Source organism: Impatiens glandulifera, chromosome 7 (assembly GCF_907164915.1).
Source record: "Impatiens glandulifera chromosome 7, dImpGla2.1, whole genome shotgun sequence".
NCBI lineage: Eukaryota > Viridiplantae > Streptophyta > Magnoliopsida > Ericales > Balsaminaceae > Impatiens > Impatiens glandulifera.
In genome coordinates, this window is record NC_061868.1 from 39468767 (window position 1) to 39528123 (window position 59357).

Here is a 59357-nt window from a genome sequence, read left to right on the forward strand (position 1 = left end):
GGATTATCGATACAGGTGCAAGCAATCATGTTTGTTTTCAAAAAGAAAAAATGTTTGATATTAAAATATTAAAGGTTCCAATTTTTGTTTATCTTCCAAATAAAGATTAGAGTATCTGTTAATTTCACTGGTAGGGTGAAATTAACAGATAAAATTATCTTAGAACATGTTTTTTTGTACCTAAATTCTAATACAATTTAATATCAATTTCAAAATTGTTAAAATCAAGTAAAATACAATGTATATTTGATTCTACTTGTTGCAAAATACAGGACCTTGAAAATAGAAAAACTTTAGGTGTTGGATACATTTCGAATTCTCTCTATGTTTTAGATTATTGTAATATTGACAATATTAGTTTCAATAACATGAATAATACAATTTGTTCTACAAGTGTTAATTGGATATCGTTGCATTCTAAGTTTGGTGATCCATCAGATATTGTTTTAAAGAATTTATTCCCGGATTATAATTATAGTTTAAATCACTGTGAAATATGCAATAAATCCAAAATGCACAGATTACCTTTTCAAAACAGTTCAACAAGTATTAAAAGAATTTTCGAGTTAATTCATGTTGATGTTTGGGGTCCATATAGACAAGAATCATATATACATTGTCCTTTTAAGTTAACTCTTGTTGATGATTTTAGCAAATGTACTTGGACTTTTTTTTATTGAAAATAAGGAATTAGTTTATGACAGATTAACTGAATTTTTTGAAATGGCTAAAACTCAATATGATATTAAGATCAAAACTATTAGAACTGATAATGGTACTGAATTTGTTAATCTGAGATGTTCAAATTTATTTAAATCATTAGGTATTTTTCATGAAAGATCATGTGTCTACATACCTCAACAAAATGGGGTAGTAGAAAGAAAACATAGACATTTGTTAGAAGTTGCAAGATCTCTTATGTTTCAATCTAATTTACCAATCAAGTTTTGAACTTTTTCTATTCATATGACAACACATTTGATTAATAGGTTGCCATCTCAAATATTGAAATGGAAAACTCCATATCAAAATTTTAAAAACAAATAACCAATTTTAGAGGATACCAAAACTTTTGGATGTCTTTATTACAGCTCAAATAACAATCCTCACAAATTCAAGTTTGATATTCGATGAATAAAATCAAATTTTCTGAGATATCAAGTTGGACAAAAAAGCATTCAAGTTATTTGATATTGAAAAAAATAAAATATTTACATCCAGGGATTTAAAATTTTTTGAAAACATTTTTCCTTTTAATGAGAAAATCCATCCTAAGAAAGGAATAAATAACAGTAACAACACTGATCCAATATTAGAATTTTGTTATAAGTCTGAAACATGTTGTCCTAATCTTATTATTTCTGAAAATTGTGTTGAAACTGATATTTTGTCTAATAATTCTAGTTCATCAACTGAACTAGAATTAAATGATCAATACATTGACATTAATCAAAACTTGTCTTCTGAAAATGATAATGACATTTTTCCAGAAACTGATCTTAGGATTGATGCATTAAGGAAAAGTGAAAGATTAAAACAAAAACCTATTTGGTCAAAATATTATATAATGAGCATCAAGAAAAATAATTATGTTCCAAAAACTTTCTCATTTCAGTCATATGAGATTGATCCAAAACATGAGTCCTTTCTAATGAACATTACTAGAATTGATGAGCCAAATTCTTATAAGGAAGCTTGTATGAATGAAGGCTGGAATGAAGCCATGAAACAAGAAATTAAAGCTTTAGAATCAAATCAAACCTAGAATTTAGTTGATCTTCCTAAAGGTGAAAAAACTATAGGATGTAGGTGGATTTATAAGACTAAGATCAAGTCTGATGGTTCAATTGATAAACTAAAAGCTAGGCTTGTAGCTAAAGGATATAACCAGAGGGAATGTATTGATTATACCGACTGTTTTGCACCAGTTGCAAAGACAATCACAATCAGGTTAGTATTAGCTTTGGCAACGGCTAATTATTGGCATTTATATCAAGTAGATATCAATAATGCATTTCTTCATGGCTTTATTAATGAAAACATTTATATGACTCCACTAGAAGGATATATTCAGACTGGAAATAGAAAAGTTTGTAAACTTTTGAAAAGTTTGTATGGGCTTAAACAATCATCTAAACAATGGAATGAGGAGTTTACTAATAAATTAATTTTTTATGGCTTTAAACAATCTTCACATGATAATTGTCTATTTGTTCAACATAAAGGAAATAATATTACTGTTCTAGTTATATATGTGGATGATATGCTCATTACAGGGAATGATTTGTTTAAAATTTCAAATATTAAAAAATTTATTGATAAAAATTTTTCTATAAAAGATTTGAAAGAAGCTAAATTCTTTCTTGGCTTAGAAATAGAAAAAAACAGGATGGAATTTATGTGAATCAACGCAAATATATCTTGGATATATTGCGTGAAACAGGGCTTATTTCTTCTAAACCAGAAAGTTCACCAATGATGAAAGGAATCAAGTTAGAAGAAAAGGGACATGATTTGTTAAAAGATCTTGAGAAATTCAGAAGGCTCATCGGTCGACTTATATATCTTAACTTCACTAGACCGGATATTGCCTTTATTGTCCAACAGTTGAGTCAATACATGCATCAACCGAATGTATTATATTGGAATTCAGCATTAAGGGTTTTAAAATATCTTAAAGGTAATATTTCGTTAGGACTTTTTTATCCATACAAAACTAACAAAATCATTGAGTGTTTTTCAGATGCCGATTGGGCAAATTGCTGAGATAGTCGCAGATCTTTGATAGGATTTTGCATAAAGATGGGTGATTCAATTGTCTCATGGAAAACCAAAAAACAAACTACAGTTTCAAAGTCAAGTGCTGAAGCAGAGTATCGCAGCTTAGCTTCTTCGGTATGTGAGCTTGTTTGGATTTCATATATTCTGGCCGATTTGAAAGAAAATATTCAATTGCCAATTACAATGTGGTGTGATAACCAAGCAACAATTCACATTACCCAAAATCCTGTTTTTCATGAAAGAACAAAACATTTAGAAATTGACTGTCACATTACAAGGGATAAATTCAAAGAGGGTTTTATTGTACCAAGACACGTTTATTCTCAACATTAGCTTGTTGATTTATTTACAAAGGCTCTTGATCCTGGTCGATTTCAAATGTTGATGTCCAAGTTAAACCTCAAGGATGTTCACCTTGAAGGGGGAGTGTTAAATTTATGATTTATGTTTGCATAGGTATGCCTATGTTATTGAGTATGTAGTTTAATTATGTTTAACTATAATTTATATATTAATATTGTTATGTTTGTTGCTAAGTTATAAAGCAAGATATTATGTAAATATTTAGTTTATACAGTAGTTAAAGCAATAGAGACCAATGTAATATTTTTGACATATATAAAAGAGAAGCAGCCACTTAGGATCTGCCACTTTTTGCTAATTCTAATTTCATCGAAACCTAATTTCTCTCTAGCTTTTTCTTCTTCTACTAAAATCTCTTCAAGATTTTATATATAATGTATTATTTTTTTTAGAAAACGGTTAAAACTATTTTATTAAAATCTCAAATGTGGGAGGGTCAAAAACACAAAATTAGACAAACCTTAACTATGATTAAATAATGACATCAAACGACCCTAAACAACCTGATTAGTAGCAACTATATAATATATATACCTAAAGATTTCGAGTATTTTTTTATAATTTCTATTTGAAATTGTATTTTGATCGTGTTAATTAAATATGGACTGAACTTATAAATTATGTCAAGTAAAGTTTGTGTCTTTATTCTAAACAGTCGTTGACATTTTTTATTTATTTGTTTATTTAATATAGTTTGCCACATCTATATATGAAATGATATTTAGAAATTGATTTTACACTTCAAAAATCCCCTTTCTCCTACATATACATTAACGATTTTGAACTCATGGTAACTATCGTAATTCAACCATGAACGATCAAACCTTATTACGTTCAATATATCGCGACTTCAAGAAAACCCAATTATTCGAAAAGTTGAACAGAATAAGGTTCGTCCGTTCAGGGTTCAAGATTAAATCGTTGCGAAGTGGTGAAATAATTTATTTATTTTATTCTAAATATTTTTATATGGAGGTGAAAAATTAACTAAAATATATGTAATTTAAAAGTAAAAACACAGGTTTTAGGAAGAAACTTTAAATGGTTAAGCTATTTTTAATGAAGTATCATATGACTACAATTTTAGTCTCAGCTTTATGTAACATAATTTAAAAGTGGATATACATATTTAATCAACCAATTCAAGTTTAAACTTTCAAATAATAAATAGACTTTTTTTTAATGCTAATATGTATTGTCTATGAGAATAATATATAGTTTTTAGTCACAAGGAAAAAAATAGGGAATTATAGTGAGGAAGGTTAAGGAAATGGAAGGACTATTTTTTTTTTATATATATACAAAATGAGAATTAACTTATTTTTAACTTTACCTCATAAATCTTATATTTATCAAACAAAGTAATAAAGAATAAAGAAAGGTTCAAAGAAGCCATTTGTGATACAGAATCCGGATATTGATCAGCTGACTTCTCATATTCAATTTGAGGAATCGAAGCCAAAATTGACCAAAGAAATGTCTTTACTTTCTTTAAAAATTTCAACATTTGTTTAAATTCAAACTCAGATCCAAACTTTAGAAAGTGTTTTCATATGGGCTTCCTTGAAGATGTTTCTTTGGCTTGTTAGGTGTGGATTTTTTTGGAGTAAATTGACTCCATAAATTGTTCCATCATATTATCAATTACTAAGGATATTTTGTCATTTGACCAAAATTGTCTATCTTCTCATTAAACAATTTTATTTATTTTATTTTAATATAACTCCACAATAAGATGAAGGTTCTTTAACTAGTGTATAATTATTGATCTTATATTTTTATAAGATCAAACTTATTCTAAATTAGTATATAATTATGTTTGATTGTGAGTCATTAGTTATGCACGCCTTGTTAGGGAAGATGATGTGTTCTTCCATGAAGCATGTCATGAGGAACTCAACAAAGTCTCCATTTGGCATGTAGGGTTTTCATTTTTCCAAGAATGAAGAAGAAGGCCAGCCAAACTGTAACTCGTTTATATGAGAAGCACGCTGAATAAAAATGAGATTATTTCAAATTTTCAAATTAGGGTGAGAATTTTTAGGTAGCTTACTTCAAGATTCTTTTCTTTCGATTTTGATCTATATATAATAAAACCAATCCTTGAATAACTTACTTTTGTTAATATAATTTGTTCATGTGTATATTTGTCAAACCTTTTTCTTACTTAGAAATTGTTATGTAACGTTTTATCTCTGTTTCAATTATATAATTAATTAATTTATTAATTAAAATATTCAAACATTATAATTTCATTAATATATATATATATATATATATATATATATATAATAACTTTCTTTAATTTCTTTTTATCAAAAACAAGAATTCTATTTTTTTTTTTTTAACTTAATAAAAATTTGAATAAACAGACATCAAAAAAGTTTCAAGATTATTATTATTTTTCTTTCTTTATCATTTTTCATGTAAGTAGTATATATTTAGTTATTTTAAAATATAGTATTGATAGCAGCTCCCTTAATTTGTTGGACTATGTAGAAAAAATAATTTGTTCTTATTTTTATTTAGTTTGTTATTTTTATATATTGTAAAGAATAATAATTTTGTATTATATTTAACGTAACTAGTTGAGTTGGTTAAATAATATTATATTTTTTTCAAAGGTCATAAGTTCAAATTTTACTAAAAAAAATTTTAATAAATTTTTTAAATTCCAAATGGTTACATTTGTTGGAATGTATTAAAAAACTTGTACAATTGACAACTATGGGATTTGAACCCACTTCGGACCAGAGCTTAAATCTGACGGCTTAGAGCGCTCAGTCAAACTGTCCTATGTGATTCAAGAGTTTTAGCTTTAGTATTTCTTTAAACTTGATCAAATGTAGAGAATGATAAATAGTTTAATTGAAATAATTTATTTATTTTATTTTAAATTTCTTTAATATGAATGTGAAAAATTAACTAAAAAATATTTAAAGTAAAAGTAAAAACATAGTTTCTATTGATTGGAACAAACTTTAAATAGTTAAACTATTTATAACAAAGTATCCTATGACTATAATTTTAGTTTGAGCTTCATGAAACATAATTAAAAAAAGTGAATACATATTTAGTAGAACTTATTCAAGTTTGATTTTTCAAATAATAAATAGACTTTTTGTTTTGTTGTTAGTATCTATTGTCTATGAGAATTATAGTTTTGTCACAAGAATAAAAAAATGAGGAATTGTAGTGATGAAGGTTAAGGAAAAAGAAAGGTTCAAAGAAGTCGTGATTTTTTTTGGTCAATAGTTTTGAACCGTAAGAAAAATAATGAGGGAATTATATCAATAAAGATGAATGAATTGAACAACTTGTATTTTTCTATTTTAATTCGTTAGTTGTTATTGTTTGCTGTAAATTTTCAAATGAATGATGATAAGGGAGCGAAAGATTTGTAACGAATGGGGCAGCGAAAGATTTGTAGCGAATGGGGCAGCGAACGTATTTGTAGCGAATGAGGCAGCGAACGGATGTTCATTAGACTTGATGACTCAATATTTATTTATTTTTCTCTTTTATATTCATTAATAATTTTCTCTCTCATGTTCAATCAAAATTCAATTTTTATTATTAAAAAACACATAATAATTTATCTATTTAATTTTTATTATTATAAATATTCTTTTTTTAAATTATTATACATGCCACTATAAACGCATTTTAATTATTTCTCTCTTTTAATAATTTGTTTTATTTTATTTATTAAAAAAATAAATTTTATTTTTTAATAATAAAAAATAATTAAAATTAAAATAAATAATAATTAATTAAGTTAATTAAAATTTATATACAAGAGTATAAAAAAATTTAATTCAATTAATTAATTCTATTATCTATTAATTTAATAATATATATATATATATTAATAATAATAAAAACAAAAATTATTAATCATTTTATTCAACGAATTGATTGTCTATTTTTTAAACTCTTAAGTTTTGTTTCTCTCTTTTCTCTCCTTAAATTCTTTTTTCTTTTAATATCTGTTCATCTTCTTCTCATCTTTTTCTGGAATTACTAAAAACTCAATCAACTATTAAAACTCAAATCAACTACATGAAGGTCAATCAATTACAACAACATTCAACTAGCACACCATGTTATTATTCTCCTAATTAATATATTTTAATTTCAGTAATTTTTATTATTGAAAATAAATTTTATTTTTTTAATAAATAAAAGAAAACAAATAATTGAAAGAGGGAAATAATTAAAATGCTTTATAGTGAGCAAAATAATTAAAATGAGATTTATAGGTTTATAGTGGCATCTACAATAATTTTAAAAAAATATATTTATAATAATAAAAATTAAAGAGATAAATTATTATATGTTTTTTAATAATAATAATTGAATTTTTTTTATTGAATGCGTCATATTTAAGATAAATAAAGAAAATATTAGTAATGAAAAGAGATAGAAAATTATTAATGAATATAAAAAAGAAAAATAAATAAATACTGAGTCATCAAGTCTAATCAGTACACTCCAGTAGTTAGCCTCATTCGCTACAAATTAATTTTTCGATATGACATAGGATTAGTTTGTCTCATTTTCTTTTTCTTAAATTCATATATTTATTCATTCTTTAAAATTTACAATTATGTTTTAAATATTGAATTATATAAAATTAAAACTATAAAGAATTAAACAATCAAAAATATATATTGATTATAAATTAAAACTATAGAGAATTAAACAATTAAAAATATATATTGAGTATAAATTAAAACTCTAGAGAATTAGACAATCAAAAATATATATTGAGGTCAGACTTCAACGAAGAACTCGTTTAAAGTTCTTAAACAATAAGGGTTAAAATAGAATAAATTAAATAGTGTCTAAAAAAACTTACCAAATATTCTTAACTTTACCAAAATAGGATGGTATTTGTCATTATTAGTTAGGTAAAAAGTAATTTTATGGTTGAATTAAAATATATTTTATTTTCAATATTAATATAATCGTGTATCATCCTCGAACTTAATTTAAAATACCTGAAGCTGACCATTGTATACTTGCGATTATCGAATATACGGGTACCCATTGTCATCACTAATCTAATTTCTCCCTTACACCTCAATTTCGAATCTACATCTCACGACTTCGATCGATAAGTGAGATGACTTTGATTTTTTAACCTTTTACATTAAATACCCTAAAAATCTAATTTGTATCAAACCTAATACTAATGCCCTGGCCAGAAATTATAATTGTTACTTTGTGTTGAAAAATCTATGAGTTTTAAATATATATTACACATTTTAAAATGGTTTTTGAATGATTAACTCTTACATACTATAAAATATTGATTTTGTTTACAGTGAGATGTTTATCCTGCTAAGTTATGCGTCAATTTTATTTACAAAATTTTGAATGTAGATGTCAAATTTGCCGACAAATTACTATTGTGATATTATGGATTTTATTCTATCATTTTTGCTCCTTCATTAAATTAAAAAAATATTTTAAATATATCATTTCCTTAATAATAAAAGAAGATATTGAATTAATATCTATATATTCTAATCATACTACAAAAATAAAATAAAAAACAGTAAAATTTGTAAATCTTACCCTTTAACTATAAAGAACTATTCGGTTAAAAAAATCAGGGCATTCCATTTCTTTAAGCCCGACCACTCCATTTATTAGAGCGTGGACGACATGATTGTACCCAAAATTGTTATTCTTCATGTTCTTACCCTTGCACATTTTTCTAGAAGAATTCATTTGCACTTCTTTCTCATTTTGGGGAACATTATATTCTTGTCGTAATAGTTCATTAGTTCTGCAGTTATTGTTATCTCTAGTTACACGGCTGAGATGTCTTGAATTGATGATGTAAGTAAAGAAAATATTATATAAAAAGAAAGTATATTTTTTTAGTGTGTAATCTTGATTTAAGAAAATAAGATTAACACAAAAATAAATGTGATATTTTGTTAAGGTAATATAACTAGGAAAGTATTCTGATAATACTTTGGATATTATTTACTAAAATATTGTGTTGAACTAGTTAAAGCCTATTTAAAGGTGTAATTTAAAGGTGTAGTCGGACACTTCAGTAAGTTGAAGTCTTTGCCCTGAGAGCATCGTTTCCAGTTCCAGTTTTATATAAACTCGTGTCATAACTTTAGTCTGTATTGATGTAATCTCTATTCTGATCTCCTAATAATATTCTCTCTTTCTGGTGGACGTAGCTAAGTTTTATCTTGGTGAACCACGTTAAAATCGGTGTCGTTCTTTATTGCTTGTCATCTATTGCATTCCGTTACAACATACACAGAACCATCCAGTTGCAATTATGTGATTATAAGAACCATAATCAATATTTTCAGTTACATAATTATTATCGTCGCCCCATCCAGTTGCGACTATGTATTTATAGGACTCGCCCAATCTTGTCACTTTCGAAGCCTCTCCAGACCTAGTTGCGGGTATGGGCTCGTTGAAATCGTAGCCCCACCCAATCGTGGGTATTTGAACAATCGAGCCCTTGCCAATCCCAGTTACGGGTATGGGCTCATTCGAACCCTCTCTCCATCCGGTTGGGGGTAAAGGTTCGACAACATTGTTTTTCGCTGTTGGAATGTCGTCCAAATCACCCCAACCAATGGGGTAACCAGCATATGGATCATGTAGATCACAATGATTACCCCCACCTTCTTGATCATTTGGGACGACAAATTCATAGTCTAAATCCAAGATGAGTTCGGGATCAACATCATCGTTGTTCTGGTTGATTATATCATTGTGGATGTCCGGATCGGGCAGTGGTATATCGCAATCCAACCCATTGATGTTGGCCCAAAAACGTTTCTTGGCATTGTGGAATGTTTCTTCCACTGCAGAATCTTTCCAATTTGTGATGTTTAGGAAGATATTAATACACCTCTCTGCTTCTAAGAACCTTGGCCATGACATATTAATTACCAATTTGCTTGTAGAACTTCTTCTCCCAAGACAGAATAGTTGGCTTCCAAACATATCTAATTATTACCTGAAACAATAAAAAAAGTATACTTCCAATTCCATGAATCGTCTAATCTTTGTTTACAAATATTAGGATTCAAAAAGCTTAACTAACCATTGTGAGACTTTCTATAATGTGATGATCCAATTCTTGGAACCTGAAAATTATTTCTTTCCCTAGTCCAATTATTCATCACATAAAATTTGAAAAACACAAAATTTAGACCCGGAAAGACAAAACGAGAAAATAAGTTGGATTACTTAAAGAGTATTAAATGGAGAAATCTTAGTTTGAAATTAAAGAGAAATGAGGCTAGAAGATAATAATAAAAGGAGGATTAGTTACTTTAAATTATTTTAAAATGTGCCAATTTATTTATAGGAGCTGAAATGGGTCCTAATAGAAAATAAATCGTTTCTACATTCTCTCCTTTGACTTTCTTATTTATTTTTTTCATTTTTTCAAATATGTTATATATATTTACAAGATTTCTTTCTATAAATGAGATTATATATAATTTGTGAAGACTCAAAATAAATTAACCGGATATAGATGCTAAGCCTATTACAAATAATAAATATCTGCTAGCAAAACTAAATAAAGTTATAAAGAATATAATCAAAAGTATTTATTTTCAATTAAAGTCATTGCTTGTTATCATAGATGTTCCAATCACACGAGATTGGTCATTGACCGTGCAAGTGAGGAACATTACTTGTTACTAGTAGCATAAAGTTTTGACATCAATTATATATGTCAATAATTCAAAATTTTATTGTTTTGAGTTTGTTACTAGGATGGTATATTGTGCAATACATGAATAAGTTGAGGGCAGGTCCTCTGAGTTATAAGCCGAATATAAAATTCAAAATTTTTAATTTCTCAAAAATTAAAATAAATATAATAATGGTATATTTGATTAAAAATATATTAAATATAAAAATTAAATATATAATTAGATCATTGATTTCAAAAAAGGAAAAAATATTTGCCGTGGTATTGATAAATTTTTGGTGATTTTGAAGCCTTATTTAATAATATTTGTGATATACTGTGTATGATTTTATAATGAAAAAAATATGATAGATATTTTAAAATGAGAAAAATTATGAACAAATAAAAAAATAAAATTAAGAGCATTAAAATGTAACCTCAAAAATGATTTTCACAATTAGGTTAGAGTTGGATTTATGATAAAAATAAAATAAAATATAAGAGATGAAAAAACGGCTAAAATATAAACAACATTAGGATTAGTGATATAAAAAAGTTATGAGAGAAAAAATAATATATTATTATATTAGATATAACCACATAGATACAAATATAAATATAAATAATAATAATATGCATTCAATGTTTAAAATTTTAATAAATCACGAATAATATATTAAAATAAAAAATAGAACGTCCTCCTACCACATTTTATTCACTTCGATAAAAGAACTTATATTCTCACATATCTTATCACATATTTGTTTCGAATGAACCTCTCATCTCGTGACCTTATATTTTCACCTTGGTCAATCAATATTTGGTTCATATTCTTTTAATATCTAACATCGTGATCTCACACTTTGGTCAATCAAATATTTGATTCATATTTTTTTTATCACTTTCAATTGATACCGGCCTATTATCTCTCGACAAATCATATCTCAATCACACTTAGTTAAAGGGTTGTACTTGTTTTGTTAGGTTACAAGTTCGAAACATAAATATAACATTTTTAATTTTATTTTTAACCGTTTTAAATTTATAGGCGGGTCAACCCACAATCCGACTTAACTATCCATTACTCTCACATATATATCCAAATTAACCACAACTCTCGACCCGACAATCCGAACACTTAAAAAAATTAAGCATCATTATATATATATATATATATAATAGTTAGTTAAAAAGTTCCGACCCAAGTATTCATTTATTCTCACATATATATTCAAATTAACCACAGAACTCGACCCAACAATCTGAACACTTTAAAATTAAGAATCATTGTATTATATATTATATATATATATTATATATTATATATATATATATATATATATATATTAGTTAGTTTAAAAATTGAACTTATATTGTTAAAATGTCATGCGTTCATCAAATTTGGTGTTAAATTTAAAATATAAAGTGTTATTAGCCTAGTTGGTTAAATGATTGTATTTGTTTTGTTAGGTTGCATGTTCGAAACATACATATAATATTTTTAATTTTATTTTTAACCGTTTTAAGTTTATGGACGGGTCAACCCACAATCCGACCCAAATATTCATTTATTCTCATATATATATATCCAAACTAACCACATCTCTCGACCGGGTAATCCGAACCCTTTAAAAAAATTAAGTATTATATTATATAGAGAGAGAAAATTAATATAATATTATATTATATATAATATATAGTGAAATAAGTTATTATTTTATAATATTTAGTGAAAAAATTATATATTATTATATAAAGAAAAATAAGTTAGTTTATTATAAAGAAATAAATATAAATAAATATAATATTATATTGTAAAATAAATATTTTATAATATATAATTAATAATATTATATACTAAAAATTTAAAATTTAGACCTCTGAAATAGAATTCTATGTAGTTGCATTACCCTTTGTTGGAGCCTGGTTGAAGGATAACATATTTGCTCTTAGAGTTAATATTTCAACTATTTTAACGAGCCTGAACATTCTATTTAAACACGTCAAATGGTGAACACTCAAATGAATCCAAACTTTTATATAACATAGAACAAATTATTTGTTTATTATAGTAAGTTGATATAAAATTTTTTTATTAAAGTCATATATAATTATTATTCAAATAACTAAATCAATTTAATATCACTCAAAATATATTAATTAATATTATGTTAATAAAAAAATTCAGTAATATACTGTTAATTTTCTGAATTTGTTTAATAAAAAAAAGTTTAAATTGTCATAACTAACCAAAGTAGGAATGCACATCCTACTGGTCGTCCTTGTCAAAACCTAATGATACTAATAATTCACTTCAATTTAGGGTTAGATACTTTTAATAATTTATATAATATCTGATTTATAAAATTCATTTGTATTTAGGGTTAGATGCGGATAATAATTTATATAATCGAAATTTCTTTATTATCAATTTTAATTGAATAATCAAACAAGTTGAATTGATTTTAACTTTTTGAAAGATTAATTTGTAGATTTTAATATTTTTAAATTTATTTTATTTTTAAACCAAACATACTTATTTAATCAATTTATAGTTACAAATTAGGCTAACATGTGTAATTGTCTCAGATCCAAATATTTTTTGGGTACCAAAATCTTTAAAAAAAAAATATAATGATATGTTCATAGGCTTATTTTTAAAAAGCCATAAATAATAATTGATAACCTATCAATGATAAGCCCTAATTTAATTTATATCCAAAAAAATAAAAATAAAAAACACTATCATACTTAGAGAAAAGAATTGCACGATTTTCATTTATCAACAATATCAAGGAAAAAGAAAAAATAATAAGAACAAGCATTCTGGAAAAAGAAAAAGGAAACACATCATTCGGTGAAAGAGACAATTTGATCAAGCCTTGGTTGAAGCCGAACATATTGCAAGTGAAATGGGAATTGAACCTATTTTCTGAGAAAAATGCATCATTCGGAGAAAGAGACAATTTGATGATATCAACAGTGAAGAGGTAACTCAATCTTCTAAAGAATCTTTTCGAGTTAATTACTTCTTATTTATAATTGATCAAGCTATTTCTTCACTTCAAACTCGGTTTGAGAAATTTCAAAAGTACGAAGAAATCTTTGAGTTTTTATTTATTTTGGAGAAGTTGAAGTCTATTGATGATGATGGTCTCTTGAGCTCATGTGTCAATCTTCAAAATTCTTTAACATATGATGGGCACTCCGATGTTGATGGATCAGATTTATTTCTAGAACTAAAGTTGTTAAGACATTCATTACCCGGAGAAACAAAAAGAGCGATTGATGTGCTGAATTATTTGAAAACAATGGATGGTTGTTATCCAAATTCCTATATCGCATATCGAGTTTTGCTGACTATACCAGTTATTGTTGCATCTGCGGAAAAAAGTTTTTCCAAATTGAAGTTGATTAAAACTTATCTTCGATCAACTATGTCGCAAAAAAGACTAAACGGGTTAGTTATGTTATCTATCGAGAAAAAAATTGTTGAGAAAGTTGATTATGCAAACTTGATCAATACTTTCGCTTCAAAAAATACGAGACGAGTAATATTCAAGTGACTATGTACTAGTTCGGAACATTAATTTTATATTTTGTTTGGATCTTCTTTGTTTTTTTAGTATTTACTTATGACATGTTGTTTTGATAATATTTTATTTCTAAAATTTATGTTACAAATACTATTATATTTAAATCGATAAAAAAATATATGTAAAAATATTAAGTTTTGAGGGCACCAAGTTTTGTGCTCGCCTCATACTCGAAATCTCAAGTCCGGCACTGACCATTCTAGTAATATTATGTTAATACAATACAAATATAATTTATAATAATATTATATATGTATTAATCAGGGTCGGAGGGTCGGCCCTGGGTAAGTTCGGCAAGCCCTCGGGCTAGGGCAACCCACTCTCTAGGGTAGCCTACTTGTTAAAAATATTAAGATATTTACTAAAATCTATTGTAATTTTAAATGTAAAATGGTTATAGGTCAAACCTCACCAAGAACATTTTTTTTATCAATTTTTTAAACTTGACTTAGATTAACAAAAAAAAATATATATATATATATATATTATTTTTTTTTATTTTTTTTTATTTACTGTGGCTGTGCCGACTATGACTCTAATATAACTACTTAATTATTTTATTATTATGTCTATTCTACATATTAATTATATCTTTTATATAATAATTAATTATATAGCTGGATATACGGCATATTATAGAATTTTAATTTTCCTATAAATTATGGAATGTGACATATATAGATATTTAATTATTTTCTAATTTATTTTAAATTATTTATTTTTTAATTTAAACATTACTATTAGTACTCTAGTAAAGTTATTGCTATTGGTATTTATTTTAATTTTAATATATTTTTTATTTTTTTAATCTATTTTTGATCAAATAAAATATTATTATTGAAAAAATTATTAATTATTCTTTTATCAAATTAACTAATATTCTCATCAAAATTTTATTTGATTTGATATAAAAAGTTATAAATTATATATATTTATAATTAAAAATAAGTTTAAAAAAATATCAAATAATGTATTTTTTTTATTGATAATATTGCATTAGTTGGATATTTGTAATGAGAATTTTATTTTTATAAATTATTTATACAATTTAATATTTAAATAATTAATTATTAATTTTTATTTTATAAACATTATCTTGTATTATTTATTAATTAATTTTTAATATATAACTAATATTTGAATTTAATAAAAAATGTTTTTTTTATTTAAAAAAAGGAAGAAGTAGAATATGAGTTATGCAGCTAATTAGTTGGAAAGTTATATGACACATTTGAAATTGGATGTTTAACTATTTTATTTTTCTTTAATTTTAAATTTCACATTTCAAATCTCTTCAAATTTTTATTATAAAAATGATGCATTTATTTATTTTTAATATTTATTATTAAATTATTATAAATAATTTATTATAGTTATTAATTATATATTAATATGTTTTTTAAATTATATATATATATATATATATATATTTGTTAAATATATAAATTATTATATTATATATAAATTATTATATTTTATATGAAGTATAGAATCATAGTACACATATTAAGAAAATTAAATGATATTATTCATATTAAAATCAAACATGCTAAACAAATTAAAAATAAAATAAAAAGCAATGAAAAACTTAACTGAAACTCTATCGACTATCCACGTTCATCGGTTAAAAGGGCGACGATTGAACCCAAAATTCTTATTCTTTCGGTTATTACCGTTCAACCTTGAGGTTTTGTATCTCGACTTCGTGTTTACGTGTTTGGTTACATAATAATTATCAATGTCCCACTCTGTCACAGTTATGTGTTTGTTATCTCCGGTTACATTATTATTATCGTCGTCCCACCCGGTTGGGACGATATGTTTGTAGGACTCCCCCCACCCACTTGTAGGTACGGGCTTGGGCTCGTTAAAACTGTCTCCCCATCTAGTCACGGGTACGGGCTCGTCGAAACCCTCTCCCCACCCAGTCGCAAGTATGGGCTCGTTCGAACTCTCGCCCCATTCGGTTGGGGGTAAGGGTTGGACAAAGTCGTTTTCTACGTTTGAAATGTCGTCCAAATCATCCCATTCAATGGAGTAACCATCATAAGGATCTCCTTCTTCTTGATCACCATCATCATCGTTGTTACTCTCTATTACATGATGATTATAGATGTCAGGATCGGGCAGTGGTATATCGCAAGGCAGCCCATTGATATTGGCCCAAAAACGTTTCTTGGCACCGTGGAATGCTTCTTCGACTGCGGAATCTTTCCAATTCATGACGTCTGGGTATGTATGAATATACCTCTCGGCTTCTAACAAGTCTGGCCATGACATATTTCCAATTTCATTACAAAACCTTTTCTCCCATGACGGATTAGCGGCAGGCTTCCAAACATATCTATTATTATTACTACCTGAAACAAGCCAAAATTAATTATAATACATATGGGAATGGTCTCTTTTAAATAAATAAAAAAGAAAGCAAATGATAACTTACCAAACGTGGGCTTCTTGGATGATCTCATATTAGATTATTTGAAAAGAAATCAGAATGTTATTGAACTGTATATTGTGATTTGTGAATGATATAGTGTATAGTGACCATAAGAGAAATATATATAGGATATTGTCATAATTAAAAACATAATATATAGGAGGATTTTTTCCTAATTTTTTTCCTAATTTAAATATTACTATTATTTGAATCCGTTTATTAAAATAAAATATACAATTTGTATAAATAATATAACTTATTAAGTGGGGTAAATTTATAATTGTATATGTTATTAGTATGGATTATAAAATATATTAAAATTATAAATTATATATATTATTTCAAAAAGTTGAGACAGTTCTTTATAATTTCTGGATATATTATGATTTTGTTTTTGGTTAAATAAAATATTATTATTAAAAGAAATTATTAAATTATCAAATCCCAAGTCTCGCCATAAGTTTATTTATTTGATTTTATATATAAACAAAAAAGTTTATAAATCATATACATTTATAATTATTAGTTTATTATGTGATATAATTATATAATATATATTTCCAAATAATCAACTATATATATTTGTAATTTTTTTGATTGTAACTTAATTTTATTTTTTGTATGGTATTAATTTTTTATTTTGTTTTACAGAAAACTAATATTGTTATATTTTTTTTTATCATTATTAATATTCTTAATTATTAAATTTTAAATAAAACATTTTTTGTTATATACGTTTTCATGTTATTTATTGAATAAATTTATAATTATTTTGAATATTATAATTAATTTTATAAAAACATTTTTGACACTTTCACACCCACTAATCCAAATAGTAGAGGCATAAGTGAATTTTATTTAAGATTATTTAAACTAATTATCGTCCCATCAATTATATTTTCTTCAATCTCATTAAATAAATGATTTAAAATATTAAAGTATTATTATTATTAAGTATATTTTGATCTTTTGCTCAAATAATACAATAATATTTTTTATATTAAATATATATATATTTTGTTCAAACCAAATTATTAAATCTTAAGAATATGTGTGATAATATTATTCCAAATTACCTAAATATTAGGAACATTTTAGCAAAACAATTATGTTTATTATTTGAACCTTCTTCTCACTAGTCGGTTCATTATTTATTTATCCTATAAATTATGTTTATTTATATAATAACATAAAATAAAATTAACCTCAACTATTTTATTTATTTATATAATAATAAAAAAATATAATTAACCTACTATTTTTTATTTTATTTTAAGTTAAAAATTACACTTAACCTAAATACATTACATTTACTCCGCCTTAAAAGTCAACTATTTTATTAGTACTTTATGATATTATTAAAATAAGATATTTTTATTTATATACAAGATGTGACTGAATTATAAAGAATTTCTTTTTACGTAAAAATACAAAAAAAAAAAAAAAAAAAAAAATCTTTTTTGATAAATTTTTATGATTTTAATTTTAGATTAATTAAATATTATTTTTTAACAAATAAACTAATTAATTATTATCGTATGTCTTAAATATTTTAATTTTATTTGCTAAACAAATCACATATGACTTTTAAAAATTAATAACAATCACAACTAGACCAAAATATAAATAAAATCAGGGTTAAAATTATGTTTACCAATGAAAAAACCTTACAAGGAATAATAACATTTCATATTTTAATTAATTAATTCATAGCAAAACTAACTTAAAAAAAAGCCATATATTAAATTAACAAATTAAAAAAAGTCATAAAACTAAAAGCAATCTCCCATATACTAATTAAATACATAGAAAAACAATTTTAGTTGTTATCTCTTGTTTATGTTTTTCTCAACTTAAATTTAAAATATTTTTAATAAAAATTAAATTCATAACATTTTATCTTTTTAAATATTACTATTATTACTAGAAGAATTTCTCTTGGAGATGACGGACAAATATACAAGCAAAATAATTAAGACAAAATTATAAAAAAAAATATATAAAAATAATTAAATCAAAATATATAATATATCAATTATTCCATATTAACTAGTTTAAAAAAGCTTAATTAATATAGTAAATTTTGTTATATAAAAATATAACACATTTAAGTTTCAATTTTTTTATTTACAACTTTACACATGAATTAAAAAAATTAATAATTATTTACACATAAATTTTATCATTATATTGTGTTTGATATTAATTTCATAATATCATAATTATAATTGATAGACATTATTTATATAAAATATATAAGTTTGAGAAATTTGAATAGTGTATGTTATTCTTTTATTTGTTCCATTTTTTTTTAATATTATGTGAAATAATCTAATTTCACATTTATTATAAGTTTTCTTTTATAGAAATTTTGTTTAGATTGGGACAACTGAAATAAAATCTTGTAAATATGGTTAATATTTTTATTCAAAATTTTAGTTTTTTCGTTTTATTGATTTAGTTTTATTTTTTATTTTATAATTATCATTTTTATATCGTATCAAATTGGTGAAAATAATATTTGAACTAAATATATGTTTGTATTTTTCCTCGAATTACTTAGCTTTATTTTATCCTCTATAAAATTTCAAAAACAGTTTATTATTGATAGTGAAATATTTATTAAAATATAATATCAAATCAATTTTTTTTTATGTAAACACTATAAAATTCTTTTTTCAAAACTATATATACCTATAAATAAGTCTTATTATATATATAATTGTTTTTAGGTTAAACAATAACATTAATTATTATTTTATTAAAAATAATAATAATTCAATTTTATAATATTTTGTGTAACATTTATAATAATATTATAAATTAAAATAACAAATATTTATCCTTTATTTAAAATATGTCAAAATATAGAATTAAATATATTTTTTATTATTTGAATATATATATATATATATATATATATATATATATATATTAAGAGGAGTGATAGAGAGAGGGAATTTGGTAAGGGAATGACGTGACATCACCTTCATTCACCTTCATTGGAAAATGTAAAAGTATGAGGAAAGAGAGAAATTATTTGATTTTTTCAGCGAATAATATTATGCCACGTCATTCCCTCACCAAATTCCCTCACCAAATTCCCTCACCTAATCATTTCTCATATATTAATTATATATATATAATTAAAATATTCCTATTATTCTTGAAAATGTAATTTCACTTATAATTTTAGTATAAAATATTTCATTAGGCTGGGTTGTTAAAACATAAAAAAATAATATTTAAATAAAAATAACAATTAATTTTTAATAAGCTAATTAAAAAACTTATATTTTTAAAAAATTTAATATTGATTTTTTTTATTCATCCAAAATAAATTTAGACTTAATGGTACGATATAACTAAAACTAATCTACTATAGACTTCTCGTTAATAATATTGTTACTATTTTTTTTAGCAGTGAACTCTTATTATCATTTATTATATTTACCAAGGTACTCTTATTATCATTTATTATATTTACCAAGGTTTTAAAATACGCAGTTGGACCGTCGGTTCAACCGGTCCGACCGCGAAACGGTTGAAGAGACGGTTCAGTTTTTTACTTTAATGCGGTCACCTTTCGAATCGGTCAAAATCCGGTCCGATCGGACGGTTCAACCGAAAAAACGAGCCGAAAATATCCGGTCCGAAAGGTCTTTATTTTAAACATTAAAACCCTGGACCTCTTCTCTCTTCTCTCTCTTAAGACTGATCTATCTCTTCTCCTCTCTCTTTTCAAGACTGATCTACCTATCTCTTCTCATCTCTCTCTTCAAAACTGATCTACCTACCTCTTCTCCTCTCTCTCGACTGGATCATCGGCTTTCAAGAAGAAGACATCAGTGGGACACTCTGGACAATACCCTCAAACAATGAATCAATCAGACATCGGCTATGCAAGATGAATCAATTAAGATTATCAATGGGATTCTTTTGTTGATTGTACTCTCTCACTTGGAACACCTTACACTCTGGACATGAGTGATGGTTGAATAAAAATCAATACCCTCAAACAATGAATCAATCAGACCTGGGGTTGGGGTTTCGCTGATGTCCTTCTTGCATAGACACTCACCTTGACGTCCTTCTTACAGAGACACCATCTTGGGTGTAGAGTTTATTCACCAAGTGGTGACCTGGGATAGAAGAAGACGGAGAGAAGAGAACTTAAATTCGGTTGAACCGGTTGGACTGTTAAACGGAGTTCAGAATGGTTTTCAAAACCTTGATATTTATAATATCATTTTTACTTATTAGGTTTTTATTATAAAATATCTTATTATAATTGATGAAAAAGAAATATTATTAATGATTAAAAAAAAAATTATATTCATTCGTATTTAAAAATTAATTAATTGTTTTTGTCACCCAAATTAAGTTTTAACCTTATAATTTTAATTTTATGATCTTACTTCAAATATTTTTCAATTGACTCATTATTAATTTCCTTACCTCACCTTAAAACATTTTATATAAACTCATATTATATCTCATTTTTTAGTTATTTAAAATATCATTTTACTTATTAATTTTTTATTATAAATATATTTTCATGTTATAAAAATATAATATTAATAATGATTAAATAAAAAAATAGTTAAAAAATTTTTAGAAAGAATTTATAAGAAACTAATATTCATCCGATTTTCTAAATGATATTAATCATTTTTTTTTACACTAAAAATAAATTCAAGATTTACTAATATTGTGAATCACTTCAAACATTTATCAATTAACCTCATATTACTGGTTATTTCACTTTGTGCATTTTGTAATGACATTTTACCCTCACTCATTACTAATATTCGGGTTTTTTAATATATTAGTTAATTAATAATAAAAAATTAATAATCCATCAAAATAAATTGACTTATCTGTATCCTCACTTTAAAGTTTAAACAATATTTAATTATCTATCATTAAAACTTCAATTTAAGCATTTTGTCTTGATTATATCCTTACTTTTGACCTTCTTAAATCGACATCTCGTATTATTAATCTCGTTATTAACACTCACTCTCTCAATTTGAACCATAATTCTCATCTCTCAAATTTCGACTCACACATACTATTATATTATCTTTCAAAGATAATATTGGTAATAGTTAAATAAAAATATAGTTCAATTTTTAATTTAAAAATAACTATTATTCCACCAAAATAAATTTCTAACTTACTAAACTCTCCTATGGACATTCTTCAGACTTAAACTCGTCTCATATATAAAAGGTGAACAATTAACCACTAGACCACGTGTCGTTATTAAATTCATGTTAAAACTATATATATATTTAATCATTGTTAATTAATAATATATAATGAATAAAAGAAAATTAAATAATTGTATAAATAATAAATATAAAAATAATATATAAAAATAATTTTTTTAACAAATTATTTGGAATTTGAATTAATAAATAAATTTAAAATAGTTTTAAAATCTAATATATAACTGTATTAAAGAAAAAAAAACACATCTACTTGTAGCAATTAGACATATAAACTAATGAAAGTTCGATTTAAACATATCTACTATCAAAAATTTACTCATCTAGTCTCGGTTAATAATGATGGTTACTTTAAAAAAAAAAAATTAATATCTATTAATTAAACATTCATTTTTTTTCTCTAGTTTTTTATTAATTAATTAATTTATTTATTTTTACTATTTTTTTCATTTATTTTGTATATTTTTTTATTAATTAATTAATTAATCTATTTATCACTTTTTACTCTTTTTTCTTTTGTTATTTTTATTATTTTATTATTTATCAATTTTTACTATTTGATTATTAGTTTTTAATAATTTTTTCATTTATTTTGTCTATTTTTTTTATTTATTAATTAATTAATCTATTTATCACTTTTTACTATTTTTTCTTTTGTTATTTTTATTATTTTATTATCTATCACTTTTTACTATTTGATTATTAATTTTTAATAATTTTTTCTTTTTATATCAATATAAATTATTTTAAAATTTGTTAAGTCTCTTTTAGGGACTATTTTTTTAATATTATAATGTATAAAATAGTTCATTGTTTTGATAATTAAAATTTTCATATTTTTATTAAGTATTTTTTATTAAATAATTATTTGTATAATCTTTTTTCAATGAAATTTATTTGTGGTGCAAATTATTTTTTCAAAAGTTGAATACAAATTATGTATTTGTCATATTTATGCAAAATGAAGTAAAAATCACATGGAAGGACAAATGAATATATTCTTCTATAAAATATATTATAGTAAATATTGAATTATTTTATACATTATAAATAATTTTAAAATAATTTATATTGATATAATAAGAAACAAAATAGTAGAAAAAATAAAAATAATAATAAAATAATAAAATGACAAAAAAGGTTATAGTAAAAAGAGATAAATAACTTAATTAATTAATAAAAAAAGGAATAGATAAAAGAAAAAAATAATAAAAGTAGATAAATTATTTAATTAATTAATAAAAAAAGAAGGATAGAGACAAAATGAATATTAAATTAATAAATATTAATTTTTTTAAAAAAAATAACCATGATTACTAATTTTTTTTTTATAGTAGGTACAGTTTAATTGAACTTTTATTAGTCTATACATATAATTGAGCTTTAATACAAATAATATTATAATAATAGAATAATAGATAAAAAATATAAATAATAAAAAAAATTAATTAATTATATAAAGTATAAAAAAAATTAAATAAATCATTTTTGAAATTTTAATTAAAGACTATGAAAATAAAATATATATTTTAATAAAAAATAAAATTTTATTTTTAAAATTAATTTAATAAATATGGAGACTAATAATTTTAAAAAGACTTTTTATATTTTTTTAATTTAATTTTTTAGTTGGAGACTCTTATCTTATTTCATAATTCGTTGGTATGATTTGCGAGTTAACAAAATTTTTAATTTGATTCGTTTTGTCTCATAAGGGGGTAGTGCCCTGTTTTTAAACTTAAACGTTATTATAATATATATATATATATATATATATTATATATTAATTTTTCTGTTTTTATTTTTAACTTTAAAAATTTAATGTCCATTCTACAATTTTCAAATAATTTTCAAATAAGAGAACTTCAACTGTGAATATTACTTTAATCAAGATGTTTTGAAAATCGAGAACTCTTGACATTTAATCTATTATGAATGACTCTTTAACTACTTTAGTGGATCTTATTTTACTTATTTACTTTAACTCAATCTTTATACAAAGTTTGTTACACTATTTTGAAATAAAAAATATTTACTTCTTAAATAAGGGATATTTATTTTAGAATTTAATTGACAAATTTAATATGAAGTATGAAATTTGTATTTTTATTTATTTATTTATTATGAGATTGAGTTTAATATTAACTTTTTAACAAATTATTGATAAAACTGTAAAATTTTAAAAAAATATATATATTGGATAAAATTATATTTTAACTTACTGATTTATTTATTAAACCACACATACACCCAAAAAGAAGGCCCAAATGAAGGTTCACAACAACCCTAACCCTAGTTATGTTTTTCTTGTTTTTTCCGCCTGCCGCCTCCTTCTTCTCCTATTTAATATGTTTCATCAAATTTTGTAATGAACCAATTCCGATCTCTCACCATCTTCTTCTTCTATTTATTTTGTTTCATCAAAATTTGTAATTCCGATCTCTTACCATCTTCTTCTTCTATTTATTTTGTTTCATCAAAATTTGTAATTCTCATCTCTCACCATCTTCTTTTTCTCGTTATGCGAACATTCAAATACCATGTATGCGTAACTTCTTCTAATGAAGTTTACGTCTATGATGGTTTATATAAAACTTCGAGCTTTGGTGGATGAGGTATTCTACAACCCGATCTTAAATCTATTTCAGATTTTATGTTCATATATTTTCTTCATTTTCAGCTTGTTTAATTTTTATTTTTTTTTTGTTCTTTACTGATTGTTGATTTGATGGAACAGTAACTGCCAGGGAAAGCAGAACTCAGGAGAATCTACCATCAGATCTTCAACGATTCCTTGTTCATCAAGTTCATAGGACGGGATGATGTCGACGGAGGGCTGGATGACAGACAAAGGAACGGATGATGCTGATGAAGGATTCGAAAACTGGATTGAATTGGAACTAGTGAGAAATTGTGTAATATTGTCTCCCAAGGAAAAAAATTTTTTTTTTTGTATTTGTAATTCTTGGAGCTTGTTTCTAATAATGTATTAAGATGAAATAAGATTTTAGAACTAGTGCGAAATTGTGTAATATTAATCGATGTAATTGTCACCCAATGAGTAAAATTAAATTTAGTTAAATGTATTCTTCAATCATTTTTTTTATGATTTTACAGTTGTTAAATATGTCAAATTTGCTGAATTTAGTGTACTTGTAAAAATGTATATGAAAAGTGATGGTCATTTTTATTGTCGTTGAAAAATAATATGTTTGATCACAATATAAAATTGTAAACAATGAAAAAAGTGTTAGTTATAAAAGATAAATTTAAAAATAAAACTAATAAATATTCAAAATTAAAGTATTAAAAAATATAATAATTTAAAAATATGTAACATGGTTTAAATTTTTTAAAAAAATATAACACTCTCATTTTTAGGGATAGAACCGTTGGGTTGGCTCGCCCTCCCAAATAATTTAGATGGGTTGGGTTAAAATATTAACAATCCATTTGGAAATGGGCCTACACAGACCAGCCTGCTCGGGTCACGGGCCTAGGCGTTCGGGCTTGGGTTAGCCCATGGGTTGACAAAAAAATCTAATTTCATTTATAGTCTTATAGGCATATGCCACATATCCCTATTTTGTTTCTCTCTTAGGAAGAAAGCAGTCAATACTTAATACGTCTCCTAGACTACTTATTTGTTCTGCATTTCTTCTCTTCGTTCTCGCCCTCAAGTGTTCGTGGATTCAAACATGATTTAAGTTCAAGAAACTTCACACTGAAAGTCTAAAATTTAATATTTTGTTAAATAACAGATTCATTTTCGAAATGGACTCTTCTCAAAATCAATGTATTAATTTGGATATTGATGAATTTGAAAAGGCTAAGCATGATGAAGGGTCATCTAAAAAGTCTAAGGAATATTATGATATTTGAATGTATTTTAAGAAAATGAAAGATATTGATAATATAGAAAAAGCTGATTGTAATGCATGCAAAAAAACAATATATATGTGGGATAAACATTATGAGACTTCTACATTGTGGCGTCATGTTAAAACTTGCAACAAATTGAAGTTTCACGACGTATGACAAATGATTCTTGATTAAGATGGAAAGATGAAGTCTAAGAAAATAGACTAAAAGATTTCACGAGAGCTACTGATTTGTGCAATAATTAAATATGATTTACTATTTGAATTTGTTGAGTATTCTAGTATTAGAGCCTAGATGAAGCATGTAAATCATAATTTTATTTAAAAAATTTTAATTATGTTCTTGTCTTATTTTTGACTTGTGACTTCATATATTAGTTTATTTTGATTTGAATTTTTTACTACCTTCATTTTTGTGTGTAGATAAAAATCAAGAAAGCAACGTAACAGTTATATCAATATTGTTCAAGCATTGATCAAATGTTCTAGAGGATGCTGATGCAGACATTGAAGAGAGGCAATGAAGGAGAAGAATTTTGCATGGATTATATCTTAATTAATGATATTTAAATAATGTTGACTTTACTGAAATTTCTATTTTATGAATTTTTCAAATTTTAGTTACTTTGTTGAACTATTTGATCAATTAATGTAACGATAGACAAGACTTTTGTTTGGTGTGTATTATGACTATTTGATCATGTTGTTGAACTCTTTCTAAAATTATTAATGATTTTTATTTATTTTTATTTGTAGTGAGACAACCCGCGGGATGACCCACCTAACTTGTAAGCAGGGGCGGAGCCACCAAGGGGGCTAGGGTGGGCTCCAGCCCCACCCAAGTTATTAAAATATTTTTTTTTTTTATGGTGGGTTCCACCCAATGAAATTAAAAAAAAAACAAAGTGAATAAAAGTCCCCTCTAAAGAATGATCAAACTTCTCATCCGGTTAAAATATTTTTTTGATTATGGTGGGCTCCACCTAATTAAATTAAAAAACATCCGGCGGTTATTGTTATATTATTATATTATATTATATAATATATTATAGTTTTTCTTATAAAGATGCCCACAATTATTCTTTTTTTCTTAAACGTTTAATACATCCATCAAATCTTTTGAGCATATATGATCGATGATTGTTACCGGAAGATATGATCGATGCAATGGAGCATGTTTCAACTACTAAAACTTTGCTTCATGTTTTGAGAGAGCAAGGGTTTGATAATTTACTCAGTTGCGTGGAAGAAGTTTCAAAAAAGTATGCATTGAAATACCTCAGATGGAAGCTTGTTACAAATCTAGTAGAAGTCGTTCTTGTCAACAAAAGGATTTGATTACAGTTAAACACCACTATCAAGTTGATGTATTTGTTGCTGCAATAGATTTTCAAATTGAAGAGCTCAATGGTAGATTCAAGGACGAGGCAGTCGAACTTCTTAAGCTCAGTGGTGCTTTGGAACCTAAAGACAACTTTAAACTTCTTAATGTTGATCACATCTATCAACTTGCTGAGAAATTCTATCATCTAAATTTTGATGCACAAGATTTGCACCACTTGAGAACACAATTGGCTCACTATGAGTTTGACATGCCCGTCAATGAAAGATTTCAGAATTTATCAACTATTTCTGAATTATGTCGAAGATTAGTTGAGATAAATAAGTCAAAAACCTACAATTTGATCGATAGGTAATTTTATCATTTGTTATAATCTATGAAATATAGTTATATTGTTTACTTATACTAATATATTTATTTAATTGACAGGTTGATTCGTCTTGTTTTAACTCTTCTCGTTTCTATAGCAACAACGGAACGAGCATTTTCAGCTATGAAGCTCGTGAAAACAACTCTTCGTAACAAGATGGAAGAAGAGTTTTTAACAGATTCTATGATCGTCTATATTGAACGAGAGTTGTCTGAAAACATTGATAATGATACAATAATTAAAGAATTTTATTCTAAGAAGAATAGAAGGGCACAACTTCAATAATGTGTGTTTTAAATGTTTTGAATGTACTATTTTATTTTATAATTTCATAAAGTAAATGTTCATACATCTTTTATTTTATATGTTTGAATTTATTAATTTATTGTATCAATTACATGAAAAAAAAAACCAAACATAGAAAGTTAAATCTGAGGTGCAAGTTGGAGTCAGCCCCAGGTAATTTTTCATCCTGGCTCCGCCCCTGCTTGTAAGTCACCTTGGGTTGGGGATTTTCAGCCCGCTGGGATGGAGGGCCGGCCACCGTCGACCCGTCAAACGATGGGTTTTGGTGGGTAGGTTCGCCCCTCCATGGGTTGGCCTATTTGACCGCTCTACCGCCAAGTAGTGAAGTACCCTTCCCTGAACCCGATTTTTAATTTACTACCCGACAGGTATCTCTATTTATATCCTCATCCCCGATTCGTCGTGTTCCCGATCCCCAACGGGTACCCCATTACCCGATATTAAATATTAAAAAAATATATTTTATTTAATACATTTAAACTAAAATTATATAAATTAAATATAATATTTTACTATAAAATATAATTAACCTAAACTAGGGGTGGGAAAATATATCGATATTAAAGATATATCGAAAATACCATACCGTAATATATCGAAAATATCGACTTTTAAGGTATACCGAATAAAATGTAAGGTAAGATACCGATACCGAAATTATTAGTATGGTAAATGTATGAGATTTTTAAAATTTTGGTATATCGAGATATACCGAAATAATATTTATAAGTTTATATAAATATTTATATTTAATACTTATAAGGAAATAATTAAATAGATTTGATATTAATTTAATTATAGAAATATAATTTTTAAACAATATCAAAATATAATTATACCGAAATATTATTCAATATATGCAATTTTTACCTTACCGATAAGATTAATTTTTTTTAAATTAATATATTTTTTAGGTATCAAAGGTAAAATAAATACTGTACCAAAATTAAGGTATACAGAAATTAAGGTAAGGTAAATGTATGATTTTTTTGTATACCGAAATTAAGGTATATCGAAATCAAGGTATACCGAAATTAAGGTAAGGTAAATATATGCATTTTTTGCATACCGAAATTTTATGTAAGGTATAAGGTATGAGGTATGGATAAAACATTAAGGTATACCCAATAGACAGATAATCATCCCTACTATATAATATAAATTCATCCATACTACATAATATATATTCATCAATACTACGAAAATACCAATAAACTTAAAACTGATAGTACATCATTCTTAATTAATCACAAAACTTCAAAAATCAAATCATCTTTCCTAAAAAAAAAATCCTAATTAAATATACTTTTCAACACATTTAAATCAAAATCTACAAAATCAATAAAAAAAAATCAACATTAACATGATTATTTAACTTATTTGCTTATATATTATATATTAATATTTATAAAATTAATATATAAACAAAATATTGAACTCTTATTCCTAAAATATAGTTAAGAATAGTAAAATATTAAATATTAAATATATTTCTAATAAGTTTATTAATTTATAAAAGTGATTTAAAATTAGTAATGAATTTTAATTTAATTTTTTTTAAAAGAATTAGGGGCCTTAAAAAATTATCCCTTTATTTTTACTTTTATAAAATATAAATTTATTTATTGCATTACTTTATTAAATTATATATTATTTCAAAACAAAATGATAATATTACTATTTTATTACAAACATAGTTTGTGAGTTGTGAAAATCCATCGAACACTAGAGAAATTTATATAATATTTGATGTTATATATAATGAAAGTACGCCTAAATCTCTTAGGGCATATATCAGTTATGCATATATTATATATAATAGGAAAAGGTCTAGCAATCAAGATATTGCTCGTATTAAATAAAAAAAATCTATATATAATGAAAATATTACTTACCTAAGTGTGTTGTAGTCTTGTGGAAGTTATAGAAGAAATCAACTTTGTTGCTATTAAAACGGGAAGTAAAGCTACAAAATAAGAATTGAAGATTAAGTTAATAAATAAGCCTAAGATTGTAAAAGTTGAAGAACACCTAACCTCATTAAATAACATTGAAACAAGTAATTATATTGAAAATTTACGAACACAAATGAAAACATTACTTACTTGCATATATAGTCATGTTGTAGAGGTAAAAAGTATAACAATTTTTTTGTTATTGGAGACTTGAAGTTGAACAAAAACTAGAGAAAAGTTTGAAGATAGAAGTTGAAGAAGATTCAATGAAGACGAAAAGTGAAGAATCTGGAAATTAAGTGTTTTTAATTAGAAATGATTATTTATTATAAATAAATGAAATGACAATCTTTTCAATCTTTCCCATGGCAATCTGGCATAATTATATAGCTAACTCTCCCTTATTTGGAGGTTGTGAATTTTTTTTCAATTATTTAGATTGAGCCACATATTTCTCATTTGCATATGCACTTTTTCAAATTCATCCTCCCTATCATTTCTCAACTATATAATGTTAAATTTATGATTAATGTTTGCATAGGTATGCCTATGTTATTGAGTATGTAGTTTAATTATGTTTAACTATAATTTATATATTAATACTGTTATGTTTGTTGCTATGTTATAAAGCAAGATATTATGTAAATATTTAGTTTATACAGTAGTTAAAACAATAGGGACCAATGTAATATTTTTGACATATATAAAAGGGAGGCAACCCCTTAGGATCTGCCACTTTTTGTTAATTCTAATTTCATCGAAACCTAATTTCTCTCTAGCTTGTTCTTCTTCTACTAAAATCTCTTCAAGATTTTACATGGTATCATAGCAAGAAAGCGATTTAACTAGAGGTGAAGAGATTTCGGCTAAGGAAAACGACCGCAAAAGAAATTGAAAGAAGTCTGACAAGAACTGTAACTAATTTGCAAGAAGGTGGAGAGAAATCGACAACAACTATAAAAGGAATAATGATGCAAGGCGTGGACGATCCTTTGCATGTATCATATCATGATAACCTTGGTATGTTGATTGTTCAGAAAAATCGTATTGAACTGTATATTGTGATTTGTGAATGGTAGTGTATAGTGACCATAACAGAAATATATAAGATATTGTCACACCTAAAAACAGAATATATAGGAGGATTTTCTCCTAATTTTATTCCTAATTTAAATATTATTATTATTTGAATCCGTTTATTAAAATAAAATATACAATTTGTATGAATAATATAACTTATTAAATTATTTCAAAAAATTGAGACAGTTTTTTATAATTTCTAGATATATTATGATTTTGTTTTTGGTTAAATAAAATATTATTATTAGAAGAAATTATTAAATTATCAAATCCCAAGTCTTGCCAAAAATTTATTTATTTGATTTTATATAAAAAAAGTTTATAAATTATATACATTTATAATTATTAGTTTATTATGTGGTATAATTATATAATATATATTTCCAAATAATCAACTATACACTGTACATATATATTTATAATTTTTATGATTGTAACTTAATTTTATTTTTTGTATGGTATTAATTTTTTATTTTGTTTTAAAGAAAACTAATATTATTATATTTGTTTTTTTTATCATTTATTAATATTCTTAATTATTAAATTTTAAATAAAACATTTATTGTTATATATGTTTTCAGGTTATTTATTGAATAAATTTATAATTAATTTAAATATTATAATTAATTTTATAAAAAACATTTTTGACACTTTCACACCCACTAATCCAAATAGTAGAGACATAAGTGAATTTTATTTAAGATTATTTAAACTAATTATCATCCCATCAATTATATTTTCTTCAATCTCATTAAATAAATGATTTGAAATATTAAAGTATTATTATTATTATTATTAAGTATATTTTTATCTTTTGCTCAAATAATAAAATAATATTTTTTATATCAAATATATATCTTTTGTTCAAACCAAATTATTAAATCTTAGGAATGTGTGTCATAATATTATTCTAAATTACCTAAATATTAGGAACATTTTAACAAAACAATTATGTTTATTATTTGAATCCTTCTTTTCACTAATCGGTTCATTATTTATTTATCCTATAAATTATGTTTATTTATAAAATAATATAAAATATAATTAACCTCAACTATTTTTTTTATTTGTATAATAATAAAAAATATAATTAACCTACTATTTTTTTTAAGTTAGAAATTACACTTAACCTAAATACATAACATTCACTCCACCTTAAAATTTAACTATTTTATTAGTACTTTATGATATTATTAAAATAAGAAATAAAAATATTTTTAATTTTATTTATATAAAATATGTGACTGAATTATAAAGAATTTATTTTTATGTAAAAATACAAATAAAACAATGTTTTTTTATAATTTTTTTATGATTTTAATTTTAGATAAATTAAATATTATTTTTTAACAAATAAACTAATTAATTATTATCGTTTATCTTAAATATTTTAATTTTATTTGCTAAACAAACCACATATGACTTTTAAAAATTAATAACAATCACAACTAGACCACAATATAAATAAAATAAGGGTTAAAATTATGTTTACCATTTAAAAAACCTTACAAGGAATAATAATATTTCATATTTTTATTAATTAATTCATAGCAAAACATCTAAAGAAAAGCCCCATGTTAAATTAACAAATAACAACAAATTAAAAAAAGTCATAAAATTAAAAGAAATCTCCTATATACTAATAAAATACATAGAAAAACAATTTCAGTCACCATCTCTTATTTATGTTTTTCTCTCCTTAGATTAAAAATATTTTTAATAAAAATTGAACTAGTAACGTTTTATTTTTATTTTTAAGTATTACAATTATTACTAGAAGAATTTCACGTGTAATATAAACGGATAAATATATAAGCAAAATAATTACGATAAATTATAAAATAAAAAAAAAATTATTTAAAAAATTTGAATCACAGTATATAATATATCAATGATTCCAGATATTCAATAGTTTAAAAAAGCTTAATAAAATAGAGTAACCATAAAATTTAACCTTTATTAAATTTTGTTATACAAAAAGATAACACATTTAAGTTTTATTTTTTTTAATTTATAACTTTACACTTGAATTATAAAAAATTAATAATTATTTAAGCATAAATTTTACCATTATATTGTGTTTGACATATATTTCATAATATCATAATTGATAGACATTAATTATGTAAAATATATAAGTTTGAGAAATTTGAATAATGTATATGTTATTCTTTTACTTGTTCTATTTTTTTTAATATGATGTGAAACAATCTAATCTCATATTTATTATAAGCATTCTTTTATAGAAATTTTGTTCATGGACAACTAAATAAAATTTTGTAAATATTTTTATTCAAAATTTAGTTTTTTTAGTTTTTTTGATTTAGTTTTCATTTTTCATTTTTTTAATGTAAAATTTGCTAAAATAATATTTGAACGAAATATGTCTGGATTTTCCTTTCTTGTACATAATTGTTTAACTTCTATTCTATTCTCTAAAAAATTTCCAAAAATAGTTTATTATGGATTGATAATCAAAATAATAATTAATATATATATATATAATATCTATTAAAAAATAATACTAAACCATCTTTTTTTTATATTAACGCTATAAAATTCTTATTTCAAAATTATACATAACTATACATAGGTGTTATTATATATATAATTGGTTTTTTTAAACAATAACATTAATTATTATTTATTAAAAATAATAATAATTTAATTTTATAATATTTATAAATTAAAATAATAAATATTTATCCTTTATTTAAAATATAAAATTAAATATATTTTTTATTATTTGAATATATATATTAATTATATATATAATTAAAATATTCATATTATTCTTTAAAATACAATTTTATTTATAATTTTATTATAAAAATGTCTAATAGGTTGTTTTATGAAAAAATAAAAGAAATAATGTTTAAATAAAAATAATAATTAATTTTTAATTTTAGAAAAAGTTATTAAAAAAACTAATATTTTTTAATTTTTTTTTCACCAAACTAAATTTAGACTTATTAATTATAATGGTATGATATAACTAAAACAAATCTCGATTAACCTCTCATTAATAATATTGTTATTTTTTTTTACTATTTTATAGTGAGCTTTTATTATCTTATTATCATTTATTATTAATCTTAGATTCCTTTATAAAGTCGTTTTAGTTATTAAATTTTTATTATAAAATATCTTATTATAATATAATAAAAAATAAATATTAATAATTATTAAATAAAAAATTAGTTATTTTTTTTAAATAATATTCATTCATATTTAAAAATTAATTGATCATTTTTTTTGTCACCCAAATTAAATTTCAACCTACTAATTTTCAAATATTCTCCAATTGACCTTATTATTAATTTTGTTATCTCACTTTAGAACATTTTTAGAACATTTTGTACGGACTTTTACCATATTTCATTATTAATTTTGTTATTTCACTTTATTCAATTTGTAGTGACATTTTACCTCACTCATTATTAATATTTGAGTTCTTTAAGATATTAGTTAATTAATAATTTTTATTATAAAATATCTTATCAATTTATAAAAAAATAATAGTAATAATATGGTTTAAAAAAATATAGTTAAATTTTAATCTAAAAAAACTAATAATTCATCCAAATAAACTTAACTTTTTTGTGACCTCATTTTAAATTTTAAACAATATCTAATTATTTCTCATTAGAATTCACTTTAATCATTTTGTATGGATCATATCTTTACTTTTGACTTTCCCAATCGACATTTAATATTATTAATCTTGTGACTCTCTCAATTTGAACCATAATTTTCATCCCTCAAATTCTGACTCACACATACTATTATATTATCTTTAAAAGATAATATTATAATTGTTAATAAAAATATAGTTTAATTTTTAATTTAAAATAACTATTAAAATAAATTTCAAACCTACTAATATTGTATTATAACACTTAACCACTAGATCACATGTGATTATTGATTTTATTTTTAAAATTGTATATATATATATATATATATATTTAATCATTGTTAATAAATAATATATATAATAAATAAAAAATTAATTAATTGTATAAATAATAAATATGAAAAAGAATATATAAGAATAATTTTTTAATAAATAATTTGTAAATTTAAATTAAAAATATTTTTAAAATTTAATATATAATTATATTAAAACAAAATTCATTTTGATTTTAGACATAAGTACTTTTACAACTAACTCATCTATCTTCATTTAGATGAATCAATTAATAAAATTCTTATACTATCCAAAATTTACTCATTTAACCTAGGTTATTAAAATGGTTAATTGTTTTTTAAAAATTAAAAATTTATTAATTAATTATTCTTTTTTTTCTCTTCTTTTTTATTAATTAATTAATAAAAAAGAAGGAGAGAGAAAAAATAAATATTAAATTTATAAATATTATTTTTTTTTAAAAAATAACCAAAATTACTAAAGATGAGCCAATTTTTAATAGCATGTACGTTTAGATGAACTTTTATAAGTTTATATAAATAACTAAATTTTAATAAAAATAAGGTTACAATAATGGAATAATAGATAAAAGATTTAATAAATAAAAAAAATTAATTAATTATATAAGGTATAAAATTATTTAGAAATTTTAATTAAAGATTAAAGTAAAAATATTTTTAAAATTTAATATATAATTATATTAAATTAAAAAAGATTTAAAATAATGGTGTATATAATAAATAAGGAGAGAAAATAAAATATATATTTTAATCAAAAATAAAAATTTATTTTTAAAATAAATTTAATAAATATGGAGACTAATAATTTAAAAAAGACTTTTCAATTCTTTTAATTTAATTTTTTAGTTGGTATGATTTGTGGGTTAACGGATTCTTTAACTCGATTCGTATTGTCTCATAAAGTGGGTCGTGCGCTATGGTGCGATGACCCGCTAATTTAGAATTTTTTAAACTTAAGTATTATTATATATATTATTTTTTCTGTTTTTATTTATAACTTTAGAACATTTAATATCTATTCTACAGTTTTCACAATGGAGAACTCAAACTATGAATTTTACTTTATTATGAATCACTCTTTAAATACTTTAATAGATCTTATTTTATTTATTTGTTTTAACTCAATCTTTATATAAAGTTTGTTACATTGTTTTGAAATTAAAAATATTTTATTTTTTAAATAATAGATATTTATTTTAGAATTTTATTGACAAATTTAATATGAAGTATAAATTTGTATTTATTTATTTATTATAAGATTGAGTTTAATATTAACTTTTTAACAAATTATTGATAAAATTGTAAAATTTAAAAAAAATATTGGATAAAATTATATTTTATACAATTTATTTATTAAACCACCCATAGGCCCAAAAAGAAGCCCAAATGAAGGTTCACAAAAACCCTAATAGTTATATTTTTCTTGTTTTTCCGTAGGCCGCCTCCTTCTTCTCCTATTTAATCTGTTTCATCAAAATTTGTAATGAACCAATTCTGATCTCTCACCATCTTCTTCTCTTCTCTGATCTCTCACCATCTTCTTCTCTTCTCGTTATGCGAAGATTCAAATACCATGTAAGCGTAACTTCTTCTAAAGAAGAAGAAGTTTACGTCTACGATGGTTTATATAGAACTTCGAGCTTTGGTGGATGAGGTATTCAGCAACCGATCTTAAATCTATTTCAGATTTTATGTTCATATATTTTCATCATTTTCTGCTTGATTAATTTATTTATTTTGTTCTTTACTGATTGTTGATTTGATGGAACAGTAACTGATAGGGAAAGCAGAACTCAGAAGAATCTACCGTCAGATCTTCAACGTTTGCTTGTTCCTATGGACAAATGAAGTGTGCATATCTGCACAGATACTAATTTCAAGCTCATAGAGGGGGATGACGACGATGAAGGTCTAGATGACAGACAAAGGAATGGATGATGCTGATGAAGGATTCCAAAACTGGATTCAATGAGAATTGTTCTGAAGGAAAACAAATGTTTAATTTTTTGTATTGTAATTCCTTTGATGCAATTGGAGCTTGTTTCTATGTACGGTTAAATTAAGAAGTTGTGTAATATTGATAAATGTAATTGTCACCCCCTATGAATAAAATTAAAATTAGTTAAACGTGTTATTCAAACATTTTGTTTTTTATGATTTTACTGTTGAATTTAGTGTACTTGTAAAAAATGTATATGAAAATTTATAGTCATTCTTATTCGTGTTGAAAAATAATAGGTTGATAAATGTTTGATAACTCATTTTATACAAAATTGTAAACTCAAAAATGAGAAAAGTATTAATTATAAAAGATAAATTTAAAAGGAAAACTAATAAATATTCAAAATTATGTATACATGATTAGGTGAGGGAATTTGGTAAGGGATTAACTTGGTATAATCTATTCACTTAAAAAATTAAATAATTTATCTCTTTCCTCTCACTTTTACATTCATTCCAACCAATGAAGGTGATGCCAAGTCATTCCCTCACCAAATTCCCTCACTCTATCACTCCTCGTTGAAATATTAGTAACCTATTTGGAAGTGGGTCTACACGGGCCTAGGCGGCCGGATTTGGGTTAGCCCACTCATTGAAAAAAAAAATCTAATCTGATTTATAGCCTTATAGGTTGTAGGCTACTTATTTTTTCTGCATTTATTCTCTTCGTTTTCGCCTTCAAGGGTTCGTGGATTCAAACATGGTTTTAGTTTCAGAAACTTCACACTTAAAGTCTCTGAAATTTAATATTCTATTAAATAACAAATTTATTTTTGAAATTACTCCTCTCAAAATCAAGGTATTAATTGGGATGTTGATGAATTTGAAAAGACTAAGCATGATGAAGGGTCATCTAAAAAATCTAGGAAATATTCTGATATTTGGATGTATTTTAAGAAAATGAAAGGTATTGATAATATAGAAAAAAAAACTGAATGTAATGCATGCAAAAAACAATATAAATGTGGGGTAAACATTATGAGACTTCTACATTGTGGCGTCATGTTAAAACTTGCAACAAATTGAAGTTTCACGACGTAGGACAAATGATTCTTGATTATGATAGAAATATGAAGTCTAAGAAAATGGACCAAAAGATTTCACGTAAGCTACTGATTTGTACAATCATTAGACATGATTTACTATTTGCATTTGTTGAGTATTCTAATATTAGAGTCTGGATGAAGCATGTAAATCATAATTTTATTTACAAACTTTTAATTATGTTCTTAACTTATTTTTGACTTGTGACTTCATATATTAGTTTATTTTGATTTGAATTTTTAACAATCATTATTTTTATGTATTTTATATGTAGATAAAAATCAAGAAGGCAACAATATAGTTACATCAATATTTTTCAAGCAATGATAAAATGCTCTAGAGGATACTGATGCAGACATGAAGAGAGCAATGACAGATCTTAAAAACATAAGAGGGGTGTACTTGAATTTAAAGTAAAAAATTATATATATATATATATATATATATATATATATATATATAAAATGTTTAAATAAGTTTAGTTTTATGAGATTTTAAAAATAAGACTAATTTATAATAAAATTTATTTATATATATATATATAGTGTCAAGTAATCAACAAGAAAATATTATTCATTTTATTACGAACTCTCGTCTCCATATTCTTAATTGCTAAAAATGTTCTATCAACAGTGAGTAGAAACATGCAATGTTAAAACAAGATAATCATTATCGATCAATTGTTTACAAAACTCAACAAACGTAAAAATATTTATATTATAAATCACATCAAATTTATAATGTACCAATTGATACTTCAAAATAATAATGACTTCATCTATGAAATTTTCAGAATAAATTTCATTATAAATTTATAAATATTCAAATATTAAATCAGTTAATAAATTTTTTAGTATAAAAATAGACTAAGTGGCCTTAAAATTATACATTGTCATTGTTATACATTAATCAAACGTATATAAAATCATTTATAATAATTATATGCTTAAAAAGATAAAAATTACCCAAATATTAGAATATTAAAAAAAATGGGATTCAACCTATTTTGAAATTAGAAAATTAAACCTTTCATATTTAGATAAAACTAACTAGAGAATAAAAAATTATGAAATGAGAATTAAGAAAAATAAATTACTAAAAAAATAATATGAAAAGAAAGAATTATATATATATATATATATATATATATATATATATTACATAATAAAGTTGTATTGGAAAAGGGAATAGCCTATGTTTTATGATAGGATTTTAACTTTTATTTTATATATATATATATAACAAACAATAAAATTAATTAGAGGTGTGCTTAAGCTCACCTCAGCTCATGCTTGTATTCGTCTAGAGAGGCGATAAAGGAGTACATGAATTATATCTTAATTGATGATATTTAAATAATATTGGCTTTACTGAAATTTCTATTTTATGAATATTTTAAATTTTAGTTACTTTATTGAATTATTTGGTCAATTAATGTAACAATAGACAAGACTCTTGCTTAAACTTTGGGGTGTATATTATGACTATTTGATCATATTCTTGAACTCTTGTTTTCTAGAACTATTAATGATTTTTATTTATTTTTATTTGTAGTGAGACAACCCGCGGGATGACCTGCCTAACCTGCAAGCCACATTGGGTTAGGAATTTTTAGTCCGTCGTCGACCCGTCAAACGATAGGTTTTGGTGGGTAAGTCCGCACCGCCATGTGTTGGCCTATTTGACCGTTTTACTACCCGACGGGTATCTCTATTTATACTTTCATCCCCGATTCGTCGGGTACCCGATCCCCAACATATACCCCATTACCAAATATTAAATATTAAAAAAAATATTTTAATTAACACATTTAAAGTAAAATTATATAAATTAAATATATTTTTTACTACAAAATATAATTAACCTAAAATTATTAAAAAAATATTATATTCAATATACAATAATCATCCACACTATATAATATAAATTCATTCATATTATATAATATATATTCATCAATACTATGAAAATACAAATAAACTTTAAAATTGATAGTACATCATTCTTAATTAAACACTAAACTTCAAAAATCAAATCATTTTTCCTAAAAAAAAATCCTTCTTAAATACACTTTTCAGTTTTCAACCCATTTCAATCACAACCTACAAAATCAATAATAAAAAATCAACATTAACATGATTATTTAACTTATTGGCTTATATATTATATATTAATATTTATAAAATTAATAAATATTATATTGAACTCTTATTCAGTAAAATATTAAATATTAAATATATTTCTAATAAGTTTATTGATTTATAAAAAAATGATTTAAAATTATTAATGAATTATAATTAAAAAAAATTAAAAAAATTAGGTGCCTTAAAAAATTATACCTTTATTTTTACTTTTATAAAATATAAATTTATTGATTGTATTACTTTATTAAATTATATATTATTTCAAAACAAAATGATAATATTAATATTTTATTACAACCATAGTTTGTGAGTTGTGAAAATCCATCGAACACTGAAGAAATTTATATAAAGTTTCATGTCGTTTATTCCATCTTAGTCAAATAACTAATAGGCATGTTATATACAATGAAAATATGCCTAAATCTCTTATCGCATATATCAATTATGCCTATATTATATATAATAGGAAAAGGTTTAGCAATTAAGAGATTGCTCGTATTAAACAAAAAGTCGATATATAATGAAAATATTACTTACCTACGTGTATTATAGTCTTGTAGAAGTTACAGAAGAAATCACTTTGTTGCTATTAAAACGGGAAGAAGAAGTTACAAAATAAAGATTGAAGATTAAGTTAATAAATAAGCATAAGATTGTAAAAGTTGAAGAACACCTAATTTTATTAAATAATATTGAAATTTTAAAAACACAAATGAAAACATTACTTACTTGCATATATAGCCATGTTGTAGATGCGAAAAATATAACAATTTTTTTGTTATTGAAGATTTGAAGTTGAACAAAAACTAAAGAAAAATTTGGAGATAGAAGTTAAAGAAAATTCAATGAAAATGAAAAAATGAAAATGAAAAATAAAAAGTGAAGAATCTAAAAATTAAGAGTTTTTAATTAGAAATGATTATTTATTATAAATAAATGAAATGATGTTAATGTGATGCGTGAGTAATGATAAAATAATTAATATATTTACTTAATGATGGTTCATTTATATATATATATATATATATATATATATATATATATATATATATATTAATATATATATATATATATATATTAATATATTCAGGTATCGGGTTTGGATTTCTAACACTCCTCATCTCCGAACCTGATCGGGTACTATTTTTCACTCTCTGGCCCTAACCCCAAACCCGATTTAAAATACTCGAACCCTATCATCGGGTACCCACGGGTATTGGGTATACGGGTACCTAATGTCATCCATACTCATTTCACATTTTATTCATTTCGGTAAAACAACTGATCTTATCACATATTCTTTCTCAATGGACCTCTCATCTCGCGACCACTTTCATTATGATCAAATCAAAAATCTTAAACATTAACAATCTCTTTTTTACTCTCACTTTAGTCCATCAATGCTTAATCGACTTCTCATCTAGTGACCTTAAAACACTTCGACTAACCAACCATCTCATTCCACATTTATTTATCAATTCAAATCGGATTTCTAATCTCATAACCTTAACTTTTACTTCGGTCAAACAACTAGTTTTCTCCTATATTTTAACCACCAATATCAATTTTTTTTCCCAATCGATATCTCATATATTTACCTTACTCTCCCTTAGACTAATTAAGAATCATCTCATTCCACATTTATAACCAATCACAATCGACATCTCATCACTCGAAAACCTTATTTTCACTTTATCAAACAACCCGACATTCTTATCCTCATTTCAGCTAATCATACATTTCATTTTCACATTTATCCACCACAATCGACATCTTATCTCGTCACCTTATTTTCAATTTTTAGTAATTAAATTATCTTATTCCACAATTATCCATCAATTCATAGTCGACCTCTCGTCTCGAAACCTTACATTCACTTCGTCAAACAACCAATATCCTTACCTACAATCTTTTCATTCTTTCCCATGGCAATCTGGCATAATTATATAGCATAATTATATAGATAACTCTCACTTGTGGGAGGTGGTGATTTTTTTTTCAGTCATTCAAACATCAAGAATTATAATAACTTTCTTTTAATTTTTTTTTATAAAAATCAAGAATTGTATTTTTTTTAAACTTAATAAAAATTTGAATAAACAAACATCAAAAAAGTTTCAAAATTATTATTATTTTTCATGTAAGTAATACATTTTTAGTTATTTTAAAATATAGTATTGTTAGCAGCTTTCCTGAATTTTTTGGACTGCAGAAAAAATAATTTGTTCTTATTTTTTTTAATTTGTTATTTTTATATATTTTAAAAATTAATAATTTTTTATTATATTTAACCTAAATAGTTTAGTTTAGATGATTAAATAATATTACATTTTTTCAGAGGTCATAAGTTCAAACTTAACTAAAATATTTTTTTTTAACAAATTTTTTAGATGGCCCTAGACGTCTGCTTTATTATAATTTAAAAAAATATATATTATTAAACAATTACTCCAATTTTAAAATCGGTGTCATAAATTCAAACCTTGCTGAAATATTTATTTTATAAATTTTTTATGTGGCCCTAGCCTTGTGTATTACTTGTTTTGCTTTACTCTAAGGACCGCTCTATGGTTAGTCTCATTTGTTGGTGTAAAAAAACTATATTTTAAAAAATAAATTATTATTAAACAATTACTCCAATTTTAAAATCAGATGCTCTCATTTTTTATTGTTTTGAAACATTATCTTTTATCTAATATGGTGTTTTCATGGAAGATACATTAAATTGGAATTTGAGACTTTTGGTAATAACTTGGAATTTGATCATTTGGGGCTGAATTCTAAGAATTTTTTATTCAGTTTTTTCTTACAATCAAACAAGCACTCACTCTTACATGCTATTCTTTTAGTTTCATTTATTTGTTTTGAATGTTGGAATCTATTCAAAACAAAATTAGTACAAGATCCTTAAACATTATAATACTAAAACAAAACCCAAAAATATAAAATAAATGGCAGCGTTGGGATTTGAACCCACACCCTCCCTTTCGGACCAGAGCCTAAATTTGGCGCCGGCCAAAACTATCTTATGTGATACAAATGTTTTAGTTTTTATATTTCTTTAAACTTGATCAAATGTTGAGGATATATAATAAATGATTTAATTGAAATAATTTATTTATTTTATTCTAATTATCTTTTATATGAATGTGAAAAATTAACTTAAAAATATGTAATGTAAAAATAAAAATACAGTTTTTATTGATTGGAATAAAACTTTAAATGATTAAACTATTTATAATGAAGTATCATATAACTATAATTTTAGTTTGAGCTTCATGCATAATTCAAAAAAGTGAATACATATTTAATGGAACCGATTCAAGTTTAAACTTTCAAATAATAAATACTTCTCGTTTTGTTGTTGTTAGTATCTATTGTCTATGAAAATAATTATTTTTAATCACAAGAATAAAAAATAGGGAATTGTAGTGACGAAGGTTAAGAAAATGAAAGGACTATCTTTTTTTTTTTATACAAAATAAGAATTAACTTATTTTTAACTTGTACCTCATAAATCATATATTTATCAAACAAACTCTAATAATAAAGGATAAAGAAAGGTTCAAAGAAATTCGTTTGCCATTTTTTTTTTTCTTGAGAGTAGTTTTGAAACTGTAAGAAAAATAATGAGGGAGTTATACCAATAAAGATGAATGAATTCAACAACTTGTATTTTTCTATTTTAATTTGTTAGTTGTTATGTTTCCTGTAGATTATCAAAACAAACGGATTAGTTATTTAAATTCTTATATTTATTCATTCTGTTAGAATCCAAACCACAATAAAAGAGAATAAAAGCGATAAAAGAAGAACGAACACCAAGATTACGTGGAAAACCCTTTACGGGTGAAAAACCACGGGCAGAAGAGAAGATTTCACTATAACGAAGATTGTACAGAATTTTGGTGGACAACGTAAAACTGTATATGAGAAAAGACGGCCGCATTCTCTATATATTGTTTAACCCTAGAATATGATGTAAATTAAAAGGGATCAAACCCATTAAGACTACATGTCCATACAGTGTGGACAAAGTCCGCTGACCCAACAAGAATTCGGGCCACAAACTCTAACAATCTCCACCTTGAAACGAATTCCAATCTTTGATAGCATAACCACAAAATTAAACCTCTTCCACCAAAGCCCCTAAGGGCATAACTCAGCAATGAAGACCAACCAAGTTCAAGCAATGCTCAAACTTGGTAATAGGAAGTGACTTGGTCATCATATCTGCAGGATTATTGTGTGTACTCACCTTGCTCACAACAATATCACCACGAGCAATCACATCACACACAAAATGATATCGTACATCAATGTGCTTAGTTCTCTCGTGAAACATCTGATCCTTTGTCAGAAAAATAGCACTCTGGCTATCACAAAAGATTGTAGAAATCTGTAAATCATCACTAAGTTCGCCAAACAAACCTTTCATCCAAATTTCTTCTTTGCAAGCTTCTGTAATCGCCATGTACTCTGCCTCTGTAGTAGACAAAGCAACTGTAGCCTGCAACATAGCCTTCCAACTAATAGCGCAACCACCAACACAAAAAATGTAACCAGACAATGATTTTCTCTTATCAAGATCTCCAGCGTAATCTGAATCAACGTAACCGACAACTCCATCTTTACTTTTCCCAAACTGTAAACAAACATCAGTAGAACCACATAAGTATCTGAGAATCCACTGAACTGCTTTCCAATGTTCCTTACCAGGGTTTGTTATATATCTACTAACAACACTAACTGCATATGCTAAGTCAGGTCGTGAACAAACCATAGCATACATAAGGGAGCCAACGGCACTAGAGTATGGCACTCGCGACATATAATCATCATCACTATCTGACTGTGGTGACAAAGAAGACGAAAGTCTAAAATGAGCAGCTAGTGGAGTACTTACCGGCTTGGCACTTTGCATGTTAAACCTACTAAGGACTTTCTCGATGTATCTCTTTTGACTTATGTATAATTTACCAGCCGGTCGATCTCTAAGAATCTCCATTCCAAGCATCTTCTTTGTTGCACCTAAATCTTTCATCTCAAACTCGCTACTCAACTGTGCTTTCACCTTTCTGACCTCTCTCTGATCTTTAGCGGCAATTAACATATCGTCAACATACAATAACAGGTAAACGAACGACCCATAATCACATACTTTAAAGTAGACACAACTATCGTAATTGCTCCTCCTGAAATCATGAGTGGTCATAAATGTATCAAATCTCTTGTACCATTGCCTCGGTGACTGTTTCAAACCATAAAGAGACTTTTTCAGCTGACATACATAGTCCTCCTTTCCTAAGGCTACGAATCCCTCTGGTTGCTGCATGTAGATGTCTTCCTCATGTTCTCCGTGTAAGAATGCAGTTTTTACATCTAACTGCTCAAGCTCAAGATCGTGGTATGCCACAATACCTAGTAAAGCCCGAATAGAACTATATTTCACAACTGGAGAAAATACATCAGTAAAATCAACACCTGGAGTTTGACTATATCCTTTTGCAACAAGCTTGGCTTTATACCTGGCTTCTTCAACTCCCAGTGTACCTTCCTTTCTCTTATACACCCATTTGCAGCGAACAACCTTCTTGCTCTTTGGTAACTTCACTAGATCCCATGTAGCGTTCTTGTGAAGCGATTCTATCTCTTCTTGCATAGCGATCATCCACATACCAGAGTTTTCGCAGGTAATCGCCTCTGAATATGTCGCAGGTTCTTCTTCTGAATCAATCTCTTCAGCCACATTTAATGCATACGCAACTAAATCAGCCTCTACATATCTCTGAGGGCGTCTAATTTCTCTACGAGGCCTATTTTTAGCAATTGAATGTTGTGGAGGTGCTTCTGAGGAGCTAACATCATCCATTAAAACTGGAATAGGCTCTGGAGTTTGCTCTGGTGTAGGTTTCAACCCAATCTCAAGCTCCACCTCAATACTTGACTTCTGTTGATTTCCCTCAGAGGGAGTTGAAGATGGAGACCCCTGAAGCATGCTAGTCTCATCAAAAACAACATCTCTACTGATGACGACTTTACTAGTCTCAGGACACCACAATTTGTATCCCTTCACACCTTGCTTAAACCCTATGAACACACACTTCACCGAACGAGGCTCTAACTTCCCATTATCCACATGAGCATACGCAGGACATCCAAAAATTTTCAAATCAGAATAACTAGCAAGAGAACCAGTCCATACCTCTTGTGGAGTTTTCTTATCAATAGCAGTCGAAGGAGAGCGATTAACGAGATGACATGCATACGCAGCGGTCTCAGCCCAAAACGACATCGGTAGCCCAGCATTAAGGCGCATACAACGCACCTTCTCCATCAAAGTCCTATTCATTCTCTCTGCAACTCCATTCTGTTGAGGATTATGTCGAACTGTATGATGCCTCACAATACCTTCAGTTCTACATAAAGTATTAAACTCATTAGAACAAAACTCCAAACCGTTATCAGTTCGGAGATGCTTCACTTGCCTCCCTGTCTGCTTCTCAATCATTAACTTCCACTCTTTAAAGGTAGAAAACACGTCACTCTTTTGTTTCAAAAAGAATGCCCAAACCTTCCTGGAGAAATCATCTATAATAGTCAACATATAGAACGCACCACCTTTAGATGGTACTCTAGAAGGCCCCCACAAATCAGAATGAATGTAGTCTAGTGTCCCCTTCGTATTATGAATACCAACCGAGAACCTAACTCTTCAGCTTCGTAATACCCTGCACATCAAGAAGCCCTCTCTTGTTCAATTCGACCATGCCATTCTCACTCATGTGACCTAGACGCATGTGTCATAATATTGTTGCATCAGAATCATACAAAGACGAACTAGCAACAGCAACATCACCTGTAATCGTAGAGCCTTGCAGAACATATAAATTGGCAGTTTTCTTGAGTCCCTTCATCACAACAAGAGACCCCTTGCTGACCTTCACAACTCCACCTTCACCAGTGTATTTGTACCCTTTAGAATCAAGAATACACAATGAGATCAGATTTCTCTTCATGTCAGGAACGTGCCTTACATCACCAAGTGTTCGAATAGTGCCATCAAACATCTTAACTCTAACCGTACCAATACCAGCAATTTTGCAAGATGCATTATTACCCATCACAACGGTACCTCTAGAGACCACTTCATATGTAGAGAATCAGTCCCGATTAGGACACATATGAAACGTGCATCCAGAATCAAGAATCCATTCGTCGCTCTGTTTCGAATCAATATCAGACGTAACAAGAAGTTCTCCATCATTGTACTTTTCAGCAACATCAGCTTCGCCATATTTCTCTAGTTGATTGCTCTTATGATCCTCACCAGTCCTCTTATTTTTATTCTATAACTTATAACACTCAACAACAATATGACCTTTCTTCTTGCAGTACCTACACGTCTTATCTCTGTTCTTGGATTTTGACCTGCCACGGTTATTGCTGCTAGAATACCTCTCATGTTGTCTGTCTCGTGCAACAAGGCCTTCAGCCATATTATCTGAACCAACAAGTTTATGCATCTTCTCTTTCGAGAAGAGTGCATCATAAACCTCATCTAGAGTCAAAGTCTCACGACTATAGAGAATGGTATCTCTAAAATTAGCATACGAAGGAGGTAGTGAACACAATAATATGAGCCCTAAATCTTCTTCATCGTACTTAACCTCCATAGATTTCAAATCAGAGACTATTTCTTTAAAAACAGTTAAGTGATTTTCTAAAGACGTACCGTCAGACATACGTTGGGAATACAAGCGTTGCTTCAAGTGTAGCTTGTTAGTCAGCGTTTTCGTCATGCATAATTGCTCCAATCTTAGCCAGAGTGCAGCAGCTGTTTTTTCCTTCAAACAGTCTTGAAGAATCTGATTCGACAGATGCAGATAAATTTGCGATAGAGCCTTACGATCTGCTCGTTGATTCTCTTCATCAGTCCACGAAGACGGCATCTTGTCAGCGCCATATAGCGCATCTTCCAGATCCATCTGTGCCAAAATAGCTCGCATCTTCACTTGCCATAACGCAAATCTGGTGTTACGATCCAACAGCGGAATGTCGTATTTCATCGTGGTCATGACCAAAAAATAAAACAAACAAATTTGGCTCTAATACCAATTTGTTAGAATCCAAACCACAATAAAAGAGAATAAAAGCGATAAAGAAGAACGAACACCAAGATTACGTGGAAAATCCTTTACGGGTGAAAAACCACGGGCAGAAGAGAAGATTCACTATAACGAAGATTGTACAGAATTTTGGTGGACAACGTAAAACTGTATATGAGAAAAGACGGCCGCATTCTTTATATATTGTCTAACCCTAGAATATGATGTAAATTAAAAGGGATCAGACCCATTAAGACTACATGTCCATACAGTGTGGACAAAGTCCGCTGACCCAACAAGAATTCGGGCCACAAACTCTAATACATTCTATAAAATTTACAATTATGTTTTAAATATCAAAGAATTTATTGAGGGTTACTCTAACGACGAACTCGTTTAAATTCTTAAACGACAAGGTTTAAAGTAGAACAAATCAAATGGTGTCCTAAAAACTTTACCAAATATTCTTAACAGAAATTGAAATAAAACAGTCCCGATCTTCTCTATTGTCATCCCGTGTCGTAATAAACCTTGTGCAAAATATGCCTTGAGCTGGCTTTTCAGCTAGCTAGTCACACCACGCACGGTTGGAAAGAATTAAGCTGAAAAATAATATGAGTTATTTAGTTAACATATAGCTGTTAAGTTGTTAGAAGTTAGAACAGCTAATTAGTTTTAAAAACTTAAAATCGTTGTTTTAGGAGTTGTATATTGACTAAATGTAATTTCAATCTAGCAAGAAGAATTAGCATAAAATGGATCTAAACTGAAAATGAAGATCCACGATTTCATCAATGCAAACAATGCGAAAAAGAAGCGAGAATAACTGGCGAGATCATAACTCATGGGGTCGATTTAGACCAGTTCTTTCTTTTGTATTTTCTTTAGTTTTTGAGTTGAATCGGAATCTAACTTAGATTGTTTGATGATAAATAGTTGTATGCTCTTTTTTAAGTTGAATTGGAAAAATAATTTAGAAATGTCATTGTTATTGTTTTCTCTTTATCAATTTTCTCAACTATATTAAAAATTATTTATTTCTACCATTTTTATAAGCAAATTGCTTTTCCCACTCCCTCCCATATTCTCACCCCCGCTTAACTCCTTAATTAATTTCAAAATGACTTATTTATCTCTACCACCTTTATATATTTACACATTTCTTATTTTATTTATTTTATTTTATTATTGAGTGTTTTTATTAAATATAATTAATTAATTAATTTTTAATATTTTTTTAACTTTATTTATTTAATTAAAAATACAAAATATTATTATTTTTATATTATAATTATTTAAAATATATTAAATATTGAAATATATAATAATTTAATAAAATATAAATAATTAATATTTTATTATATTAATTATATATATATATATATTAAAATACTTACAAAAATTATTTATCAAATAATAATTAATAATTAGTCTAATTATAATATTTTAATTAATAATATTATATATTAATAATTAGTCAAACATAATATTTTTAATTTTAATTAATAATATTATATATTAATAATTATTTCTAATTTTAATTAATAATATTATATATTAATAATTAGTCAAACATAATTAATTAAAATAAAATAATAATTTTATATAAAATAAATATTTTAAAAAGTTAAATATAAAATATTTTAATAAAAAATATTATTCAAAATAGAGAAATGATTAGGTGAGGGAATTTGGTGAGGGAATTTGGTGAGGGAATTACGTGGCATAATCTTATTCGATGAAAAAATCAAATAATTTCTCTCTTTTCTCTCTTTCCTCCCATTTTTACATTTTCTCTCTTTTCTCTCATTCCCTCACCAAATTCCTTCACTAAATTCCCTCCCTCTATCACTCCTCTTAAAAATATTATGCATTATCACTAATTATTACTATATAATATATTAAAGACTTTATCTTATTTATTTTTATTTATTTGTTAGATAATTTTATTTATAAAAAAAATTGATTTTTATAATTATTTAAAAAATATATATATAATTAATATAATAAAATATTAAATATTTATATTTTATTAAATTTGTACACATTTTAATATTTAATATATTTTAAATAATTATAATATAAAATAATAATATTTTGTATTTTTAATTAAATAAATAAAGTTAAAAAAATATTAAAAATTAATTAATTAATTATATTTAATAAAAAAACTTAATAATTAAATAAAATAAAATAAGTAAAATAAATAAAATAAGAAATGTAAATATATAAAGGTGGCAGGGTTAAATAAGTCATTTTAGAGTTGATTGAGGAGTGAGGGAGGGGGTTGGGAAAAGCAGCTCCCTTTTTATAAATATTTTAAATATTTGGTGCACCGATGATTCTCGTATAGGCCTGTGGGATCAAGGATTCTGGAGGCTTTGCTCGAACCGCCACACCAACATCGTTAGCCTTGACAGTTAAATATTCCAGAGACCAGTAAAATCATTTTGAATGAAGGATCATATATATTGATAACGCATATAGGATTTTAGTTAGACAACCAAATAATAGACAATTTTTTTATAAGCTTTCAAGTTAATTAATAACTTCTAGTATATATAAGTGGCATATGAATGGAGAATTTAAATACACCATTTGCAATAAGAGTTTCCCAACCCATCAAGCATTAGGTGGGCATAAATCACGTTTTATTTCTTTTTCAATTATATAATTAATCAATTTAGTAATTAAAATACTGTAATTTTTATAAAAAAAAATAATAACTTAAAATAAAAAATATATATTATAATTCAAATAACCTTTTTTACTAAAAATTAATATGTCAAGTTTTATTTCTTTTTCAATCATATAATCAATCAACTTACCAATTAAAATATTAAAATACTTAATTTTTATAAAACATAATAATTTAAAATAAAAAATATATATTATAATTCAAATAACTTTTTTTATTATCAAAAACAAGAATTCTATTTTTTTTAAACTTAATAAAAATTGAATAAACAAACATCAAACAAGCTTCTAGTTTATTATTTTTCCTTTTTTATCATTTTCTTTTATTTAAGTAGTACATTTTTGGGTATTTTAAAATATAGTATGATTAGTAGTCCCATTTGTTTGTGTAAAAAAATTATAATTTTCAAAATGAAATTATTATTAAACAATTACTCCAATTTTAAAATTGGATGCTCTTATTTTTTTTATTACTTTGAAACATGTTTCTTTGTTTTCAGGGAAGATACATTAAATTGGAATTTGAGAAGTCCTAATGCAAATAACTTAGAATTCATTCATTTAGTGCTGAATTATAAGGATTTGTAGAAGATTTTAAACATTATAATCTTATAAATTTCAAGCACTTATGAAATGTCTTAAAACAAAAAAAAAAAAATTTAATGACAGCTGTGGGATTTGAACCCACGCCCTTTCGGACCAGAGCCTAAATCTGGCGCCTTAGACCGCTCGGCCAAACTGTCTTATATGATACAAAAGTTTTAGTTTTTATATTTCTCTAATGTTGATCAAATGTTGAGTATAAAAAATAGTTTAATTGAACGATTTAGGTAAAAGTTTAAATATTATTAATATTTGAATACCATATAGAAAATAAAATATGAGTTATTTGGGTATTGTTTAATCTTAATATTCCAATTATTAGAAGAAAAAATATTTATTGAAGAGGCCATACATATAAACTATAAGAAAAAATTACTTTTAATTAGAAATTATTCTAGGTAAAATATTTAACATATCAAACTAATTAAAATATTAATATTTTAATTGATAATTAAAAAATATGTTTAATAGTTGGTTTGAAATATCAAATTATTTAAAAAAGATAGAAAAAATACAATACAAAACTACTAGTAAAAAAATCATTAGTAACCAAAAATAGTAACCGTTTGTTCAGCGGTTGATATTAAAGGGGTAATACCAACTGTTTATTAAAAAACCGTTAATATAAAAGGGGTCAATATCAACCGCTCTTAAAAACTGTTGATATTAACTCGTCGATATTAACCACATCTATATCAACCAATTTAAAAACAGTTGATATTGACCAAATCTATATCAACCACTTTAAAAACCGTTGATATTGACCAAATCTATATCAACCATTTTAAAAAACAGTTGATACAAAGGGGGAAATATCAACCGGTATTATTCTGATATATATTTTGTTATATTATATTTTATTATTGCACCAAAATGTTTGAATAAATATTATACTTAGTAAAAAAGAAATTATTCAATATTTTTATTAAAAATTGTTATGAGAATTTATTTGTAATTTTTGAGTTATTTTTATTTATTTTATATAAGGAATAAAAGTGAGATAAAATAAAAAAAATATATATATACACGAAAGAATATTTTTTTAGGGAAAGTAAAAATAAAAATATTAACAAAATTTAGTGTTTATGAAAAATATAAATATTAATAAATTTTAATATTTAATAAGAATAAAAAAATACTATTAAAAAGGAGAAATTAAAATTTAAAATTTAAAGAAAAAAATTAATAAGTGGAAAGATATTAAAGAGAAACTAGGAAAGATATATAATAATATATTTTTATTAAATTTAAAATATAATTAATAATTATTTATATAAATATATATGAATTTATTAATAATTAATTATATGAATTATATATATAATATAAATATTAAATAATAATAATAATAAATAAAAAACTAAAATTTTATGATAATATATTTTAAATTTAAAAACATAATATAATTTCATATTTTATGTAATAAAATAAATATATATATATATATAATTAAATTTGAAATATTCATATTTATTTAATAAAATATACATATAAAATATTTAAAATTTAAAATTTTTATATAAATTAATTTGATTTGTTATTTAATAGAGTAAATATATATAATATTACCATTTTAAAAATAGTTGATATTAAATATTTTTTAATATTTTGAATTTAATAATTTATATTTATATATAATATTTAATAGTTAATATATATATATATATATATATATATAATATTTAAGTAATTAAATTTGTTAAATATAATATATATATATATAATTAAAATAAATAAATAAAATATCATTAAAATCGTGGGTTGTTATACAAAATAATTAATTAATTAATTCTCCATTATCTGATAACTTCTTTTTAACCTCGATAACTTCTTCTCTCCTCAATCACCTCTCTTCCCACAACCTTTATTTTTATGACCTCTATTACTTCTCTCCTCAATCTCTCTCACCCCTCAACCTCTCTCATCCTCAACCCTATGCTCTCAAATCCCATAGACAACTCTCCTCCTTCAAATCAATGCTCTTAATTCCTTCCTCATTTGCCTTATAGATAAAATTATCATTGTATAATCAGATTTATATTATTAACTTTAAGTTTAATTATTTATGTTGTAAATGTCTTCATATGTAGATATACTAAATTTAGACGGAATTAATTATAAAAAAGAGGAGGTAGTTAATTATGAAGAAAAGGAGGTTTATGCTGAAGGAAGAAGAAATAGATGATAGAAGATGAAGATCAAAAAGAAGAGATAGAAGATGAAGATCAAGGAAGAAGAAATAGATGATAGAAGATCAATATCGAATTATTATTTTTTATTTTTTGTATTATGAAATTTTTTTATTTAAATGTAGTATTTGTATATAATGGAATTAAATTATTTTAATGTTAATTTTGGAATTATATTTAAAAATTATCTTGTCATTTGAAATTTTGTATAAAATAATTAAATTTATTTTAAAGTGATTTTTAATTAAATAATTGGAATATTTTTTTTATAAATTCTGAATAAAAAAATGTCAACAACCATTATAATTAAGAAATTACAACCACTTTTATAGTTCTTAATAACAACCGTCTACAAAATGGGTTGATATTTATTAATAACAACCGCTCAAAAAACGGTTGTTATTGAGTAATAACAACCGCCCCAAAATGGTTGATATTTCATGTTTGAGCAATGCCTACGGAGGCTCTAGTAACGGATGTCAACCGCTTTTTGAGCTGTTGTTATTATTCAATACTAACCATTTTTTGTTTAATAACAACAGTAAAAACCGTTGATATTGACCTTTTTTTTACTAGTATGAGTTCTTTTAAGTCTTCAAGTTGAGTGGTAATATCATAATAGAGGCACTCGGCTATCAAGCGAACTTTGAAAAAGCGTGAGTTAGATGTGGTTATGAATAAACTTAACATGTTTGGTCACATCATTAAAGAAACTTTCTTTTCTCTCGAACTGGATAATGATACATCATACTAATATTTTTTGAGACCACACAAAGTCAAACTCTTAGACGTACTCGTACACGATATACATTTGTCGTCAATTAAGATACTATCATGGATAACGTTTCAACAAAAATAAAGATCTTAAAAGAGATACCCGACTCCAAATTTTCTCACAGTTTAAACTCATGTAGTTCACCTAACTCACAAAATGATATCAATGACACACTAAAGTCCTCCATATTCTTTCACTTAAAAATGTTTTGAGATGAGTTAGTGATTTAAAAACAAATTTTATTTTTAAACAATATTTTACATAGTTTCAAGGTTGTTTTCATTCTCCTTTTTGAAATTTAATTTTTGTTTTTGAATGCTTAACTTCATTATAATTAATCATCTCTAATTTTTTATAATATATATTTAAAAATATAAAAAAAGAAAAAAAGAAAAAAAAAAGAAATTTTATTAAATATTTTAGTTAGTTTAAATTTTCATTATATTTTAATTATTATTATTATTTAAATATATATATTTATACAAATACTTGTAATAAAATATCAATACCAAAAAAATAATGATACATTATATTTTGAGATAATATATCTTTTTAATAATTAATATTATTATTTTAAATAATTAATAGTTAATATATATTTTTAATAATTAATATTATTATTTTAAATAAATTATATTATTTAAAAATATATATTATTATATAAGAAGAGTAAAATAAATAATTTTGTTGAATTTTTTTCTCTTAGTATTTAGAGTTGGTTGTAGAGGAATTTTTAATAAGACTCTTAAATAAATAAATAGTTTTTTATAATTATATAATATTTACAAAAATAAATAATATAATTATTAACAAACGGTGAATTATGTAACTAGCATCTTATATAACAAAAATAAATAATACAATTTAAATTTCTTATCTCTCTTTCTCTTTATAAAATTATATATGTCATTTATGCCGAAAATAACTCCATTCTCCAAAAGCTCTTTGTGGCCACATGAGAATCCACATCCGCGGAGAAGATGACTAGAACAACAAGAAGAAGGTCAGTTTCAATAAATCTACTTTTGTTGGTCATAAGAGGAAATTCCCTTCTAATAAATCTATGTGCATTCAGATTCATTCAAACAGCGGAAGTTAATGAATAATGATAGGAAATTCCCTTCTAATAAATTATTTGTCTCAACTAATCTTCGACATAATTTAGAAATAGTTGCTAAATTCTGAAATCTTTCATTGACATGCATGTCAAACTTACAGTGAGCTAATTGTGTTCTCAAGTTGATAAATGTGATCTACATTAAAAGTTTAAAGTTGTCTTTAGGTTCCAAAGCACCACTGAGCTTAAGAAGTTCGAATGCCTCGTACTTGAATCTACTGAGCTTTTCAATTTGAAAATTTATTGCAGCAATAAATACATCAAATTGATAGTAGTGCTATACTGTAATCGAATCATTTTGTTGACAAGAACGACTTCTACTAGATTTGTAACGAGCTTCCATATGAGGTATCTCAATGTCATACTTTTCACAAACTTCTTTCACATAATTGAGTACAATATCAAACCACTGCTCTCTCAAAACATGAAGCAAAGTTTTAGTGGTTGAAACATGGTCCATTGTATTTAAAAAAATATCTAGAGATATCTCTTGCAATGCTCGACAAAGTAGATTTGTTAATCCCATTATCTTTTGCATAAAGTGTAGAATGAATATGAAATCAAAAGACTTCATCGCAATCAACAAACCACTAGCTTCACCACGAATGGAGTTAGAAGACCTCTCATCCAACATATTTTCTAACACGATAATCGCATAGCCATACATATCAACCATGCTACAAAGTGAGTCAAAATTAGAACTCCAACGAGTCTTCCCAGATCGTAATAAATTTCCAATCTGATTAAATCCTCTACCGGTGTCACGTTCACCAGTAGCTACCATATGTGCAATTTCATTTCTTTGAGTAGAATGTAACTCGGGATGACGTTTAAGAGATGCAATAATAAGATTACATATGGAATTCAGTTTCAAAAAGAATAACCAAATAGATATCTCTTTTTCGGCAGCCGCAATTAATGATAGTTGAAGTCGATGAGCAAAACAATGTACATAATATGCACATGAACAATCTTTCAAAAAAAGAGTTTGTAATCCATTCCAAGAGCCACGCATATTGCTAGCACCATCGTATCCTTGTCCCTTCATGTTATGGATATGCAAGTCATAACGACCAAGAGAATCAAATATTTCTTTCTTAAGTGTTGCAGCGGTTGTATCAGCCACATTTACAATGGAAAAGAACCGTTCTCGTAAAAATCCATCAATATCCACAAATCTTAACACAATAGCCATATACTCCTTGTTAGATGCATCTCTTGTTTCGTCAACAAAAATGCAGAATTTGGCATCCCCGATTGCCTAGAGAATCATTGTTCTCACTTGGTTGGCAATAACATTCAATACATCTTTCTGAATATTCGGAGAAGTATACTTTGCATTCTTTGGAGCTTTTTCTAAGATAGTGTTTCCAATACCCTCATTTAATTTTCTCATAAATTTTATCATCTCGATAAAATTTCCACGATTATTAGAAGATGGAGACTCATCATTCCCTCTCAATGCACACGCTTGCAAAGTGAGCCACCGAATGCTTTCAATAGTTGTTGTAAGCCGTAATCTGATTTTTTGTTTTTCATCTGAAGACTGTGCATTCAGTACTTTGTCAATATGACAAGGGATATTCATTAGATTATCAAGATATTCAACTACACTATTATGTGGTGAATTATTACATCATATATGCATAAAAAAAGCGTATTTTTCCTCATAATTAACTCGCTTCCAATATTTGAATTCATCTGTTGTAAATGCAGGTTTTCGGGGTTGCTTATGTTCAAACAAGAAACATGGAAAACAAAAAGCAACATCTTTTAAAGAAGAGTATTTTAATTAAGTAAATTTCTTAAACCAATGACTTTGGAACCGTCGATTTTGATTTCCAAATTTGGTCGGCGAGTACTCATCCTTAATAGGTTGATATGGCCCATCTTGATATAAACTCGTCTAATTTCATCCCTTTGATTAAAAGGATATTTCCACATCGGAATACGTAATGTTGGATCAGGTTTAAAAAAACTTACATCAACATCAATTCTAGGAGATTTGTTAGGTTCTTGAGCAAGGACATTTGAGATATCGATAGTTGATTGATTACCCCCTTGACTTGTACATGGCTGATTTTTTGCTTTAAAAAATGAGTTAATAGTTTTTCCTTGAGCTTCCATAGTTGATAGTTCCATTATAACCCTAACAAAGTTTAAATAAAACACACATAATATAATGGTTATTTTGTTGTTCTTTGAGGGTTGTTAATGGAATTCGGACATAGTCACATTGTCACACATAAACTGTTCTTGATTCATACGATAAACTGATTAAAAAATAAAATGCAGAGAAATGGGTGAAGAACGAACCAAACCGAGAGCAAGCTGATGAAAGAAGATGACCAGAGGCCAAAGCGAAGAAGACCACTAGAAATATGGAATCGAACCAACAAGATGGAGGGTTATGGCAGTGTCAATCGCACGGCACGAGCAACACATTTAGGTTTTGTGAGCTTTCGGTCTTTCCTCCTTTTCAATTTTCAATTGATAAAATTTATCCCGTTTATTCACTTAATTTTCCCTGTTTTTTTAATTTAGGTGGGGCTGGAGCCCACCCTAGCCCAAGCGTTTTTTAATTTAGGTGGGACTGGAGCCCACCTTAGCCCAAGCGTGGCTCCGCCCCTGGATACAGATATGCATGACGTTGTTGAAGGTCTGATGATGCTTGCAGATTCATTTAACAAATTTAGCCATTCTCCTTCTCATTCTCCTTCTCCTTCTCCTTCTCCTTCTCCCCTTCCCCCTCCCCCTCCCCTCCCCCAAACGGAGGAGGAAGAGAAAAAAAAAGATAGTGGTCGCCGACTTGACTTGATTCGATCAAACTCTAATTCATTAGTTATAAGTATCTAATTCTTTGTTCAATCTTAACTTTTTTTTTATATATAATTCTATTCTTTAAAGTTTTTATGTTAATAAAAATCTAATGTTCCTTCTTAGATTTCAGCTATTTGTGGGTTGAACTCTAATTCATTAGTTATATGTATCTAATTCTTTGTTCAATTTTAACTTCTTTTTTTTTTTATTTTATAATTCTATTGTTTGAAATTTTATGTTAATAAAAATCTAATCTTCCTTCTTGGATTTCAGCTATTTGTGGGTTGGTTGGTTGGAGAGAAAAGACAAGTAGGGTGGAGAATAATAGAGGAGGGTAATTTTAAGATAGAGAAACACAAACTCTATAAAAAAAAATAATTAGGAAGAATCGGCTATGGATCTAGGTAATGTCTATTAATGTTAATTCAAAATCTTTACCATAAATATTTTTACAAAAGCATTATGTTTTATTTATTGCAGATCATTTAACAATTAAAGATTCATAATGCAATTATCCTGAAGATGTCATATCAAAAAAAAAAACATGCTTAGTGTTCTTCTAAAGAACTTTTGAGTCATCCAAATGTATTTTTGTTTTATTATTTTTTCTTTTCATTTTGGACTTTGGTTTTCATATTTTGTTTTGATGGTGGTGTTTAAAACATTTTTTAAAAATCTAAATGTATTTTTGTTTTATTATTTTTTCTTTTCATTTTGGACTTTGGTTTTCATATTTTGTTTTGATGGTGGTGTTTAAACCATTTTTATTTTAATTTCATGGACCATTTGATTAAAAAGAATATATAAAAAATTCAATCTTTGAATGCCAAATATTCCTAGTGTAACTGTTAATCCCAAATTTGA

The 59357-nt window shown here is 25.3% G+C and overlaps 3 protein-coding genes, 2 long non-coding RNA genes, 1 other non-coding gene and 1 pseudogene across 6 annotated transcripts; 3 read left to right on the top strand and 4 right to left on the bottom strand.

The window, feature by feature from the left end:
- Window positions 1-9411: 9411 nt before the first annotated feature.
- LOC124909867 lies at window positions 9412-10077 on the bottom strand. Its single transcript, XM_047450499.1, has one exon. The coding sequence runs from the start codon at window positions 10075-10077 to the stop codon at window positions 9412-9414; it is 666 nt and encodes a 221-aa protein (XP_047306455.1).
- A 1207-nt stretch (window positions 10078-11284) lies between these two features.
- Window positions 11285-14336, top strand: LOC124909868 (annotated as a pseudogene).
- Window positions 14337-16053: 1717 nt separating this feature from the next.
- LOC124909869 lies at window positions 16054-16907 on the bottom strand. The gene is made up of 2 exons (XM_047450500.1): window positions 16880-16907; window positions 16054-16796 (listed from the first exon to the last, which is right to left on the bottom strand). The coding sequence occupies exons 1-2, from the start codon at window positions 16905-16907 to the stop codon at window positions 16054-16056; spliced, it is 771 nt and encodes a 256-aa protein (XP_047306456.1).
- Window positions 16908-24547: 7640 nt separating this feature from the next.
- LOC124944502 lies at window positions 24548-25126 on the top strand. The gene is made up of 2 exons (XR_007099903.1): window positions 24548-24725; window positions 24848-25126. It is a non-coding gene; the product is annotated as an uncharacterized LOC124944502 (long non-coding RNA).
- Window positions 25127-36445: 11319 nt separating this feature from the next.
- On the top strand, window positions 36446-37122 carry LOC124944438. Its single transcript, XR_007099895.1, has 2 exons — window positions 36446-36649; window positions 36767-37122. It is a non-coding gene; the product is annotated as an uncharacterized LOC124944438 (long non-coding RNA).
- Window positions 37123-51652: 14530 nt separating this feature from the next.
- TRNAL-UAG lies at window positions 51653-51732 on the bottom strand. The gene has a single exon. It is a non-coding gene; the product is annotated as a tRNA-Leu (tRNA).
- A 4218-nt stretch (window positions 51733-55950) lies between these two features.
- On the bottom strand, window positions 55951-56868 carry LOC124909871 (zinc finger MYM-type protein 1-like). Its single transcript, XM_047450501.1, has one exon. It carries the CDS (start codon window positions 56866-56868, stop codon window positions 55951-55953), a length of 918 nt encoding a protein of 305 aa, XP_047306457.1.
- Between the last annotated feature and the right edge of the window lie 2489 nt (window positions 56869-59357).

Coding starts and splice junctions, on each gene's coding strand:
- LOC124909869 (XM_047450500.1), bottom strand. CDS start 16,907: ATGAGATCATCCAAGAAGCCCACGTTTG. Junction 16,797..16,879: donor ATCCAAGAAGCCCACGTTTG/GTAAGTTATCAT, acceptor GGCTTGTTTCAG/GTAGTAATAATAATAGATAT.
- LOC124909871 (XM_047450501.1), bottom strand. CDS start 56,868: ATGGCTATTGTGTTAAGATTTGTGGATATTGATGGATTTTTACGAGAA.
- LOC124909867 (XM_047450499.1), bottom strand. CDS start 10,077: ATGTCATGGCCAAGGTTCTTAGAAGCAGAGAGGTGTATTAATATCTTC.